At 34.4% G+C, this 57,598-nt stretch overlaps 5 protein-coding genes across 9 annotated transcripts; 3 read left to right on the top strand and 2 right to left on the bottom strand.

Annotated features, from left to right (window-relative positions):
* Positions 1 to 1,530: 1,530 nt before the first annotated feature.
* LOC117917106 (NAC domain-containing protein 2-like) lies at positions 1,531 to 2,384 on the bottom strand. Its single transcript, XM_034833331.1, has 3 exons — positions 2,135 to 2,384; positions 1,819 to 2,072; positions 1,531 to 1,695 (listed from the first exon to the last, which is right to left on the bottom strand). The coding sequence occupies exons 1-3, from the start codon at positions 2,382 to 2,384 to the stop codon at positions 1,531 to 1,533; spliced, it is 669 nt and encodes a 222-aa protein (XP_034689222.1).
* Positions 2,385 to 4,162: 1,778 nt separating this feature from the next.
* Positions 4,163 to 5,166, top strand: LOC117915535. Of its 2 annotated transcripts, none has more exons than XR_004651414.1 (4): positions 4,163 to 4,232; positions 4,567 to 4,622; positions 4,735 to 4,891; positions 4,970 to 5,166. XR_004651414.1 is itself a non-coding variant. In XM_034831102.1 (4 exons), the coding sequence occupies exons 1-4, from the start codon at positions 4,408 to 4,410 to the stop codon at positions 5,039 to 5,041; spliced, it is 366 nt and encodes a 121-aa protein (XP_034686993.1). In that variant the 5' UTR covers positions 4,252 to 4,407; the 3' UTR covers positions 5,042 to 5,166. The 2 variants fall into 2 exon arrangements, 1 of the variants encoding a protein (XP_034686993.1); XM_034831102.1 differs by lacking the exon at positions 4,163 to 4,232 and adding an exon at positions 4,252 to 4,488.
* A 10,349-nt stretch (positions 5,167 to 15,515) lies between these two features.
* Positions 15,516 to 25,375, bottom strand: LOC117916412 (serine/threonine-protein phosphatase PP2A catalytic subunit). 2 transcript variants are annotated; one of them, XM_034832388.1, is made up of 11 exons: positions 25,105 to 25,375; positions 21,794 to 21,850; positions 20,520 to 20,603; positions 19,687 to 19,758; positions 18,817 to 18,888; positions 18,516 to 18,556; positions 18,116 to 18,182; positions 17,102 to 17,296; positions 16,910 to 16,996; positions 16,391 to 16,498; positions 15,516 to 16,020 (listed from the first exon to the last, which is right to left on the bottom strand). In XM_034832388.1, the coding sequence occupies exons 1-11, from the start codon at positions 25,198 to 25,200 to the stop codon at positions 15,955 to 15,957; spliced, it is 945 nt and encodes a 314-aa protein (XP_034688279.1). In that variant the 5' UTR covers positions 25,201 to 25,375; the 3' UTR covers positions 15,516 to 15,954. The 2 variants fall into 2 exon arrangements, with proteins under 2 accessions (XP_034688279.1, XP_034688280.1); XM_034832389.1 differs by lacking the exons at positions 20,520 to 20,603; positions 21,794 to 21,850; positions 25,105 to 25,375 and adding an exon at positions 20,289 to 20,379.
* A 3,921-nt stretch (positions 25,376 to 29,296) lies between these two features.
* On the top strand, positions 29,297 to 45,439 carry LOC117916169 (DEAD-box ATP-dependent RNA helicase 37-like). Of its 3 annotated transcripts, none has more exons than XR_004651519.1 (8): positions 29,297 to 29,450; positions 29,998 to 30,900; positions 30,991 to 31,074; positions 41,402 to 41,644; positions 42,027 to 42,194; positions 42,420 to 42,533; positions 43,931 to 45,012; positions 45,109 to 45,271. XR_004651519.1 is itself a non-coding variant. In XM_034832064.1 (8 exons), exons 2-7 carry the CDS (start codon positions 30,160 to 30,162, stop codon positions 44,417 to 44,419), a joined length of 1,839 nt encoding a protein of 612 aa, XP_034687955.1. In that variant the 5' UTR covers positions 29,297 to 29,450; positions 29,998 to 30,159; the 3' UTR covers positions 44,420 to 44,467; positions 45,109 to 45,439. The 3 variants fall into 3 exon arrangements, 2 of the variants coding, with proteins under 2 accessions (XP_034687955.1, XP_034687956.1); XM_034832064.1 differs by having other exon boundaries at positions 43,931 to 44,467; positions 45,109 to 45,439; XM_034832065.1 differs by lacking the exon at positions 45,109 to 45,271 and having other exon boundaries at positions 30,013 to 30,900; positions 43,931 to 44,973.
* A 6,295-nt stretch (positions 45,440 to 51,734) lies between these two features.
* LOC117916745 (F-box/kelch-repeat protein At1g55270) lies at positions 51,735 to 56,401 on the top strand. Its single transcript, XM_034832905.1, has 2 exons — positions 51,735 to 52,155; positions 54,477 to 56,401. The coding sequence occupies exons 1-2, from the start codon at positions 52,093 to 52,095 to the stop codon at positions 55,725 to 55,727; spliced, it is 1,314 nt and encodes a 437-aa protein (XP_034688796.1). The 5' UTR covers positions 51,735 to 52,092; the 3' UTR covers positions 55,728 to 56,401.
* The last annotated feature ends 1,197 nt before the right edge of the window (positions 56,402 to 57,598 follow it).

Below are 57,598 nucleotides of genomic sequence, written 5' to 3'. Positions count from 1 at the left end.
TGATGTCTCATGTGTTTGAAACAATGTGTCCCTTTGGGTGATTCTAAGAATATGTGATTCTGAAATTTGTATCCATAAAAATTCCTTAAGTGAAATTGAAATATGCTCTTGGGAAGTTAGAGTATGTTAGTTGATCACGTAATAGGAGAATCAAAGACTTTATAATTATAGAGATAATCTTAAGATATTGATAGTATTCACTTTATTAGATTATAGACAAGATCTTTCCAATGTCATTGCAACTTTGAACAAAAGGCTTATGAATCCAAAAGAATGAAAATGTCAGCTTCTTCAATATTAATATTGCATGCATGTTGAGAAAGAAAGAAAGAAAGAAAGAAATGGGTTGCATATTTAGATCCCAAATTCTATTCAATGAGCTGCTTTTAGAAAGATATTTATGGGATCATTGAGAGAAACAAAGAAACGAGGATACGTGATTGCTGATGAAGAAGAAGACCAACAACAAAACGTGGAAATATCACTGATTCTTGTTATATATATTAATTTCCACATCATCAGTCACTTCTTATAATTTTTTTTTTTTTAGATGTGTAGGATAATCTTTTATATATTAATCTTAGTTGTCTGAATGATAAATAATCATATTTTCAAGATGACTTATTTGATAAATTATTTTGAGATTCCTAGTATTAGTACCAGAAATTGAGGTACTAGAATGTTTTGATATATCTAGGAGCTCCATTTGTGCCATATACATGTAGAGAAAATTGTCAAAATTTTAAACTAAAAAGTATTTGATGATTTAAAATTTTCTTAACCATTCATAAAATCAAGCTTTATCACTTCTGAGAAACAGCAAGGGAACTCATGAACACATTAAATCTTGTGTTAGATGTTTTCCATCTCTCTATTTTTCTTTTCATTAGGTTATTAATGGTTTGTTTGTTACTCTCAACAAGGTACAAAGATAAATGACAAAAACAAAGAAAATATTATATAAACAATATTCAAACAAAAAAAAAATGGAAAGAAAGAAAAAAACTGCATGTATTTACTCCTATATGTCAGAAATTGCTATAACATTAATGACATGCAATATTATACCACCAGGTAATACACTCATATAACAACACTACTATGTCCAGGAAACCCAGCATATATAACTACTACTATAGCTGGCGGCGGTAGTTGTCATTCATGTTTGAAGACATCGGTCCAACATCGTTGTCATAATTAATCATAGGATATAAACCCGTGTTTCCATAATCAGTTGAACTGAACCCAGGGACGTTGCCAAATAGTTGCATCCAAGTCAGGGACATTGCCAAAGTCAACAATATTCCCTGCATCAAAGCTGCTATTGCCAAAAGCGACATTCATTATATCAAAGTTATCTATTGACCCTGACCTCCAAATTCATTCCCAACAGTATGTAGACTGATGAGTAGTGGGCAGTGGCATCAAGACACTAGGGTCCATAATAGGGAATTGGGTGTTGCTTTCTAGAGCAGAATGATCATGTTCTTGAGGGGTTTGGAGAGGCATCTCGCTGCTATTATAATGGTACTACTCCTCATATGGATTATCGGCCTCATTAGGATTAGGGTCAAGCTCAAGTCTTGGAATCTTAGAGCTTGATGAGCTTGATTCATCAAGCCGAGACTCATAACGTGATCTTTCAGAGATCCTTTCGTCTTTCCTATAGACTCTGCATACAACACAATCATCCAACTGCAACAAACAAACAAACAAACAAGAAACGTTATGATATATATTAATCTACAAAAGCGTCTTAACATAAAACATAGGATAAATGAATAAAGGACTTCATATATACGCTCATATCATTGACACCAGTTCTTCTTGGAGGCTCTGGAGGTTCAGAAACTCTGAATTCATGCATGATCCATTTCGTTTTGACTCTGTAAGGAGCGCTTTCCGGTACCCCACATTTCGCTCCTCAAATTTGATCTCTTTATTAGCTTCGGTGGCCTTCCAATATCCATCTCCAACTGACCTATCGGGACGTTGCCCATTCCGATATTTTCTGTCCCTTGGAGTGAAGTAGAACCATTCTAAAACCCTGCTAAAACCATAGTTCAAAACGACTTCGCAAATCATTTAACCTTAAAAATAAAAAGCAATTCCAAATAATACTAAAGAGAAGAACCTGCAAGTTCCTCGGGATTATAAGCATAGACATTGACCTCTATTATCTTCTTTGGTGGCAATGGTTGATGATCAACCTTCTTCCTCAAGTAGAAAACTATTATCTCTGCATCCGCGGGATTAAATCTATATCCTGGTGGTAAAGAATTAAGATGAAAAAGCTCTCCACCTTCACTACTATTATTCTGTACTTGTGCTTTTTCCTCTACTGTTTGTAGACTCGCATCCTCACCAAGTTCTGAAAGATTCATTTTATTTGAGACTGAGAGTGAGCCTGACTTCGGGTTTTCTCCTTTCATGTCTCTTTCCAGGGCGGTTACTTAAGACTCAGCCTGAGTTTTCTCTACTTTGTCTTCTCCTTCTACGAAAGATACCATGGTTATTTTTATAATTGGTTGGAATTCACTTAATTAGATATGATGTGTATCTTGTTATTATTATTATTTTTCTAATTTTAAAATTTAAAATTTTAATTTTTAATGAAAATTTGTGCTTATCTTATATCTTTTCTTTATTATCATTATTTAAAAAAAAAAATGATGGAGATAATGATTCTCTTTTAAAAAAAAAAACAAAACTTGATTTAGATAATTATTATCTTTTAAAATAATTTAAGTTTTCATTCTTAATTTATTCAATAAAAATAGATTTAAATTAAAATCAAATAAATGCAAAAAATTGGTTTGAATTAATTTGTTTTTTTATCAAAATTTTAAACAAAAATTTTTCTTTAAAATAATATATTATTGTTTTAACGGTTATTTCAATTTTTTTTTTTTTTTAAATTACTATTTGAAGATGATATAAGTTTTTCATAGAAAAAATTTAATAAATCGTTCATGTATCATGTATTTATTATTCTATTCATTAAAGTATTCATTGTTATATTAATTATAATTGATTTTTGTATGAATACTTATTTACCAAAATAAATGTTAAAAATCATTATATATTTATTTTATATTTCACATTTTAAAAAATCTCTTATTAAAAAATTGTCTTTTTTCACATCCTTTCATTCCCTAAAATGACTTTTCTCCTATATACTCAATTCATATCCATTCATCCCCTTTATATGATTTTTTTAGTTACCATTCATATCCATTAATTCAAATATCTAGATGTAATTAATTCAAATGATGTTTGTTTTCTCCAATGATAATCTACATTTTATAAAAATTATCATAATGTAACTAAAATAATTTAAATATCTTCATAAAAAACTTGAATTAGATAAATATCCTCTTTAAAAAATTAATGATAATTTACTCTCTTTTTTTATATATAAAAACTAGATAAATACATTTTTTTTTTAAAAGTACGTACATCTTTTTCTATACAAACGCTTTTATTATTTCAAATTAGTAGTTCATATAATTTTTTTCTCCAAAGTACAAGCTACTCTTTAAAAAAATTATCATAAATATAAATAATAACTCAAATTATTTTTATTCTTTCCAAATATTATAATGAATCCGAATTCAATAAATAAATAACAAGTATAATTATCACTATCTTTACCAATTCAATGGCCCACTTTAGGATGAAAATTAAGATTAATGCAATTCAATGAAATTGAAAACAAAAAAAAAAAAAAGATATAAGATAAGCACAAATTTTCATTAAAAATTTAAAAATTAACAAGATATACATCATATTTGATTAATTGAATTCCAACCAATGACAAAAATAAATAAATAAAAAGTACAAAAAAACTATTAGTTACCTGACTATAGAAACGTTTTATTGGTAGACTTCTTCTTCATTAATCAGGATTTACAACTAAAAGATACTTAGATCCCTTAATCTTTGGTTTTTATTCCTAATTAGTTTCTATTTAGTTTAAGAAATAAAAAATCCTTAGAATTATTTTATATTTTATTTTATTTATATTCCTAATCAATTTCTATTTAGTTTATGAGAATAACGGATTCTTAGGATTAGTTTTTATTTTATTTAGTTTTTATTTCTATTTTAGTAGTCTATATAAAATAGGGAGAGGGTAGTGAGAAAGACATGACAAATTATTCTCAATAAAAAAAAAATTGATCTCTCAATTCTCTCAATTGCATTATTCTCCTCCGGTGTCATAAGATCAAGTATTCTTCTTTATTTGTTTCTCTCATTGATTTTTATCTTTTTTATTTGTTTCTCTCATTGATTTTTATTAAGGGGTAGTGTTTGTTTCACAGAAGTCTTGGTCTTTCTTTGTTTCTTTCTCAACGAAGTCAGCATTTTGATTCTCTTGAATTAGTCATTTTGTTCAAAATCGTCATGTCTACATCCACATTAGACGCATGGTTCTGTTGTTTGCATTGCAAAACTCGCTTTGCTCCTTTCAATGGTTTGATTAAGGTATTTATATCTCTACCGTATGTGCATAATTTTAGCTAATGTATTAACATACATATTACATTGATATTATTCTTGCAGGAACTTGCTTCACATCGGAGTGGGGAGAAGTGTTGGTTCCTCTTTCGTGATAATGCGTAAGATTTTGAATTTGAATATTGCATGTGTCTTTGTTTTGAAAATAATATTGCATGTTTGTTTACAATTGGCCGGGTCCATAAAATATATATATCATATGGCATATGGCAGTGGCTTGATGAATGTGAACTTTGAAGGAAGAAAGGCAATTGATCAAGCTCCAACTAGTGTTAAATCTGTTGAGGTTAGAGATGGAGGTCATACAACTCAAACAGATATGGCCAGCATGTACTGTTCTAAGTGCAGTGCTCATGTTGGATGGAAAATAGTAAGAATCGTCATTCCCTTGTTATGGATTTTGTTTTTTTCCATGTATAATCTTAAGGAATGCATGCATTTTTTACAGGTTAAGGAGAGCAACAATCACCCAATAGTCCATCAAGGCCAATACATAGTGCAAAATCATATAAAGCTGTGATGGATGTGGCACAAGCCTGAATGGGATGCTTCTGCTGACAACTATTATAATTGATATCATTCGTTTCTTTTCCTATTCATTTATTCAGATTGTTGTTTCAAATGGGTCATGTACTAGTAGGAAATAATGATATGCCGAATTTAAATTAAATTGTGGGGAATTTTTTGATAGATTAAGTCTAAGGAGTTAGTCCCGGTAATAATGTATATATGGAAAAATATTAATGGACATTTTAGTCGAAAAAACTCTAAAAAATTATAAAGAAGTGAAAATAGATATTTTGAAATTATTTTATTACAGAAATTAATATATTGTAATATAATTTATCATATTTAATAATATTATACTTTACTAGAGGTAGAAAGTTCTACCAGCATGTAGAGATATGATATCTAGTAGGACTACTCAGACTAGTTTGGAGGATTGTAGAGACTTGTAAAATCTTACATGTAACATATGCCTAAAACATTATATGATCATTATAAATTCACTAGTTTTTTATGATTAAAAAAAATTCCCCTAGTTATTAAGTCATTTGTTCATTTCTAAAAACTCTAGTTTGAACATATTTAAATAAATATTATTCAACAACAATATAATATGGCAACATTTTTTAATAATATGTCTGACTTAAAAATAAATTTAATATTAAAATTATGATCTATTTAATTTATTCAATGATATAAAATAAAAAGAAAAGTGAATTTTGACTCACTAATTTGAAAAAATATAAAACAAAGAACATCAACTTTCATAAATCAATTTTATCTTCATTTATTTAAAAATATTTTAAAATATATGCATTTTTTCATAACTCAAAGAATTATTTTCTTAAATACGCTTTTACTTGATAATATTAAATAAAATTATCCAAAATTAGTTTATCATTTTAATTTGATACAAGTGTTTTAAAAATAAATAGATTTTCAAGTGATAAATAAAATATTTCTAATCTCATCTTCTTCTCATTAATTTAATAAAATTGAATAAAAAAAATTTTAGTTGACATCAACAATAAAATAACAAAATTTTTTAATTAAAAATAAAATTAAAACTAAAATACATAAAAATTAAATACAATTAAAAACTTAAAAATTTAAAAATAAAATATTTACTTCCATTATATTTTCAACTTTTTTCTACATATTTATATTTTCTATTAGAGTGTTTTAATTAAGTGAAAGTTAATATTTTATTTTTATAATTTTAGTTTTAAAGTTTTTTTAGTTCTAATTGTATTTTTAATTTTAAAATTTTCTTATTTTATAAATCTCAAATGGTTCTCACTTAAAAAAAAAGTTGTTAATTGGTATTATTAAATGTAGAAGTAATAAATGGCATTGGAATGACATGACAAGGTTTTGGATATGAGATATGCACCAAACATCCCTTTTGGGACACAATAGTGCCCAAAAACATGCTTGGAAAATGAAGAGAAATCCGAATTTAAACGAAAAATAATGTCAAATTCTTGAGCATATTGTAGTAGCCCATGATCATATAGCCTAAGTGATCATCAACATGAGCATGTGAAACAAAGTTGGAGGAGGAAAATCCCAATGACGTGTTATGCAGCAGACACCATCCCTTTTGGGGGCATTGGCGAATCCGGTTTTGGGAGGTACCATGGGAAGTTCTCCTTCGATACCTTCACATACGAGAAGGCGATCCTAAGAAGAAGCTTGCTTACTGAGTTCTGGTTTAGGTTTCCTCCATGGAATGACTTCAGGTTGGCACTCACCAAGTCAGCTTACAGCTTTGATTACTTTGGATTTTTGCTTGTCCTCTTGGGCTTGAAGATATATTCTTAATGAACATAGAATTTACTGCAACAAATCTTGCAAACTACATGTGATATATGCCTCTCTTTGTCATGATCTCAGGCTTATGGGCCTATCCGGTGAAGCAATTATTAATTATTATGTATAATACTGTAATCGGTGCAATTCACCATATGAGACCAATAATCCATGGTTGATCTCAATTGGTGTCCCACAGAGCCAAATATACTCCGCGATCAACCATGAATATCTTTTATAAATTCATGATAATTCTATTACATAGCCCTGCCCAGATAAAAAAAACAAATAACGTCCCAACAATATTGGATTCACTTAATTGCAGATCAACCATGAATATCTTTTATAAATTCATGATAATTCTATTACATAAACATGGAATTTTTAAAGTAAAAAAGCTACCATACATACGAAAAAAGGAAAAAAAAAAACCAAAATAACCCATCAAATTTATTCTACATATTCTGTAGATGGGTCTCTTAATGGTTTAAGTAGGTTTCTTCCCGATCCATGAGCATACCAAAGTCATAAAATGGTCTATGCAGGTCCAACGCCACCTTTACTAAGAACATCACCCAAACAAAAAGGAATAGCCAGCCAACTCGTGGAGTCAGGATCAAAAACATTGAAGTTACAGCAAGGGCTTCACTCAAGAACTTAATGTTGTCCAAACTAGCGAGATGAGCATTGATTTCAATGTTGAACCTTTCCTGAATGGTAGCTGTCATATAATATACGAATACCGCGAAGATCATGATTCGCATCGCCATATGATCTCGTGTGAACAGAGAATCATTCTTCCAATCATACTTGGCAGCAACAAGTGTCACCATAAATTTGAGCAGATCCAAGAAACTGTGATGACAACGATTTATCACATGAAAAGAAAACACAATAGAACAATAGACAATAGAGATTAGACTGTACTTACTTGTCCGTCATATCAGATGACGAGGATAACAGTATTTCAGACAGACAAGGCGAAGGCAACAGCTCACAGCGAGGATAACAGTAGGAGAGCACAGTATAAGCTCAGTACGTAGGGCGAGAGATAGGGCGATGCTCCAGGAGGGATAACACCGCTATAAGTTTGCAATGACAAAAATAATGCATTTCCACTTATTTGACGTTGAACTGTTTTTTAAAAAAGCGGACATGGTAAATTGCGTAGTGTTGACCCCGGGGTTCATTTTCATGCATTTTCTAGAGCTTATTTGGTCGGTTGTGGCACGCGTTGCCTCCTGATTGGATGATGGATAATCACGTTAATGGGTAGAGGATGCAATGGGGAAGAGACACCTATCAAGGGATATTCTGAGAAAGCTTCAGACCGTTAGAGTGAAAGGTGATTTTGTTGCTGATTCAGATAGAGGAGGTATTCTATTACGGGAAATGAGATATTTTGAGAGATGAGGTATTTCATATGCTTCTGAGAGGGAACAAATGAAGAACATTGCATATGCTTCTACAGTCGGAAGTCTGATGTATGCTCAGGTCTGCACAAAGCCTGACATTGCATTTGTTGTTGGAATGTTAGGACTATATCAAAGTAACCCAGGTTTGGACCACTGGAAAGCTACAAAGAAAGTGATGAGAAATCTTCAAGGAACCAAATATTACAAGCTTATGTACAAACGAACAAGCAATTTAGAGGTTGTTGGCTACTCAGATTTAGACTTTGATGGTTGTGTTGATTCGTGTAAATCAATATCTAAATACATTTTTATATTGGCCGGTGGAGCTATATCTTGGAGGAGCGTTAAGCAGACCTTGACTGCTACTTCTACTATGGAAGCTAAGTTCATATCTTCGTTTTGAGGCAACTTCACATGATGTATGGCTTAAGAGTTTCATTTCTGGGTTTAGAGTTATGGATTCAATAACTAGGTCATTGAGTATATATTGCGACAATTTAGTTGCAGTCTTTATGGCAAAGAACAATAAAAGTGGAAGTCAAAGCAAGCACATCGACATTAAGTATCTAACCATAAGAGAACATGTTAAAGAAAAGAAAGTGGTTATTGAGCACATTAGCACATTAGCACTAAATTGATGATCGTTGATCCTTTGACTAAGGGCATGCCACCGTTGAAATTCAAGGATCTTGTAGTGAACACGGGACTTAGTTCCCTTATGTAGTTTCTATTATACAAACTCTTATTATAATGTTTTCTCATATTGATGTGCACATTTATTTAATTTTGAGAAAATTCAACTTCATTGGACCAAGAATGAACATAGGGTTTATTCATTAAGTAATATTGACACATAAAGAATAATGTTAAGAAATGAATACACTATAATACATGGAATGTAACACTCGCTATATAGAGGATTTATCGCCATGATTCATGTATTTGTAATTTAATGTGAATAATTGATGGACTAAAAGAGGACATTAGGTTAAAGGTGTGGACCAAGTGGGAAAATGTTATCTGCTACATGTTCACAACTCTGAAATGGTCCAACACCTCGACCACGTCCTCCACCAAATCTCACTTTCGTTGCGGTTAAGGAGCCTGTTCCACAAACTGCTCATAGTGGTGGCAAATAAAAAACAATGTGGTTTGATGGGAAGCCATAGTTATATAGATCAGTCTTGGTCCCGAACTCGTCTCTCTCTGCTGTTTTTTCTTCAGTAATACACCATCTCATAAAAGAGATTAGAGCTTGGAAATCAAAGACTTCATCAACTACAAAAATTCAAAATCAATGGTTAGAGGTAAGTGACTAATCCTAAATCCTTTCAGATTTGATTCATATGGTAAAAGTTTTATATACTTAGATTGAATATATTGCATAAAATCTCACAAGAATTTCAATAATTGTCACTGCCTTGGTCTTCATGTTGTTGGGAGCAAAAACAATGATTCCCTTGTCGATGAAAGTAAGAAGGTTGTTGTAGTAGCCACCAAAGAATCTGTGAGGGTTGACTTTCCATGATCAAAGAATGTTTGCTAATTAAATTGCTGGGAAGCTTGGATTTTGCCCTAAGTGACAGCAGGTGGTTACACATCACAACTCCGTCCTATGGGGCCTTATCCCACGTGTCTACCTACAAGTACCTCCACGCGTCTGTCCATGTGGCATCACCCCAAATGGGCCACGTGTTAGCTCTTCATCACTACTCGGACAACCTCTGAGGCATCTGGAGACGTTCCATCCAAACTATTTGCGCTGTTGAAGCGGCCCACATCTCCTTGATAGCCTCAAATCTTTTCTGATATGCAAGGCCCTCGTTAGCTAACACCTGATTAGACTGATGGGATCTTTTCCATCCCCACGTCCACTTCAGTAGACAAGCACGTCAAAACTCAAGTCATCAACAAGGTTGAAAGATCAGTAAGCTATGATGCGCCATCTGACACAGTCCCTAGCTGTCCTGCAAGTATGATGATTGTCCTGTCACTACTACGCAATCATCACTACAACGGCCAGCTCAGCACTACTGAGCCCCTCTCATCTTTGAACACTATAAAAACCTTATTGTAATATAACAAAGTAGAGGACATTGTGAATTATCTCAACCACTCCCTCTCTCTCTCTCCAAAGGGTCTCTATTCACTCCAGAAATCTAACTTAAGCTTCGAAGGGTGTGTCTGGACAACCCGTCCGGACATCTTTGTGTAAGGAAGCATAATGCCCAGATTCAAGCACCAGAGCGGGACCTTTCTCTACCACGTCTAAGGGAGGAATTCGTCCCCAGTTGACCAGGTATCAACATGTCCCATAGACAATCCTCTAGGGACACAATTCCTTTCTTTCCAATTTGATTTTGGACTCTAGTTCCATATTACAAGATTCAAGTTGGTTTGTAAGCTTGGCAAGTTGGTTTGTAAGCTTGGCAATTCCCAACTCCGTATCTCCTAGGTTCCACTTGGTCCTATGATCAATATTCACAAGTTCAGATAGCACTTTTGTATTAAATGTAGGGGCATCAAATCACTTGCATGTGCAAACCAGTGGTGCAATCAACTTTGGGTTCCAGTTAACAAGGTTTTATTGCATCATGCAGCTCCTTCAAGTGTTCCCACTCAAGTTGACTCAAAAGACTCTAGTCATCAATGACATCAACCATGAACAAAACCTCAAGACCCCATTTCTATTTGATGAGTGGAACCTGACGAAGAGCGGAGCAGAAGGCATGTGTTAGTGGAGTTGAGTGATACTGAATCTCGAAGACCATGATGTTGGGTAAAAAAAATAGACACTCCTTGAGAAGACCGGATAATATTAGGCTATAGCAAAAGCTTCGGTAGAGCTTCAATCCCTGACTTCTCCACAAATAACCAACAAATTTCATAATTTTCCATTATTCTATGAACCAAAACCATTGCGTGAAAGGTGCAAAGTTGGATGAACTGCTCATTACTGATGTCTTCCGCAACTGAATCTATTGAACTAACCCGACAACAATGACCATCATTTTCATCATCTTCAAAACCAAACATAAAAATGGTCTCAGATTCTACAACCATACACAATATCTAATGTCCACATTCAAGCATCAAAATGAACTCAAAATCAGCCGAAGGCAGGATAGTGATGGAATAAACGCAAACAATGCACAATCAGATTTTATCCCCTCTTGTGAGAACCTAATAGGAATCAATTTAATAGAGTAACAACAATTCACCCAATGCAACAAGAATATGAACACCAACAATTTTTAGCGTGGAAAACCTTCCCAAATGTGAGAAGTAAAAACCACGGGACCCTTAGGCCACTTAAACCCTCCACTAATATAATCAATGGGTTACACAATTCTCTCTAGATGAAACTAGAGGTTTACATCAGTCATATATCAAGACAATTAGTCTTGGCAAATACAAAACAACTTACATAAAACAATGGAGAGATCTCACCAAAACAGAGTCACTGTTCCCGGACACAAATCATCACTGTTCCAAACTCTAAATCCAATCTCCACCGTTCAAAATGAATATCAATGAGTTAAGAACGTGCTAACCAAAAATCATCTAGATCAGACCACGGATTAATCTCGATCAAAGCTGAAGATCAGAACTGCCCGGGTGAGAAGAAATTCAACAACAAAGACGCACTGTTCACGGACTGAAACAACAACCTTCCGGAACTCCAAATCCGATCTCCACGGTTCAGATTAGAGATCAATGAATTGAAAATCTCTCCTTCAAATTTCAGGTCGATCGGACCACACACGAAGCGGTATCGGCCGTTTGATGAAATCTAGACAGTAAAGAGAAGAAAAGAAATCAGTGTTTTTCTTCTCTCTAACTGATAGAACATTGTGAAATGGGAAAATATGAAGCATGTTGTAATCATACCCGGACAAAAACCGGCGAGCTACTCATCTGTTTCTCTTCTCTCGCTGCTCTCTTTCTCTTCTGTTATTCTTATTGCTCCATACGTCCCTTTCTCTTCTCACTCTTCTTGCTCAAACACTCTGCAACCCTCTCTAAGGACCCTCCAATACCCTTTCGTCACTCCTCTCTAACTCCCCTCAACTTTTCCTCTCTCTCGTTGCCCCAGCTAACCCCCTATAACCCAGCTCTCTAGGACCTAGAGAATATCCTCCTAATCGCTCTCTAACAACCCCAGTTGTCCCAATTAATTCTTACTAATAATATGTGAATGAGAGTTCAAATTAAAATAATGATTTAATAAAATAAAAAAAGGACAAAAAATGGAGAAAAAAATAGACAAATGAGTCATAAATTTTAATTAAGAAATTTCACTTTGAGAAAAAAAAAATAGTTTTTTTTTTAATTTTAACTATATATTTTTTAACTTTATTTTATTTTTATTTTTTGATGATTAATGTGAGTCTCCCTCGGATTCTAACATCCCCGTACTCAACTTTTTATCCTTTATTTATGGGGTATTTGGTAATAATTTAAGTTGACTTTAAATTAAATCATTGAATTAAAACTTATTATTTAATTTTTATTTTAAGTATTAAGGTTGTTTGATAAAATTTATTTTAAATCATACAATTGATATATATATATATATATATATATATATATATATATATATATATATATATATATATATATATATATATAAGACAAAAAAAGGTTAAATAACAATAGCGACCATAGAGTAACAAAAAAAATTATGGAAGCAATTAGTATAAATAAGAGCAAAAAAATGTAAAATGAAAATGCGGACTTAAAACTAAGTTAATTATTTTTACTTATTACTTAAAGTTGTTTTTTTACTTTTACTATTAAGTTATTTTACCAAATATATTTAATAACTTAAATTAAGTTATTAAGTCACTTTAAGTTATTAAGTTGGCTTATTGGTAAAACTTAATACTTATTATTTAATAACTTAAGTTAACTTTAAATTAAATTATACTTAAGTTGTTGACTTAAAACTTATTACTTGATTCTTATTATAAGGATTGAGGTTATTTGATAAATTAACTTAAAATTTATTTTAAATCATCAAATTGATATATTTATCATAATAAATTATAATTAAGGTAAAATAGGTCAAGTAATAATGAAAGTTGTGAAATAGCAAAACATATCATTGAAGTAACTATGATAAATGAAGGTAAAAAGGTAAAATGAAGATGTAAACTTAAGAATAAGTTAATTGTTTTTTCTTATTACTTAAAGTTGTTTTTTACTTTAAGTCATATCATTAAATTATTTTATCATACTTAATTTACTTAATGACTTAAATTAAATTATTAAGGCACTTTAAGTTATTAAGTTGATTTCACTTAGTTGAGATTTTAAAAAACTTTTGGTGTTTAATAATGTGTGAATTTCCATCAAATTTTTCTTAGGTGATGTAGATAATTGACGTGGGCATATCAATTTTATTTATCATATTATTTTACTTTCACTGCATGTCTAATAATGTCAACTAAAGAAAACGCAGAAAATATCTTTTATAAATTTATGATAATTCTATTACAAAATTTGCGAAGTTATTAATGCATAAAAAAACACTATAATTAGTCAAATAATCTTTAGAATTTATTCCACATAAAATTTGTATTTTTAGTAAAATTAATTTAAAATTTATTCCAAATCATTAAATTAGCATATTGACCCTTAAATTTAATTAATATTTATCCTCATTGATCTTAATTATCATTTATTTATTTTTATTAATCTCAAGTAATAAATTTATTTGTTAAACATTTATTAAATATATAAGATAATTACAAAATATTTACTATAAAATATAAGTCATGGAGACGGAATTATAATTGTAAAATATACTATTATTATACGTGGATAAATAAGACAAAAAAATTTGAGATTAAAAATAAATTAACTATTTTAACTTTAATAATTAAAGTCAATTTTAAGTTTAAGTTATGATATTAAGTTATTTTATAATACTTAATTTATTTAATAATTTAAATTAAGTTATTAAATCACAAATAAAAAAAAATTAAAAGAAAAAAAATTAAATAAAAAATAGATTAAAAATTAATAAATTACTTTTATATGTTACTTAAAACTCATTTCACTTATTTTTTAATTGAAAACAGAAAATATCTTTTACATAGGGGTTACACTTTTAAGCTAAATTTGACACTTGAGAGTAATAATAAAAATAATGGGAATAAAGAAAGTTCGTAATACCAAATAAAAAAAATAATCAAATTTCAAAGGGAGAGTAAAATTTGATTTCCAATAACGATGAATTTCTTATTCATATTCTTATTCTCAAAAGCAATTTTTTAAGTTCAACAAGAGATTTTATATTGACTTATACAATAAATTGAAGTTTATACCAACTTATACAATAAATTGTTTTATGTTTAATAAAACTTTTACAGTGATATTAAGAAACTATCTCAAATTGGCTATCCGTTATCTTCCAAGCATATATTAAAAACGATAATAAAGAATATATTTCACTTTTTCATTAAAAAAATTTAACAAAAAAATAAAATAATAATTGCTTTTGTGCAAAAAATATTTATCAAACATAATTAGTAATAAATATTATTCCATTTATAATGGTAATAAATAAAAATTTATTTAAATATAAAACATTTAGTTATTATTTTTGTTAATTTAATTGTACTAAATAAAAATATAATATATTAATATTATTCTCTATTTAAATATTTCAAAATATTTTTGTTATTATTTTATTAATTAAGAAAATATAAAATTAAGAGTCTATGATAAGAGAGATTATATATCCTAATACGTCAAAACAAATATATTTGATTATTTAATTATCAAGTTTCATTTATTTATTATAATAACACCAAATAAAAAGATTAAATTATTAACTCATATTATATAAAATTATAGGTTATTAACCACAGATTCATGGTATTTTAATGATCAAGTTAGCGTCACTGGTCCAAGTGTCCATGTTTACTGAATTTGATTGGTGAACCACACCCTGAAGGTCATTCAAAATAGGTCAACCATTGATAGTCAACACATATCTCCATAAAACTAATTGGGCAGCAAAACCTAGAGAAAATTAATAAAAATAATTTTGCCATGTTTAATTCATATAAAAAATTAAATATAATTTTATAATTATTTAACTTACATATAAAAATAAATAAAAAGATCAATTCACTATCCATCCTTTTTTATTTTTTTATTCACATTTTCTTGTATATATATATTTCCTATATTTGGCCTCAGATTTTCCAATAACCAAACATGACGTTAAGAGAAAAAGTGCATTCACGCTAAGGGGAATATTGAAAATAAAAATTATAAAATCAACCCCATTAAAAAAGTTCCAAAAAAGTACTCATCTTTCCCTCTACAGCCCCTCCCATCCCCCCACCCAAAACAACCATATCCTTCTACGAAACAAAAGGACAAATATTTGAAGGAGAAAAAAAAAAAAAAAAAACAGAAAAACAGAAAAGAAAAGATTGCCACATTGTCTGCTGGAAATGGTACATCTGCGATACAGCTTCTCCAGCTCCACTGCCTCCTTATGCCGAAACTCAGTACAGTTTCGGGAAATAATTGAATCAAAGGAAGCCTTACCTGCTGATTTTACATTCTCTCACCCACAACCACCACCATGGCGAATAAGTCAAAGTTTGAAAACAGCTCCCAACCCCTAAACCAGCGCAGTCGCCACTGGAAAGTTAGCCAGGTCTCAGTGGCAGATGCATCATAGGAAGTAATCAGGTGTTCTCCGAGTTACATCAGGCTCTCCCCTCCTTGGTGCTGGCTCAAACTGCAACCAAAACATACATTTCCATTTTCAAGCTTTTGGCAACAGAAAAAATAAACTTAAGCTAATAAGAAACTGACTCAGATAACAATCCCGCCAGTAGCAGTAAGGCATTAAAAGGGGATTAGCTTTTGGTCAGATCATAATTCATGCAACGAAATTGTATCCAACCCCCTTCTGCCACAAGGCATGCTTCCTTCAAATATCAGACCCATGATTTAAAGGACCTCCTCCTGATATAGGAGAGGCCTCCACAAGCTTCATGGCCAGAGGCAAAACTCCTTTCCAACGCCATTGTGAAAAAGTGGGTGGCGTGTACGTCCACGTGCATGTGTGATTGAATGTATGAGAGAAAGAGATCAGGAAAGTATACCTGAATGAATGTGTGGCCCTTGCAATCATCAACTTCCAGGATGGAAGCCATGTTCCCACAGCGATAACAATAATTTGGTGCACTAAATATAGTAACCACCTTTTGCTCCTGCCATAAAAAACACACAAACAGTCAATTCAAAACTTCATTTATTCCACTAGTGCTTCGGTTATGTTTGGCTCCTGGAAAGTCCTAAGGAAAAAAAAATTATTAAAGAAAATGTTATTCTCATGTTTAGTTGCAACATGGAAAATACCAAAGAAAATAAAATATAATTAAAATTAGTTAAAAATTTATATATTTTCAAATTATTTAATCTTTATATGGAAGAGTTAAAATAAGTTAAATGAGTTTGAAATAACATATAAAAATAATTATTAACTTTAAATCTATTTTGTTATTTTCTTTCACTTTTTCTTTCCTCTTACTTTTCTTTTCCTTGTATTTTCCCCCAATTTTTCCGGGAACTAAACATAACCTAAGAGGGAGGAGGCCTCAATAGTAGGGGAAAGTAGTTACATGGCCCCAGTTGAATCCCTCCATAACCAGTTGGTGAGCTCTAGCGATCAGCTTCAAGTTGTTTGTGTGATTAAATTGTTCAGATATGTCCTGTGAAAACAAAGCCAGTGAGACAGACTAACAAATTGTAATGTTTTTCAAGAGAATGAAAACCCTAAAAAGAAGGGGGGTAAAAAGAGAAGAATAAGAAATGTCCTGGCCAAAAGTATATCCAGCACCCCTAGGCGAGATACCCCAACCACAGCGATCATCTGGGTCAGACCATAAAAGATCACACATGGGCCCCTCATGAGGAACTTCTTGAACACGGTCAAAATTGCGTATGTTATCAAGGGTCTCGATAGATGGGGACAACCCACCATGCAGGCAAAATATTTCAGATTCAACCTTAAAAATTGGAATGAATATTGTTAGAATTGAGATATAAAACAGTATGAATATCAGAGCCCAACTAAGAATATTAACAAGAAAACGGCATTGTATAGCAAGAACTTCAAAAAAAACAAAAAAAAAAGATTAAATAACCTAAACAATCAGAAACTGATAAAATGCCTACAAGGACAGCTTCAACTCAACTTCAAAGACATGCAGAACTCAACTTCAAAGACATGCAGTTGGGTAATGCCAGACTCCCACAGCACATCTTTATAAAGTGATCCATGAATGGAAATACAACAGTGTTATAGATGACACTATTGAAACCATGGGGAGTATAAAAGAAAATAGCACTCAAATCAAAAGGCAAGTCTGCAGATAATTAAATGGAACAGGCCAGCTGAAACTGATATTAGCAACCACACTCTGAAAATGCCACCAAATGATGCCAGTCATTCAAAGTTTTAATTTTCGGATAAGATCTTTTGTTGCTATTTTGAAAGATATTTTTCTCCTTTCCAAGCATTAGATGGTTAGTACATTCACCCACTCAACTAAAAGCCCTCTGGTTTAGTACTTTGGACAGGAATCATTTGGCCATTGGTTACCACTTATTTTGGTAAATGATCAGCTCAACTTCAAAGGGAAATGCTCTCATTCTTTTTAGAGATCATCCAACTTCACTCTGGGCCCATAGCTATAACGGTTTAATTGGAAATTTTATATTATCGTGTGCACCACAAGAATTGATGAGATATAGACATGACAGTGAGACCTGAATTGAGATGACTAAAGAACCATAGAAGATGGAAAATATGAACAAATACTAACCAATGCTGTCAGTGGGAAATAATCAAATAAATCTGTAAAGATCTTCCAAACATTAGCATTGCCATACCTGCAAGTCCACCAAGAACAAACAAATTAGCAGCATTTAAACATCACAGACTTGCACAGAGACATGAAGTCTAAGGGACGTGATATGATATCACACAGAGGTGCATCCCTCAGGAGGACTCGTATGTCTCTGTGCAAAATAAATTCCATTGAATAGAATGATATCACACTGTGTTTTAGAAAGCTTCCATTCAAACACATCAATTTAAGCAATATTTTGAATTTATGCAAAGAGATTCCAAACACAGGTCAGAAATTCTAAACACGAGTATTAAAATTTATTTCATTCTATTGAAACATGGGACCCAAGCAATAAGGATGCTAAAGAACTCACTTTCGTAGGCATTCATCGTAAAACCCATAAACTTGAGTGATCTGCAAGAAGACACATAAGCCATATTAACTTCGACCATATGATGCTAATAAAAAATAATTTAGAACCATCAAAAAACAGTTATAAAAGGCACTATAGAGCACACAAAATGTGTAATATGCCAAAAACGCTGGACTCATATAAACTATATTTTCTACTTATGGGAAGAATGATCCTAGGAAATTACAAAATAAGCAATAAATAACCAGTTGGTTGACATGAAGAGCAAGCATATCGGATTAACACAATTAAAGAAGTCTACCTGTCGGCTTTCATGATTTCCTCTTAGAATAGTAATCCGTTGAGGATAGCGCACTTTTAGGGCCACCAGGAGCTGAATAAACGAGTCAGTTAGTACAATAATATTAGTTACAGCCTCAACTAAAAACTAGAGAAAGCAAATCAAACAAAAATCCCTGAAATTGTGTAATTCAGAGTAAATGGCCCATCCATATTATGGTGCAATCCACCTGAAAGCCAGCTCGGTTTCTTGAATAAATTTCTACTTGTTAACTTATTCACCCAAGGATCAAAATGACATGAATTCACTTTACTAAAAATGTTACAAAATGCAATCCTCATGTGCATATGCAGTTGCATAATATAAACATGCATTACATCTAGATATCAATTATAAGAATCTATAATTGTGCCATCTTATGGAGACATGTGCAACCTCACATTCACATAATAAAAAACAGCCACCATAAGAAATTTTTGCCCCATCTCAAAGTGAATGTGCATTTCATTTCTGATACTCAGTTTCATCTCATGTTAATATTTTCTACCAATGTGTAAATATCTTACACTTGGTTTTAGCTTCTTTTCCTCTGGTTGCTCTCAGTAGATTAAGAAACTAGAAGCATAAAATATCATATCCATCTAGAGGTTTTAACCCTAAATATTGGATTAGATTATATGATAACCCCCAGCATGACACTTTTCTACTGAAACACATTAAAAATTTAACCCACATGCAAGTACTAATGTCAATATGACAAGAGTTCATAGCACTTTGTAGCATGTGTACATGGTAATCCAGTTGCAATTATTTGACCATGTATGTTCCCACCGAAAGCTTTTCTAAATTAATCATTTCCAAGATAATATTGGCATAGCAACTCCTACTTACCGTGACAGTTTCAACAGAATAATAACCACGGTCGACATAATCTCCCATAAACAAGTAATTTGTATCTGGACACTGTTAACCAAGAAAATTGCAACCATAAATACAATTATTAGTGAGAACATATAAAACAAATATGAAGAAATAATAGAAAAAATTAATATACATTTTTTCAAGCATATTTATGAATCCCATATAATCCCAAAAAAGGGTATAAAATTTAGGCTACAAAACCCCTATGTTAAACAATGAGTTAGCTTAATCTAATGAAGCAATCCACCAAAGCAAGAAGAATGCCTTGACATATAAACCACAAACTTCATCATATAAATTAACTATAACAGAGCACAAAAAAGTTTTATGCTTTGCAGTACTAAAATAGGGATTGAAGTTAAATAATAATAATAATAATAATAATAGTAGTAGTACTAGTAGTAGTAGTAGTAGTAGTATTTCTAAGAATACAGTGTATGACCAGCTGCCAGCTATAGCACTGAGACGTGCTAAGCAAATGCACATACATACATATGGGTGGGTTCACTTGATTTTTTTGTCCTTAGATATCTTGACTCACATGTGTGGGTGTAAACAGTCCGCGCACTCACCAGGACAATATAATAGAAGAGAACTAATTGGATCTTTTGGGCACAAGTCCTCATTTGACAAGAGAATGTTATAGCTCAAGCATAAAAAGTTGCAAGGTCCAGCTTACACAGATGCCAATTGGGTAAGATACAGATCATCCACCTCTAGCAACCGTAATCTGGCTGGTGGTTAATCACTGTTCACACACCAAACATGAGGAAAATACAAAATGTATTAATCAGAGTAAATACCTTTCCTCCAATTCGGAAAAGCTCCGCTAGATCATGAAACTGGCCATGGATATCACCACAGATTGTCACAGGGCTTTTCACAGGCTGCATTACAAAAAAAAAAAAAAAGAGATCATTAAAAATTTCCCTAGATAACATTATTCATTAACTCAAAATGACAAGAGTGATGCATTATAAGATCAATACAGATCGGCATCCAAAAATCCATCATGCAAGAAATGCCAAACTTGAACAATATGCAGGTAGAGGAAAGCTTTAATTTCCCCTCAAATCAAACCACAGAGCCAGTAACATATTGCAGATCAACATCCGAATTTAGTACCTTTTTAAAACTAATGCCCAGGATAAAATTAAATTCAACCTTTCTCAATAAAAATCAACAATTTGTGCAGTATGTTACATTTACAGTTTATTCTGTAATTCTTCCTGAAATAACAAGAACACCTGTGTCAACAAATTACTCATCAAGCAAACCTTTAGTTCTTGCGCAAGGAACATGAAGTACTGTTACTTTGCAGAAGGATATTTTTCAACTTTGATACCAGATCTCAATAAAAACTTTACTTATAATAAATCAAAGTCATCCTTCCACAAGACTAGAACACAAAAGATAGCCTAGCCATTGGAACTGCTGTCCTCATCAAAATGCAGTATCAGGTAGAACATCACACATCTTTCTAAAGCTATGACTAAAATTTGAACCATTTAGTTCAATCAGTTAACTGAAAAATCGAGAAAATCATTAACAAAACAACAGATTCAATAATGATATTTCCTTAAAAAATATCAGGAAAAAGAAACAAACTGGCAATGGGATATAAAATTTCCTTCTGCAACATAGAAAAAAATGTGATGATACATAAAGCACTAGCTACCAGCCAAAAGACTCAGAGAAGTTAAAGATACCTGATTGCATGCTTTGCCATAGTCAATGTCAAGTTAGAAAGGCACTAGATATCAGTCTAAAGACTCAAATAAACTAAGCATGCCCATTTACATGCTTTCCAACAGGCATCAACCAGTTAGCCCAGATGCTTCAACTAAGCATGCCTTTCATTATTATATACCTCAATCTCATAATGCTTGCAACTTTTTTTTACTGTAGGATACAATGCTTGATTTTTGACATTGATATGCATCATAACAAAAAATTTTGAAAACCATTGGAATAAAATTGCAGAAATTGCACAATCTAACACATTCCCAGAAAAAAATATATAGCCTTGAGAAAACAAGTGAGAAAGCACAAAAGAATGGAAAGAAAAGGGGCATACCTGGACATTGCTTTCTTCCATTAATATCTCCTTAGCCTTCTCACAAAGCATCCTAACCTACACCAAAGAACCAAAATTATCATTGGTCAATCTAGTTTTGGCATCAATCCTTGAAAGAAAATAAATGCATTCAACTGATTGAAAATTCGAGGCCATGATAATAAAAAGGTTCCTTTTTCTTTGGTTAGGAACAAATATCCTCAACAGTGGCAGAGAAAGACAAATTAAAAAAGGTAAATTAAGAAGGCAGATGTTGCTAAGTATCAAATTACAACACCTTAATCAAAGATAAAAGGGATATATAAAAAGCATTCTTTTTGAAGTCAAACTAAACCTGCTGAAACCTGAAAAATTTAGTGTGGTTAGTCCTTAAAGAGCATCCCTTTGCTCCTTATCCTCCGTGACCAAAGAGAACCACCACACTCCACCCTATCCCCAACCTTGCACCCCATCAAACAAAATTAAATAAAATAAAAGGAAAAGCTCTCATGGCTTCCCTTCTCAATATTTTTTTTTTTTTTATACGCCTACTCAACATTTTGTAAAACTTAATTATGACAGATGCTAAACAAGTAGGCCAAGCCAACTTCATTTGAGCACGGTTCTGGGCAACTATGAAAGTGCCTGTGTTCTGTATGTGCATCTGCACTATTACAAACAATGAACAAGATCTTAAGCCCACTACATATCATATACCCTCTCCAAATGTGAAGATCAAGCACTAACTAAAAATTAAAATCCTGACAGATATTTGCTTGCATAAGCAAAAGATGTTTGATACAAAGAAACAAAGTATAACTTTCCTAAGAAGGAAAGGTAATGTAGATGAGGTGATGAAATGAAGAAAAATTCATCAATAAGATCTTGTAATTGCTTCTCATTAGGGTAACAATGGGCAGTTCTTGAAAGACTTCTACTATCAATATTAGGGATCAGAGGGATGAAAGCCCATTTAGCCTGGTCGTACAGCCAACCATTGGGCTAGAACACCACAATGAACTCCATGAAGTAATTCCCAGTGGTTAAATACTTTTTTTTTGATAGGTAAAAAGATTTCATTAAGAGCCAAAGGCTAAAGAAAAGGCATACACGGAGTATACCAAAGACAAAGAAGCAAAAAATAAAGGGACAAAACAAACATGACCCTTACTTGGTGGCTAGCCAGTCTACAAAATCTATCAAAGACAAAGTGTGATCCTCTATATACACCTAGCCCAATTCACAAAAGTGTACAAAAAAATGGATTTAATGTCTTGATCGTTTCTTTCCATATCATCAAATGCCCTCCTGTTTCTTTCTCTCCAAATGGTCCACATCAAGCAAAGGGGAGCAGCTCTCCAAGCTTTCTTCCTTTCTTGCCCACAAAGGAACCATGCCAACTTAGGAGGTGTTTTTTCACAGAGGAGTGCATCACCCATTGTACCCAAACAGGGAGAAAATTAGAAGCCATAACATTCTGGCTTTCTCGCAAAACAGTAGAAGGTGATCTGTGGTTTCCTCCTCATATTTACACAAAAAGCATCTGTTGGGGATGCTCCATCCAAATCTCTTCAGGCGGTCCGTGGTGAGCAGCCTATTCCAAGTCGCTTCCCAGCCAAAGAAACTAGCCTTAATTGGGACCCAAGGCGTCCAAATAGTTCTAGCCGGGAAGGGGGTTTGGTATCCCTTGAGAACGAGCTATAGAAGGACTTGACAGAAAAGGTTCCATTCTTGTTCTCTTTCCACTGGAACAAGTCCTCCACCCCCCTTCTAATGGTCAAGGGATGAAGCTTGCTTAATAAGCTTTTGTACCGTTTGAAGAGGCAGGATTTGTCTATAATTGTAAGAAGTATTTAACCACTGGAAAGAGAACAAGAATCATTGTTCCAACAAAAACACAGGAGTGGTTATTCGAATAAAACATCAGGGGCAGGGGTTGGGAGGTTGGTCCTTTTTTTTGGAGATGTTGGTGGGAAACATGTAAAAATTGGAACTTGTTAAGCAAATTAGTGAGGACTGCAATTATTGCAAGATGTTGAGAAATTCATGGCATGGATTTTATGATGAATCTATAAAATGTCATATTTTACAAGGTTGATTTGAACATAACTCTAGTGCTTGATGTTTACATGCAAATGATATTAAGAAGCACCCGTATCTACCTCTTCTATGCCCACATGTGGGCACATGTGCCCGTAGGTATGATGCATGTTTCAGAAAATAGGCAAATGACACGTGAAATGCATGTGCATGTTAGCTGTTCGATATTTCTCTAAAATCAGAATTACATACCTTCTCATAAATATATTGCTTGCAAAGATAGTAAAAGTTACTATAATAAATAATATAAAATTATTGGTTTATCAGAAGGAATAAAGAATAAAATCTAAAATCTAATTTCTTACATTGCTCTCAATTCCAGAAATAAATAAATAAATAATGAGCTAGAATGCCTCGCAAAAATATAATCCTTCCTGTTTAAATTAGAAAATTTAAAATATCTATGGACCACCATCATCAATATTTTCATGAAACAGAATTCATTATTCATTAAAAGAAAAACATCACAGATAAAGACGATGATAGGCCCTTTTGCACGATATCAACATGTGTAAAAATAATTGCCTAAGACTTATCTCAATTAAAGTTCCAGGCAATCAACCAACTCTTGTCCATGCAATCAATTTAGGCTTTCGCAGCATGAGCAATGCACTTAGTAAATCACTAACTAGTGAGCTCAAATGGATAAAAATTAGAGAGATGTTCAATTTTATATATACACACACATAAAAGGCACTAGTTTCAGTTCTTCAATTCAAAAAAGAAATGAAAATGTAAAATAGAAACGATACTAATTTCTTAGTTCTCTGGTTTCACCCCATGAATCCGCTCACAAATCACAAAAACGAAGAACAGCTTCACAATAGACCAAATTTTCAAGGAAAAAAAGAGAAGCTAGTGATTAAAGCATGGCAAAAATCAAAATTTTTCAAATTTTTTACAATGTTAACGTTTCATTAGACTAAACCACCACCTGAATAATCAACCCCTCAACGGATCTGACTCAATCGCCATCCAAATCTACCCCAAACCTCTCGATCTCCCACAAATCCACCACCGGATCGATTCAAAAAAAAAACCTAGTTCACCCAGCCCCGCAGATCACAGCCTTCCAAACCAAAACAGCACAAAAAGCCACAGCTCCTCCCACAAACGACACCCGAACCCTACCAAACCAAATCAGATCCGGGACAAATCCACTACGAACAATCTCAGAACTCATCCGAAAACGAAAACGAAAACACACAATAACCAGAGATAAGAAATGGTACCTCCTGCTCCGACAACGGCTTGCACTGCATCAGCTGCGATATCTGCTCGTCGAGGTTGCCATGATTGTTCGACGAGGGAACCGGATCGAAGCTCATCCTTCCTCCTCTTCCAGATCCAGAGATCGAGATCTCCTCCTAAACCCCACGCTTCCGAAACCCTAGGCCCCCACCCCCGGCGTCGCTGTCGCCGTCACCGTCGTCGTTCTAGAGAGAGCAAGTAGAGAGAGAGAGCAGCGAGCGGTGGTGGTGAAACCAATGAGTGTGAGAATGGCCTCTCTCGCTTTTTCTTCGATCACCACTCCTTTTTTAATTAAAAAATTAAAAATGAAAAAAAAAATGTTTTATAAACATTTTTAGGGCTATAATGAGAATCGTAGAGTTGGCGCGTGGGGCAAACCACCCAATTGGCAGAGATATTGGTGAGACGTGTTTTGTTGTTGGTGGTGAAACGATGTACTGCCATTGGAAGCGCGTGGTATTCTGGTTTCTGTTTTTGGTTTAACGTTGTGGACGTGAATGGTTGGGACTTGGGAGTGCTTATGTTTTGTTTGGCTCGCGAGAAAATTAGAAAATGGTTTTTTCTTCCCCTTTTTTTTCTCGGTCTTTTTTAATTTTTATTCTAAAAGTTTTTAAATATATTTGATATTTTACCTCTTCGTCTATCTAAAAATAATAATTAATTCTATATTATTACATTATAATTAATAATTTAAAACTAATAAAATTAAATAATTCAATGAGGATAATTATAGCTTGTTTGTTAACTTAAAAATAATTATGAAAAATAATTTTTGAGATTAATTTTTGAAAATTAGTTTTAAATTTGTTGTCCATATTTTGTAAAACAAAAATAAACCTAAAATATTTTTAACTAATTTTTAATATTTTTAATTATTATATATATATATATATATTAGTGTAATTATTTTTTAAAATATCCCTTAAAAAAATAAAAAACATTGAAAATAATTAAAATATATTATCCGAAAATATCTTATTCTCTGTTTTTAATAACATAAAATAAAAAATTGTTTTTTATTATTAAACATGTTTTCTTTGCTTTTTATTCTTAAAAAAAATAATTTTCAAATATAGTTATCAAACGGACTCTTTCCATCTGAATAAAAGTATTTTTATGATACTCTTCTAGGTTTCTATTTTTAAAATTATATGCAAAAATATAAATTTAATATCTTCAAAAAATTGTTTTCACAAATTTTAAAAAGAATTATTAAAAGCACTTTAGATTTGTTTCTTCTTTTCAATAATTTGTTTAGAAAAAAACTTTTTTTTTTTTTCAAATGTTTTTTGTGTTATAAAACAAATTTAAACTATAATTCATAAAACAAACCTAGATGCTTTTACGTGGAAAAACATTTATTTGTTCGTATCAAGTTTCATCCTGTGTTTGTCAATTTTAATGTTTTCCTCTTATGTCAAAAACAATTTAGGACGTTTCTAAAGTATGAGAATTTAATTTATATCAATGACATAAAAGAACATGAAATATGATTTTAATCTTTACATTAATATGAAAAAAATTTCTATCTCTTCTCTCCCCGAACTATAATTAATACTATAAATGATAAATTTGAGAAAATATTTTGATAAGGGTAAATTGGTATCTTCATATTTTATATCATCCCCATTAATTACGCAACTTATATAGACCAAAACTTAATTTTTGAACCCGATTATGTCTAAAACATAATTGTCCCTCTTTGTTATGGTAAGAACAATATAAGTATAAAAAATCCCTATCATTACCAATCCTAGATGGGATTATTATTATTATTTTTATCTCGTTTATATGTTTCATCCTCGATAAAGAATTTGAATATTGCCTTATATTATGTTACCTTGCATCACACCTCAATTATATATATATATATATATATATATATATATATATATATATATATATATATGAATAACTAAAAATATGTTAAATTTATTTTTTTTTAAATGATATATTTTTAGAATATATTTTAAAAAAATCTAAAAATAATAAATTTTCAGAATAATTATTACAAAAATTTAAGATCATAAAGTTTGTCAAATATTATGGTAAAAAATAATTTTAAAGGGTATATTGACCTCTTCATATTTTATATCATCTCTATTAATTATACAACTTATATAGACCAAAGCTTAATTTTTTGGTTCAGCTATGTCAAAAACACAATTGTCCCTTCTTACTATGGGTAGAACGAGACATATATAAAAAAAACTCGTGTTATTACCAATCCTAAATGAGATTATTATTATTATTATTTTTATCTCAATTATATGTTTCATCCTCAATAAGAAATTTGAATATTGCCTTATATTATGTTACCTTGCATCACACCTCAATTATATATATATATATAATTAAATAAAAATAGAAATATTTATCTACTTTTCATGTTTGTTAACTATGTGTACAATTCAATAAAAAATATTTATTTATTTATTTTTTACCTTTTCTATTTAACTCTAAGTACTTATAAAAATATAATGAAATTATGAATGATAACATGGTAGGTTTAGGATGAGTCACCCTCATTCCAACTCGTCTTATTTATTTATATTTATACCAACTCTCAAAAAAAAAAAAAAAGGAAAAAAAAGGGCGCGAGGTGCCATAAAATGTATTAGAACAACTTATTTTTATTTTAAATATTTCTTATTAGGAATAATTATGTTTTGAATCTAATTAGACAAAAAAATAAAGGCTTTGTTAATATAAATTAACCGTTTAAACCTAAAACATAGAGAAAGTATAAAAATTGAGGAGAAGGATATGGATTTTTTATCTTTCTAGAAATGACATTCACTGTTTAATTTAAATTTTATTTCTTTTGTAAACCTCAATAAAATTTAATATAATTTAGTGATTTGAAAAAAAAATACACCATTTTCTAAAAAAATTAAAATAAATTATTATTATTATTATTATTTAAAAATCAAACATCTTATAAAATATATATTTTTAAAATCGTGTATATAAAAAATTACTAAAAATATGTCAAATTTTTTTTAAATGATATATTTATAGAATGTGTTTTTAAAAAATTTAGTTTTCTAAAAATAATAAATTTTCAGAATAATTATTTAAAAAATTTAAGATAAAAAAGTTTGTTAAACATTATGATAAAAAATAGTTTTAAAGGGCATATTAGTCTCTTCATATTTTATATCATCCCCATCAATTACGCAACTTATATGGACCTAAGCTTAATTTTTGGGCCCAATTATGTCAAAAACACAATTGTCCCTTCTTATTATGGATAGAACGAGACAAATATAAAAAAAACTCGTGTCATTACCAATCCTAAATGAGATTATTATTATTATTTTTATCTCATTTATAAGTTTCATTCTCGATAAGGAATTTAAATATTGCCTTATATTATGTTACCCTGCATCATACCTCAATTATATATATATATGATTAAATAAAAATAGATTTATTTATTTATTTTTCATGTTTGTTAACTATATATATAATTTAATAATAAAATATTTATTTTTTATTTTTTCTATTCAACTCTAAGTACTTGTTATATCAACGAATTACTTTTAGTTAAATAAAAAAACTAAATATTTTAATATTTTTTATTTAATAAAAAAACAAATACCACCTTAATAATTTAATAGTCTTCCTTAATTATATCCTTATCCATTCCAATAAGTTATCAATAAATTAAATCATTAGAATGCTTCTGCATAATTTTTCTATTAAAATATTTTTAGTGGAAGCCTTTTATCTAAAAAAAAAAAAAAAGTATTTTTGATAAATTTATTTAAAGTGTTTTTCTAAACACTTTGTAAATTACTTTTAAAAATTTTAGAAGTGTTTTATAAAATTTATCAAACATTAAATTATTTTAAGAACGTTTTTTAATTTAAAAACATTTCTCAAAATTATTGCAAAGCAGACTCTTAATACAAGTGAAAAAGATATAATTTGGGATCGACTCTATTAATTTAAGAGGGGATATTTTTATCATAATGATTTAATTTTGGTATCATGGAATAAGCTTATATTATAACGTAGGTCAGATAAATTTGAGAGAGAGAGAAAAAAATATAGGTATAGTCGTATTTGAGGGAGGTAGCGTAGGTGTAGCCGTAGGGGTATACAAATACGTACGGAGTCGGTTTTTCTCTCTCTCTTTCAATTTGTTTTCCACTTGGGAAAGAAAAATAAAAGAAACTTGAAACTGAAGGGAAGATATTTTTAGAGAAAAAGGGGGAAAAGAAGGTGACTTCTCAACAAAGATTAGGGTTTTTGGATCTTTATTTTGCTTTGATTCTTCACCATTCGCAGGGTTTCCTCCTCGTCCTCGGTCACAGTACAGGTGTATTTGAATGTCTTATCTTGCCTTCTGTTTTTTCTTTTTATTTATTTTTCATTATGTTTGGACGGTGGGAAAATGGAGGGAAGGGAAAGGAGAAAAGATGAAAAGGAAAGGGAAATGTTGAGTGCGTGATGTTTTATCTTTTATTTTGTTTTTGGTTTTTTTTGTTGATTTTTAATATTTTTGGTTTGTTTGGGCAAATTGGAGGAGTCAGCTGAGGGGAATGGCCGGGATAGTCGAGTATTTTTTTCCTTCGGGATTCAAAATTGTGGGTTGGTTTGTTTTTTTGTTTTTTTATTCCTTGGTGCTTTATCGGGGATCAAATGAAGATTTAAGTGGGCAAGACCATTTTGCCTTTAGTTTGTTGTTTGACATTCTGTATTTTCTGAATAGATCGGTTTCTTTCTTTCTATAGCAGATCGGTTTTTTTTTTAAATGTTTGGTTGTGTTATTATTTATTTGCATTGTTTGCATTTTGTTAATTATGATTGTTTTGATTTTGAGTTATGAGATCGAGTTGTTTGATAATTTTTTTCTCCCTGAAAAGGGTTTTGATTTGTAGGTTGAAGAGAAGTTTTGGGACAGGGAAGGAATAATTGAATTATTTGGGTGTGGTAGTGGAGAAGTTTGTGGAAATTGGATTAGATTAGGAATTTGAGTTTAGTGTTAGGTGGATTATAGAAGGATAAGAGTGGAATTGTGTTAGAGCATGCGAAGTTCTTGGGCGGATTCTGTTGTGAACTCTGCAGCTGAGAATGTAGCTGCTGGTTCTTCTGCTAGTAACGGGGTTGCTACTGCTGCTAAGCCTACCAGAGGTGCATACATTCCTCCTCATCTCCGCAACCTTACACCCTCATCAGAGCCACCAGCACCAGCTTACAGTGGCCCATCTTCTGCAAATGATCGATCCGGATATAGTGGAAATCGGTGGGGTGGTCCCAGGAATGACTTTAATCAGACTGGTTACAGTAGTGGTGGCCGCACAGGTGGTTGGAATAATAGAAGCGGTGGGTGGGATCGCGGGAGAGAGCGGGAAGTAAACCCTTTTGGGGATGATGTTGATACAGAACAGGTATTCAGTGAGCAAGAGAATACGGGTATTAACTTTGATGCCTATGAAGATATTCCAGTGGAGACTAGTGGGGATAATGTGCCTCCTCCAGTGAATACCTTTGCAGAGATTGACTTGGGTGAAGCACTCAATCAAAATATCAAGAGGTGCAAGTATGTGAAGCCGACACCTGTGCAGCGGCATGCCATTCCAATTTCCCTGGCAGGGCGAGATCTGATGGCATGTGCCCAGACTGGATCCGGAAAGACAGCAGCATTTTGCTTTCCGATTATCAGTGGGATTATGAAGGGGCAGGCTTCACAGAGACCACCGCGGGGGGCACGTACAGTATACCCACTTGCTCTCATTCTTTCTCCTACAAGGGAGCTCTCTTGCCAGGTGGGACTCAATACTTGACTGTTTAAATGTTGAGCTCTTTGTTGAATTTTTACTGTGGGAAAATCTGAAATATTGTGGTACAATTTGCAGATACATGACGAAGCTAAGAAATTTTCATATCAAACTGGAGTGAAGGTGGTTGTTGCTTATGGAGGAGCACCAATTAGTCAACAGGTTTCATATTTAATCTTCTATGAATTTCACTTATTATTTTTTCTGAACCAGCTTCATCTTGATCATCCTACTTATTGCTCATTATTCACGACAAGTTGTCTAGTTCATGACAAGCTGATGATTTTTTCCTGTACAAGCAGAATTTGTAGTGTCATTTTTTTTAATGGGATTTGGTTGTTATATGCCTTTAGTTTTTGCTTGAAGGTCCTTGAGCTCATGAAAGCAATAAAGGTCCTCCAGCTCACCTTTTATTGTCCCCTTCCCCTTCCCCTTCAAACTACCCAAAAAGCTGAACTTGGATTTGGAGCTGATGCTTGTGACTTTTTATCCAACTTTGTTATACCAAAATAAGTAAAGTCATAGTAGATGAGTCATTTACTATTTGTCTCCTCTTTGTTTATTATACACTGATTCAAATAATCTTGATGACCAGTGTCAAAGTTTTCTCAAATGCTGGAAACATAAGAAGGCAGCCCTTGATCCCTCTGCCATCTCTGTGGGAAATACTACTTCATCCAATCATTAGGTGTTGATTGAGAAAGTGTTTGAAATTCTTCTTAATATAGTTCTAGTGGAGAAAAGACCTTTAGTGAGAATGCAGTGGAAATGGGATCTTTCTTCTTAACTGGGTTCCGGTGGAGAAAAGACCATGGGAAGAAGGCAAATTTTTTTTGTTGAATTGCCACACATTTCTTTTCATTTTTAAAATCCCAATGATGGTAGCTTCTAGGATTAAGAGCATCCGATGAGACTTTCTGTACTTGGGAATTGTTGAAAGGAAGAGAAGAGAGACCATTTGCTGGGATGGAATCTGATGTGTAGGCCGAGATGTGAAAGGGTTTGGAAAGCCTTTTTTGAGCAATATAGAGGGAATTGGTTGCTAGGAGTTCATAGGGAGAATGATTCTTAATTGCACAAGCTTATTAGGAGCATCTATGGTTCATAGGAGCATGGAGAAGTACTGATGAGGAAACGACTCGTCCAAGCCAGGCTCCTCATTATATTGGTTACTAAGGTGGGTTGGGTGAGGCTATGTGTGCCAATGATTTTGTTTTGCCACAAGATGATGGCTAATGACCTCTCAATACATTTTTTTGATAGGTAATAAGTGTTGTATATTTACAATAAAATAAAAAGTGCACTAAAGTATATGGGATGTATGCTACTGACACAAAATGGCAAAGCCACAAAAAAAGGAGCACAAAAAGAACTCTCTCTCACAACAACATATTCTATCCATTTTTTTTCTTGGATAAGGAAGCAAAAAGATATTATAAATGATAGTGAAGGAAACTATACACCAAGACAGAGGACGTATGCAAAGGGAGCTAAGAAAAGTGTGTTTTAGCGCTTGAACCATTTGCTTCTTACTCTCAAACATCCTTTGATTGATTTCCTTCTAAATTGTCCAAAAAGATGCATAGGGGAGTGACTTTCCAAACCTTTATCTTTTTACTTTACACAAAAGAGTTGTGCCAACTTAGGAGAGTCACTTTGACCATAGAACAAAGGATCCATACAATTTCAAACAAAGCGAATAGAAGTTGCCATGGAGCTTGACTTCGGTGCAGCGAAGGTGAATATGATCTATTGAACACATTTATTCATCAACAAGATCCCAATCAATCTATAAAATACATTAAAGACATTGAACCTTCTTTAATGTAAATCCTAACCCATGCTAACGAATTACTTAGGAACAAATACTTCAGCTTATGATTAGGTTACTCCTTGTTTTCAAACGTTCTTCAATTTCTTTCCTTCTAAATCTTCCAAAAAAATGCATAGAAAAATGACTCGTCAAACCTTCTTCTCTTTTCCCCCAACAAAAAAGTAATACTAGCTTGAAAGAGTTTCTTAAACCATGGAAGGCAACACATAATATATGTCAAAAAGGGAAAACATCAACAACCATAAAACCCTTGATTTGGCATAGTGAAAAAGAATGCTATCAATTGATTCCATTTCAATTTTACAAAGAAAACATCTATTTTCTAGCAACTACTCTCTTCTTTGGAGTTGATTTAGTGTCAATATTTCTCCCTAACTAGCCTCCCAAGTAAAAGAGCTTGCCTTAGAACTCATGAATTCCAAATAATGCCCAATGGGAAGGAAATTAATCTCGCTGTTCCAAGATGGAATAAAAGGATTTAATAGAAAAACTCCTTTCTTCAACTCCTGCCAAATCACCTTGTTGTTTTATTCCTTTCTCACCACTTTATCTTGCAATCTTGAGAAAAAATATCTCAACAACACCCAACTCCTAATCATTTAAGTGTCTAAAGAAACACAAATTCTAGTGACTCCCTTTACTTGTCTTATCCCATAAATCTCTCCCCTTCCTGATAGGTTTCCATACTTCAACCTTATACCATCTCTCACTTCATAGTAATGCTAACCCCCTTCTTTCTTCCCTTACTTCCCTTTATGATCTATTTGTGAAAACTTCCCCTTTAGAAGCAAATCTCCAACTCCACTTTCCAAGGAGAACCTAATTAAGAAATGAAAGGCTTCTAATGCTTAGGCCCCCCTTGCTCTTATCAATACAAACAATCGTCAATTTTATGGAATGCAACTTTTTCTATGAAGCCTCACCTTCTCATAGAAAATCTTTTGAATCTTCTCTAGTCTTAACCTTATCTTTGTAGGGATTGCAAATAAGGATATACAGTAGATGAATAAATTGGATAACGTGCTTCGCATCAAGGTGAGCCACCCCCTTTATAAATATATTGGCTTTTCTACATTGACAATGTTCTAAAAAACGTTTGTTTTACCTCTCCCATATCGATATTTATTTGAGGAAGGCATCCAAAGTTAGACTCAAGTCGATGGAAGCTCTCCTACCCTACATCCCAACTCTACTGCCAACTCCTCCATATTAGCTACCCCATAATTGGCATCAATTTACAAATAATACATAAACAGAAGTGATAGCGATGGAGGAGAGCGAGAGAGAGAGGGTTGGAGAGAGAGAGAGTGAGAGCGAGTGGTTCTGTGTGCGAGCGATGGTGCAGAAAATATTGGTTGCTTGGAGCATCGGAACAGCCGGTGGAAGAGCAGCTTCGAGGTGGAGTCGAAGATCTTCGAGATCGAGGTAGAAAAGAAGAAGGGCAAAATGCAAGTCATTATTGTGGAAAGGAAAAGAGGGGTGTCTTCGTGGATTAAGTTGGGTCCGGATAGTCTAGGGCTTTTTGTGGAAGGTTTGGCTCTGTGCATCAAGGACTCACGAACAGGCAAATGGGTAAGAAATTGGAGGGAAAGAGGGAGGATCTACTCACTGTTGTGTGATGAAAATAAGGGGGGACGCTTCATCCGCTTGGGTGTCAAGGATCTGGATAAGAAAAGGTTCAACATCTTTATCCCCAAAGGAAGAGGAGGGAAAGGGGGCTGGGTTGCTATGGTGGAGACGCTTAGGGCTTTGGGTGTTGCTACGGAGAGGAAGGAGAGTCAGAAGGACGAGGCGATGCCGTTGGTGTCCAATTTGGGGAAAAGTTTTGCGGAAGTGGTTAAGTTGTAAAATCGCAATGGCAGGTCAGTGGCTAGGGTGGAAGTAAGCCACAAGGACCTCAGCCGAAACTTAAAGAGGTTGGATCATTGCCTTGTTGGCTCGTGGGATTCAAAGGCAGTGAAGGGGGAGGGCTTGAGAAGTTGGGGGAACCAAATGGCACGATTTTGGGGGTTGAAGGGCAACTTAGGTTTGGCTAAGTTGGAAAGGGGAAAGGTGCTGCTGGAGTTTGAGATGGTAGTTGAAGCCGAAAAAGCTCTAAATCTGGGAGGAATTTTGGTAGGGAAGTCATTTCTGCGACTGGAGAAATGGAGCCCTAGGACGGGGTGCCTGTTGAAAGGAGAGAAGAAGAATGAGGCATGGGTGAGAATCGTGGGGTTACCCGTCTCTTTATGGGATTGAGACACCCTTAGAAAGGTAGGGGAGAAGTGTGGGGGATTTTTAGCGATTGATTCTCAGACAGAGAGGTTGGAGGAGTTGCAATGGGCAAGGATCCTGGTGAAGCTCACCGGCAAGGAGATCCCTAGCATGGTAGAAATTGGGGTCGAAGGGGTGTGTTATTCACTAACCCTGTGGTGGGAGGTAAGGCCGGTAATGAGAGTGCTGCCGGCAGCGAGGAAGGGGAAGAACAGCGGAGTAGAAGAAAAGGTTGAGGGTGACGTCTCTGCACGCGCGGCCAAGCGCGTGCTCGAAGAGGTGGACGACGCAAGGATCGAGACCCACTTGTAGTCTGCTGATGGGATGAGGGGGCAGACAGGTGGGCTGGGGCTCCTTTGGGCTCGATCTCGAGGCCCAGTTGGATTGTCAGGGGGGGCTAGGAAGGCCTGCAAGGGGAGCACATTATGCTTGGCCCTATTGGGGCTTTTTGAAGCTCTGATTTGGGCTCTGGGCCCGTTGGGCTTGATCCAGTCTCAGCTCCTAAGGTTGGGCCGTGTCGTTTTGGGCCTTCGTCTTTAGAGGGCTCTAGGAGGCTAAAGGCCTTGGAGACCATTGGGGCGCCTGGGCTGGCTGGGATGGATGACTGCCGAGGCCTATCCCAATCTTTGGTGGGCTGCTCTGGGGTGGCCTTGCCTCTAATGTGGGCTGGTCCAAGTCATCTGAGGGATCCAGACGCTGAAGGCTTTCCTTTCTGGGAAAAAGATGGCTGGCGGAAGCAAATTGAGGAGGAGCTCTATTCCGTGGAGAGGTCAAGGACCGACAACGCCCTATTTGAGGAAGCGTCGAGGTACGGGTGTGCTCCTAACCCTAGCGGTTTGTTGGCGTCTGGGTCCTCACCTTTTCCTTCTTTCTTTTTCGATCGGACTCCATTGGGGGAGTATTGCGACCTTTCTGGGGATGACAGATTGACTCACCTGAGGGAATTCCCTTTACACATGCTTCTCACCCCGGGACCCTTAGAAGAGGAGAATGTAAGCTGCTGGGAATTGACGGAGGTTATTAATGGCTGCAAGGACATTTGTGGAAAGGAGTTGTGTTTAGTTCCATCTTTGCCACAAGAAGGAAAGGGATGGGAGGAGGAAAGTTGGGAGGAGAGTGAGTTGGCCAAATTCAGTAAGTTTTTGGGGTTTTCGACAGAAGGTTTGAAGAAAGAAATTTTGGATTTTTTGGTTAAAATCCGAAAGAGAAGGGAAAGAGTCCACAACAAAAACCTCATAGAAAAATCTAAGTTCGAAAGGGAATTGAAAAGACTAGAATGCTCAATTAACTATGAGAGGGTGGAAGAAATAGAAGTGTGGAATGCAAGTAAGAGGGTGTCAAATCATGGTGGTTAAATGAAGTTAAGACTCTTGAGTTGGAATGTTCAGGGAGCTAACGACAGTTCAAAAAGAAAGGTGATTAAGGCCATGATCAGGAGTCAAAGGGTGGATTTGTTCTGTCTCCAGGAGACCAAAATTCAGGCAATGACAGAGGGGCTGGTGAGAAGCTTGGGCATTGGTAGATTTCTTGATTGGGGTACACTGGATGCCCATGGTTCTGCGGGAGGCTTATTGATCTGCTGGGATAAGAGGACCTTGGAAGTGATTGAAATGGAAGTGGGAAATTTCTCAATCTCTTGTAGGCTGAGGAACGTGGAAGATGGGCTAGTTTGGATGTTTACTGGTGTGTATGGGCCTTTCTCTAGAGAGTAAAGGGAGTGGATGTGGGAGGAGATAGGAGCAATTAGAGGCATTTGGGATGATCCTTGGTGTCTAGGGGGTGACTTCAATGTCATCCTTTCCCAGAGGGAAAGAAGTAATCAGGGAAGGCTAACGAGTGCAATGAGAAGGTTTGCTTAGGTTGTTGATGAGTTAGAGTTCATTGACCTTCCATTGCAAGGGGGTGTGCTTACATGGAGTGGGGGGAGGAATAATCAGGCTTGGGCCAGATTGGATAGGTTCTTGGTGACCCAGAATTGGCTTGATCATGTCAATGAGGTCGTGCAAAGTAGGCTGCCCAGACCTACCTCAGATCATTTTCCTATCTTGTTGATGGGGGGTGGGTTAAGGAGGGGTCCTTCCCCGTTTAGGTTTGAAAATATGTGGCTTAAAACTGATGGTTTTACGGATCTTCTTCGGGGTTGGTGGCAGGGGGTTGAGGTAAGAGGGAGGGCCAGTGTCAGGTTAGCCACTAAAATGAAGGAGCTGAAGCAAAAAATTAAAGTGTGGAACAGGGAGGTGTTTGGTAGGCTGGAAGCCAATAAGAACTCAGCCCTTCAGCAAGTGGAGTTCTGGGACGGGGTGGAAAGTGAGAGGAGCCTGTCTGAAGGAGAAACTGAGCTGAAAAAAGAAGCCAAGGGCTCCTTTAAAAAATGGGTCTTAATGGAAGAGACCCACTGGAGACAATTGTCAAGGGAGTTGTGACTTAAGGAAGGGGATATGAACACTGGCTTTTTCCATAAGATGGCAAATGCTCACCGAAGGAATAATTTTCTAGATAGAATTAAAATTAATGGAGTATGGATGACTGAGGACCAGGAGGTGAGGGAGAGGATTGTGAATGCTTTTTAGCATTTGCTATCAGAAAAGCCAGGCTGGAGAGCGGATATTGAGGGGTTGCACCTTAATCGCCTCAATTCCCGTGAAGTTGTAGTCTTGGAGATGCCATTTACTGAAGAGGAAATTTACGCTGCCTTAATGGATATGAATGGTGATAAAGCTCCAGGCCCAGATGGCTTCATAGTTGCTTTTTGGCAATCAAGTTGGGAGCTTGTGAAGGAGGAGATTATGGACCTGTTTAGAGAATTCTATGACCAGAGATCTTTTGCCAAAAGCCTCAATTCCACTTTCTTAGTCCTTATCCCTAAGAAAGGAGGGGCTGAAGACCTGGGAGATTTCCGACCAATCAGTTTGTTAGGGAGTTTGTACAAGATTTTGGCTAAGGTGTTGGCGAATAGGCTGAAGAAGGTGTTAGACAAGGTGGTTTCTGGGGATCAAAATGCCTTTGTGAGGGGCAAATAGATTTTGGATGCGTCACTTATTGCCAATGAGGTGATTGATTTTTGGCACAAAAGGAACGAGAAAGGGCTGATCTGCAAATTGGACATTGAAAAAACCTATGACAGCATTAATTGGAATTTTCTCATGAAAGTTCTGTCTAAAATGTGTTTTGGGTTGCGGTGGATGGACTGGATTTGGTGGTGCATCTCAATCGCCAAATTTTCAGTCATGATCAATGGGATGCCGGCTGGCTTCTTCTCAAATTCCAAGGGGCTAAGGCAAGGAGATTCTCTCTCTCTGTATCTCTTTGTGTTGGGCATGGAAGTGCTAAGCAATCTGATAAGAAGGGCGGTTGATGGGGGCTTTTTGTCAGGATGCAGAATTCGGGGGAGAGGGGAAGAGGAGATGATAGTTTCACATCTTCTTTTTGCTGATGATACAATCATCTTTTGTGAAGCTAGGAAAGAGCAACTATCCGCTCTAAGCTGGATTTTGGCTTGGTTTGAGGCGTCTTCCGGTCTCAAAATTAATCTAGATAAAAGCGTCTTAATTCTGGTTGGTGAGGTGGAAGAAATTGAGGAAATGGCTATGGAGCTTGGGTGCAAAGTGGGGTTGCTGCCCACTGTTTACTTGGGGCTGCCCCTTGGAGCCCACCACAAAGCTATCTCTATATGGGATGGGGTGGAAGAGAGAATGAGGAGAAGATTAGTCCAGTGGAAAAGACAAAATATATCGAAGGGTGGACATATCACCTTAATCAAGAGCACTCTGGCCAGCTTGCCTATTTACAATATGTCCCTCTTTCGAATGCCTAAGAGTGTTGCAAATAGACTTAAAAAATTACAAAGAGACTTTCTTTGGGGAGGGGGAAGCTTGGAGAGGAAAGTCCACTTAATTAATTGGGAGGTGGTGTGCCCTCAAAATGAGAAGGGTGGCCTTGGCATTCGGAAGATTGATCCCTTGAACAAAGCGTTGTTGGGTAAATGGTTATGGAGATTTGCCGTTGAAAAGGATAATCTCTGGAAGATGGTGATTGGGGTGAAATATGGTCAGGAAGATTTTGGGTGGAGAAATAAAGAAGCCTGCGGAACTTATGCAGTGGGGGTTTGGAAGGAGATTATGAAGGAAGCAAAGTGGTGTTGGGATAACATAAAGTTTATGGTGGGGAAGGGGGCTAGAGTTAAATTCTGGACTGACCAGTGGTGTGACAACGCGGCGCTGTCCCAAACTTTCCCCCAGCTTTTTGAGTTGGCGGTTCACAGGAATGCAACGGTTAATGAGATGTGGGACCCAAGCATTGGTCAAGGAGGTTGGAATCCTAGATTTCATAGAGATTTTAATGATTGAGAGCTGGACTTGATTAGAGGATTGCTTAGTATGCTCAGGGACTTCAGGATATCTTCATTGGAGGACGCTGTGCTATGGAAAGGTGGGGGGTCATGGCAAATATGTGGTTAAGGTTGCCTACAATGTGCTGGCTGTTACCAATGCATGCGCCTTTCCGACTAAATACGTTTGGGTGGACAAGGTCCCAACCAAAGCGGCCTTTTTTGCTTGGGAAGCCGTGTGGGGGAAGATTCTCACCTTGGATAGGCTTCAAAAACGGGGATGGCAGCTCCCTAACCGCTGTTTTTTGTGCGGTTGTGAAGAGGAAAATGTAAATCACATTCTTTTACATTGTATAGTGGTAAGGGCCCTATGGGAGATCGTCCTTACCCTTGTTGGGGTTCAGTGGGTGTTCCCAGAGTTAGTTAAAGAGGCGTTATTCAGTTGGAGGGGCTCTTTTGTGGGGAAAAAAAGGAAAAAAATTTGGAATTCCATTCCGTTGTGTATTTTTTGGACGGTTTGGAAGGAGAGGAATAGATTAGCTTTTAGGGGAGGTGTGTTAGATATACAGAAACTCAAAAATTCTTTTGTATGTACCTTGTGGAGTTGGGTTAGGGTGTTTATTGGAGAGGAGTCCTCTTCGCTCTTAGGCTTTTTGGAGTGGCGGCCACTTAAGGGTGGGTAAGGGTGCTTGTTTTTTGTGTTCTTGTTTTAGGCTGATTTGTATACTCCCTGTATGCTTTGTGGCCTTTGCCCTTTAATATATTTGTGATTATCTATCAAAAAAAATAATTGGCATCAATTCACTTTTTTCAATGTTTATTTTCTGCCCCAAGATTGCTTCAAACCATATGGTTTAATTTTACAGAGATTTGGAGTCAAATGGGTGGTCCTGAAGGATACATTAGTTTGGTTAGTGTCTGGACAGCAAATGCCCAGGCTGGGTATCATCTTTGGGAATTAACTGTCTTCCATCCTATACTAATGTGGAAAGAGATAAATTGGAGGAATCTTAATGTGTTTCGTCGGGGATTCGTTCTGTTAATCTTGTGGCTTGTGCACATGTCTTAGCAATATTTGGGATCTACAAGTTTTTCAGGATGACTGAGATTCTGCCCTCCTACCCTATTTTTGTGGACCTTCTAAGGGCTTTTTGGTACATGTTACATTTATTTACTGCACATGTTGTAAGCTTCTTGTTTTAATAAATTATCACTTATGCAAAAAGACCATACATTGTTGGGAAAGTGGGAGCTGCAGTTGAAAAGTTTGCTATTATACATTGACAAAACCTAAAAGTTTCTCTTTTTAAAATGACAAGAGACTAGGGTCAGTTTAGTTGGCTGAAATCAAGGATCTTAATGGGTGTAGCATTCTGATATTGCTAGGTTATGTCTTCTGGTATGCACTATTGGGATAGCAGATCAACCTGCAAATTGTGAAATGTTATTCTTCTCTAGCAGAAGAGATTTCTATTCAATTTTTTTTTTTTTTTTTGATATTGTTTAAAATGATGTTTGAGAGACAGGAAAAAATAAAAATTGATCAAACTTTAAAAAATATTAACAGAGATGTTAATATCTATGTATAACATGCATTTGTGTAACAATTAAATCTAGTTCATCCATTTAAGGACTATTAAACTATTTGAAGTTAGAGACAAATTGGTGGAGTTACATGGAATTTAGTTTTGTATTTTGTATTTTGTATTTTGTTTTTTGCTTTTTGCTTGTTGGAGCCACTTTGTCTAACCCTCATATTGATATTGGATACATTGTGTTATTTTGTTGGCCTTGTACTTGTTCACTTGGGAAACCTTTAACTGATTCACATATTAAAGCAGTGATATACACTTCCTCTTTGGATCCTTGGTGCTTTTTGTTCTCTTTTTGATCTGATGCTTTTTCACTACTATTGTTGCAGTCATGTTTGGTTTTGTTACTTGACTTGTAAATCAGACATTCATGTACTGTTCCTGAGTACATAATGTTCATAACTAATATTTCTGTAATTGAATTGCTCCTATTTACTGTGGCTTTCTGTGTTAATTAATTAATGCTATGTTATGTTTGGCTAGCTGCGGGATCTAGAAAGAGGTGTTGATATTCTGGTGGCGACTCCTGGACGGTTGGTAGATTTGCTCGAGAGGGCAAGAGTTTCATTACAGATGATAAGGTATTTAGCTCTAGATGAGGCAGATCGAATGCTGGATATGGGGTTTGAACCGCAAATAAGGAAAATTGTGGAACAAATGGATATGCCTCCGCAGGGTGTAAGACAGACAATGCTGTTCAGTGCCACCTTTCCAAAAGAGATACAGGTATTTTTAACTGTTTGTGGTAATTCCCAATTTTGTGATGCTTCTAATGCGATGCTTATACTTTCTGGAGAAGAAGAAATTTTTGTACAATTTTAAGATGAATGGATTCTTAGCTCTTTACTGCATTAAATTTGAGAAAAGCCACAAACTGCCATGACTCCACGGAATTCAACTCTGTTCGTTTTTATAAATCAAAAACTATTTTTGTGTAACTATTCTATGTTGCATGTATTACCTTTTGGCGTGCACTGGAAAGTGGTTTTGAATGCTGTTTTCATGCACAATGAAAGCAATTTGGAGTTGGAACAGCCTGCTTAATTTATGTTTATAATAATTTAAATTGCATTTTTGATGCATTTGCTACTTTTGGATTGACATGCAGAAACTAGCCTCCGATTTCCTTTCAAATTATGTTTTTCTGGCTGTTGGAAGAGTTGGTTCGAGTACTGACTTAATTGTCCAAAGAGTTGAGTTTGTTCATGATACTGACAAGAGAAGTCATCTCATGGATCTTCTTCATGCGCAGAGGGCAAATGGTGTCCATGGAAAGGTAATACTGGAGAGAATGTACTCAGTAGTTTTCTATGCTTCTATCAGAATTTCTTAATGTTCTTCACTCGGATTTGATTTTTTCTTTCTTTCTTTCTTTTTCTTTTTTTTTTTTTAATTGAATGGTTAATATGTATAAGTAACATAAGATTATTTTTCTTGTTGAAGATCCTTGGTCTTTGACATCTAACTCTGACTTTTGCTTTTGATGATATTGTTATTGCAGCAATATCTGACTTTAGTCTTTGTGGAGACTAAGAAAGGTGCTGATTCGCTGGAACATTGGTTGTGTATGAATGGTTTTCCTGCAACTACTATTCATGGTGACAGAACACAACAGGTGAGTTTGATGTGAATGTTAGCCAATTCTGTTATGCTGGGTTATCTATTTTGATTCAAATAGTGCATGATATGAATTGCTGAACTTATAGGTGAGGCCTTTTGCCATTTTATTGGTCCATTATTTTGTAGTTATGAGAGGTGCAAGGATGTGGCTTGGGAATTGCTGCTATTGGCCAAATCTGCTTTTGAGTTAAAACATATGTGCTCATAAGCAGTATTTTCAAACTTAGTTTCTTTTTATAGTGAAGAAAAAATGGTGTATTGGAACATTGAGTTTGGTATTGGCATCATTCACTACTGCCCTCATTATGTGACTTGATATTTTGCATTTTAACTTCCTCTAAAATATCTGTGTCCTACCTATTTGTCTTCCTCAAATATTCTACCATAGGCTCCATAAATTTTTTATTTTTTATTTTATATTTTAATTTTTATCAGAAACTAACAACTGTTTCATGATATGGTCCATACGGATTTAAAAGTATAAGTAAAGGATTGAGGAATCCTACCCAAATTTACAGAGTCTGATCAAAAGAAGATGTGGAGAAACCTTCTCCAATATACCAAGGAGGACTGTAGATTGATAGAATACTGCATAAGCCTATAGGCCCTATACCTCAACACTCTTTATGGGGTAATACATCTCCTACCAAATGAACTGGAAATATTGCTCCTTTCTTTTTTCTTTTAACTCTTTTGATTTACATAACAAATTCCAAAGAACTTTGCGTCTAATAGTACTTCCCAAACCTCTAAAGGAAATGCTCATCATGTCACTTATGCTTCTAGGAGAACCCAATCTAACTGGGCTGGTTTGAATAGCCTGTACCATAGCCCCAAGGTCATCGGGCAGTGTACAATGAAATTATTTGGACAATATTATTCAGTTGCAGTGGTGCATTTTTCATTGGATGAGTATAGTGGAGTAGAAAATTGGATTTTGATGTTCTATTACAATATTTAAGGTTTTGGTATGTACTGTGGAAGAGGAATTGGATTTGGATGTTCTATTGTGTCTTAAGTTAGGAAATTAATTGCTCAGAGGTATGATGGAAACAAAAATGTATGTACGAGGGTGGTCAAACTTTTTTATTTTATTTTTTAATTTTATTAATCGGCTTACAAGGGTCAAACTTATAGGTGGCCTTCTTGGTATGTTTGTTTTCTTGATGTTGGCTTGCTAATAGATTGAATGTTGATCATAGTCCCATTTCTGTGAATTTGGTGTTTTTGCCTCATAAACATTTTACCCATACTTGGGTTCTAGTGAATTGTTTGTTAGCTTATTTCTTTTTTAACTAGTAGAAAATGTTTTACTTTTTCCAAGCTGGAATCCTTGCACTGTTTAATATTAAATTTTTTATTGTTTATTTCTTTATTTTTATGTGTCTGCAGGAAAGAGAACAGGCATTGAGGTCATTTAAAAGCGGTGTCACCCCAATTTTGGTTGCTACAGATGTGGCAGCCCGTGGTCTTGATATTCCCCATGTTGCGCATGTTGTCAACTTTGACCTACCAAATGACATTGATGATTATGTCCACCGAATTGGGAGGACAGGACGTGCTGGGAAAACAGGTTTAGCGACTGCATTCTTCAATGACAACAACTCGTCATTGGCAAAGGCTTTATCTGAGCTAATGCAAGAAGCAAATCAAGAAGTACCTGCTTGGCTGTCACGTTATGCAGCTCGATCTCCTTATGTGGGAAGGAACCGTCGTTCTGGGGGAGGAGGCCGGTTTGGTGGCCGTGACTTTCGAAGAGATGCCTCTTTTAATAGGGGTGGCACAGATTACTATAGCGGAGGCAACAGCAGCACTGGATATGGGACTGCTGGCGGATATGGAGGAGGATATGGTTCAGGGGTGACCAGCGCGTGGGACTAATATCCAGCACTTTACAGCACTCAGTTTTATCTGAAATATAGTGTCTAGGTAACTGTTGCAAACTCTTTCACTTCTTTTATAGGCTTACTTTTTCACTTTGTTTTTGTCGTTTTTTCATTAGTGTTTCAGGAGAAAATTTACTAACCGGTTAAGGATTACCATGTAGCTTTCTTTGTCCTCTTTTTTCCTCCTCTTGGTTTTTGGCTGTTAGTTTTTGGTGGGTGATGGGTTGTAGAATATGTACTTTGGGGGTGGGGGAGAGATGGTGCCTTTTTAGGCCAAATATTTATGTTTACGACATATATCATATTCTTTTCAACCCAGTTTGGAGGTGGGAGGTTTGTTTGTTGAAGCTCTCATCCTCTATCATTCTAAGTTAGAGCTTCTTTCATTTTCTTCCCCTTTTAAATGTCCTTCAAGGCTGTTGTAATAAAGATACAAAACTCTCTTTGTACAACGATTCTGTAGCTTAGGTGTCTGAAACTGCGCCCTATCATAAAGGGCAGGGGAGGATAAGATCAGCTGGTTCAGTAAATAAGTTTTAATGAAACGAAGAGGAGAATATCATGTTAGGTCATTGGATTCTGTGGCAGGTAGTTTTCTCATTGTTTGACTTAGAGTTGGTGATGCCATCTTCTGTTAAAGGAGCCTTTTTAAGTCTGCATGGATTTATTTTTATTTTTTTGTAGGAAGTAGACAAAGAAAGCATGGAAAGCTGCTCCTTTATTCATATTGTGGACTGTTTGGAATGAAAGAAATAGTTCTCTCGAAGATATGGAGTATATGGATCAAATGCTAAAATGTTTTTTGTTGTGTTTCTTTTTAGACTGGTTAAGGATGGACTTAAAATGACACAATAATGTCTATTATAACTTAGTTGATTGGTAGGGTTATTTTTATAAGGGGTTTACTACCATTCTCTATTTTTGCTTTTGTCCTTTGGCTTCTTTGCATACAGTCCTTGTAATTTGATATGGCCCCTTTTGATAAGTTCTGAGAAAGGTATCGGTGTTTCAATAACGCTTGGTGTATTTTAGCATTTTAGTTTTTGTGATTGTCAATAGAAGTTTGCGGAAAATGAGTGCACATCTCAATCGGGGTAGAATTTGGCCTTATTTGGACAGAGAGCACAACCTCAGCCTCGGATGATATGGGTCGCCCCTCTATCTTATACCACCTAAATATCAAGAAGGCTGTGTTCTGCATCATTGTCAAAGGGCATTAATTCGGAGCCATCTCATACGTCTTATTATGAGACATTTCATATAATCTAAGTGCCGGACGATTTATGCAATTAGCTTATTGGGGGGTTTTAGTTTTGGAAAAAGGGATGTCATTCTATGAAGATGTTGATTGAAAATGATGTGGAGGGGCGAGGAACCATTACTCCTCCACTCCTGTCTCCACCCACCCACTAAGACTATTTGGTTCTACTTGGAGTTTTCTAGTCGTTTCAAAGTGCCAAAAGCACTTTGAAAAACATCTTAGATTAGATTCTAGCGTGTGGTTATAGATTTAGTTGTCTTGGATTTATGTTTTACTGATTTTGTTGAAGTGCTTGTTTTTTTCTTTGAGTTCTCGAAGGAGTTCAACACCACCCTCGCCACTCCCCAAACCGAAGTAAAGGTTTTTATGTTACTCATGTTTAGCATGTCAAAGGAATAAATATAGCCAGGATTAGCATCCTAAATCCTAAACACAAACTTCAAACCCTAAACCCTAAATGAGAGAGAAAATAGAACTTGTTTTTTCATCATTTTAGTAGGTAAAAATATTAATTAGTTATTATTAGAGTTTTGGGTGAATGATAGAAATTGAACTAGGTAAATATTTACTCGCATGATAGGTGTAACGATCTGGGCATAGTCTCAAAGAGAGGATCGGTAAATAGACATGTCTCTGAAAATGCAGACTACTCTGTGAAGCTTCATTGTTCCTAGGGAATGGCTTTGAGCGTTTTTTACACTACTTAGGTGGAGAACGAAGAAGGCTTCCTTCCAAGTTTCCAACCCACAATTGGAACTTTCATAAAATTTGTAGGTCTTGATTGCAAGTCTTGGTGAAATAGAGAAATTTCTAGAATTTTAGAGGAAAAACTATTTCATTTATAATTTTATTCAATAGAGCTTTTCTTGTGGAATAATAAAGAAGTTTTTAAGAAAAGCATATGGAACAATTATTAAAGCTAATTTTGATTATTTGAAAAAATGTTTTTTTTTTTTTTGGGTATAAATTAAAAAAAAATGACTCAATAAATTAAATTTTTTCTTGAAAATATTTTAACATATAAACTCACAATTAAGTTCCAACACCCAAAATAGCTCCACCAACCCTAAATCGGGGATGTTTACTTCATTTGATGGAAATGAAATCAATGGGCTTGAATTTTCATTTATTTCATGAATGTTGTTGACCAAAATTTGAAATAAAAATAGTAGGTGAATTTAGAAAATTCATTCTTTCATTTGGAGGAATTCATAGTTTTTTGTCTTGCCCCATGGGAAACGCATTCCCTTTTATGAAGTTTCGTTGAACTACAATGAAAAGCTTTTTCTTAGGCTGCAAGTGATGCCAAGGACAAGTAGATATCAGATTAAATAAAGTGGGTTTCCTATTTATTAATAAGTACCACACTTCCCATTGATATTTCTATTGCTTTTATTATTTTCATGTGTAGTCAACGTTACATTAAATTTTTTTAAAAAGCCATGTGCCCATAAGCTTTTATTTTCATGCCCTAACTCACAATCATATCTCTTTTATATCTCACATGGGTAGACCCCTTTCTCTAATCAAATCCAAGAGCTTTAAAGATCTTTCAATGGTCTCAAAAGAGATCCCAAGTGAAACTAAATTAAAAATTTGAATCAGTTTACGTACATCTTGACTAATCCCACGGGGCTCTGAAGTTAATGACTGAAATAAACCTTTAGTGGTCTTGAGGGGACTCGAATTGAAGATCATTGGGGAGCAAATCCAAGGTTGGATCAATTGAGCTACCCCTCAGAGTTTCGATAGATTTATGATATGGGTCTTATATTATTTTATTTTTTAAAAACTAAGGGTATTTATGATTCATTTCTATTTCAATATTGAATAAGTTGAACGTTTAAGAACTTTATGAAATAAAAAAATAAAGAAAATAAAATAAAAAATTTAAGCAAATTTTCAACCATTTAAATTCTTTCACCATATGTTTTATACTCATCGATGTCGCCATCTATCTGGAAACAAGTTAATAAAATACTAAATATTTATTAATTATGCAATAGCCTAAGAATCCTCACCTTTCACATGGTATGTAAGCATCTTGATGCTACCTTATTCAAAGTTGATCTTTATATCTAAGTTGACCTTTGTCTCCACCATGTACAAGTCCTCGATCATATATGTTAGCCACTTTAGTGTTAGAATTGGTGTCACAATTGCAAACCCTAAATTGATGAAAGGCTATATATTCCATAAAGAGCTTTTGAAAACACCATATTCTTGAAAGGACAAACTTCCCGACACATCATATAGAAGCAATGGTCAAGCTATGCAAACATAAATTCCAAGACTGAAATAATGACCTTAGATTAGTTGAAATTCGTTGGTTTGTAAAGTCTCATAGACATAGATGATACATTGTCTAAGAGACTTGTTCTATAAAAGTTTTTTCGGACTAATAAAAAAATCGCCTTTTCAAATCATATTAATTTATTATAAAACTAATAATTTTGTGATCAATGTTAATTTTTTTTAGTGGGTAATTATCACTGGATTATGAACGGAGAAAGCCAAAAACTTGTAATTATAAAATATTTATGAGCTTCAATCTCGTAGAGGCAATTTCTCTATTGAAGTTCATCACCTATAAGACAAAGTTAGAAAACAATAAAACGAGAAAAGTAAAAGTGAAAGAGAAAAAAATCTTCCCACCGCTATCTTTAATATAATGATTAAGAGTTATAGATCATTTCAATGCAAAAATTGTAAAGAAATGATGATGGACCTAACAAAATCAAATCTATAAGGTTTTATTTTTTTATTTTTTACTTTTAATTTTAATTATATAAACTATAATAAAATTAAATATATCCTCTTATCACTCATAATTGTTATATCATAAATTTTTTCAAACTTTTTGACCCATTAAAATAATATTTTGAAATTGAAAATTGAGTTAGAAAATTTGGATTATTGCACGATCATCCTAGCCGTCTAAAAGTGAAAATTTTTAACACATAATATGATGACCTATTTCATAGTTGGGCCAATTTGGCTTCTAAAGTCACAAATATGAATAGTGAAGTTTTAAACTCAGGTTTTGAGTTAATTTATTTACTTAAAACTAGGGTTGTGGATGATGACAATATGGAGATTTGATTATGCATTCGAAAAAAAAAACTTTTACATCGAAGAACATATCATTTAATATTAAGAGTCTATCACTCGACTAACGTTACTCGACATTAAACATTACAAATAAATACTATAAATTATGAAACCGGGGTTAAGATTAACCTATGTACATAAATTGAGCGGTTACCATTGAATTACACCGGATTTATGGGCCTTAACCTCAACTTATAGAAGTGAGATGACATACTTAGCTTCATCACATAACAAGCCAAAGTTAGATAACAGTAAAATGAGAAAAGTAAAAGTATAGTAAAAAAAATATATATATTTCCATCACTATTGTAAGAAAATGGACATGTAAACAAATTGAATCATAATTTTGACGGAAGTAGATGAGTCAAAGGGCTATTGTATTCGTTCACATCACAATATCTCACGAAGTCATGAAAAACCCCACAATTTCAATGCAAGAATCGTAAAGAAATAGTGATGGGCCTAACCCACAATTATAATTTGTTATAAATTTTTCCAATCAACTTGACCTATTAAAATAATATTTTAAAGTTGAAAATTGAGTTGGAGATGTTTGTGAAACTTATTCTTGTATTAAAAAATTAGCATTTAATATTGGTGTATTAGTTTACATTTAAGGCTATTTGATATTAAAAGTTATAAGTACGAGAAGCAAATTTTAATAAAGGTTTTGGGTTAATTTATTTACATAAGACTTAGTCTTGTGGATGATGAAAGTACAATGATTTTATTATGTACTTGAATAAAATAACTTTATACATTGAAAAGAGGAAAATACCATTTAATATTGAGAATCTATCACTCATGATTAATCTTTGTTGATATTCAACATTACAAATAAGCATTGAAAATTATGAAATCAAGGTAAAGATTAATCTATATGCATAAATTAATATCAAAGGTAATGATAAATGAGGTGATTTTGTCGTATATTTGAAAAAAGAACCCTATATTGAAAAGATAAAAACATCATTTAATAGTGGTAGCTATCACTAGGCTAAGCTTATTTGATACTGGACATTACAAATACGAATCATAAATTCTTAAACCAAATTTAAGGTTAATTTATATACATAAGCCATGGTTGTAAGTAATGATAAATTGGCGATTTTATGTACCCAAAAAGAAAAACCTTCTAAATTTGAAAGGATGAAAATTATGTTATACTGTCAATCTATTATTCAATTGAACCACAAAATGTTTTGAACCATAAATTCTTAAATTGGAGTAAAGCCTTACCTATTTATATAAACCAATGTTTTGGTTAAATTAGTGTTTTGAGTAAAACCTATTTGTATAAACAAGGTTTTCATATAATAATAAGTTGGTGATTTTTTTCAAAAATGAAAAAGAAAAACAAAACTTGTACGTCTATGCTCGACTAAGTATATCTTACATCAAACGTTATGAATATAAAGTATAAATTTTTAATTCAAGATTAAGTTCAACCTATCCATATAAACTATACTTACAGATAATGTCAAGATGATGATTTTACGTGTATGAAAAAAAAGAACACTTTTACTTAAAAAAAGAGGAAAAATTATTTAACATTGAAACTTTATTACTCGTTTAAGCTTATCTAAAAACACACATTACAAACATGAATAATAAGTTCTTAATACCTATGTTAAGTTTAACATACGTACATAAATACGATATTAGTTATTGATTTTTATCTAGTAAATTATGGGCCGTTGGATTTTAAATCAAGTTAGGGTTAGGGTTAGGGTTTATTTAGTACCTCATGGTGATGGAGGTATGGGAGAGGGAGCTTCATGGGAAGGAAAGGCTAGTTTCAACCTCATTCATCATTTTTCTTTATTTTAGGTGCTTGTGGGGTTTGTATGAATACTTAAGGATTAGTCAACCATTTCCTTTGAGGTAAATTTTCCCTTTCTCCATGGTTGATGACTTAATTTTTTAGTACTTTTCCCCAAATATTTTAATGAAAATGAATTAGGTACAAATCCATTAGGCCCTTTAGTTTGATTTTTTTTTTTTTTTTAAAACCACTCTAAATGATGTATTTTTTTTCTTTTATTTTCCCCATATTTTTTAAGAAGTCAAAAACTTCACCAAAATTGATGAAAAATACTTGCCCAATAAAGAAATTTATTTTTCTCATTTTCAAAAAAGGGAAATTAGGGTTCATAATTGGTGAAGCATTTTCTTAATAAGGCAAAAATGTTGTTTTGAATGGACCAACTTCCTTTATATGATTTGCTTATATATATATTTTTTCTATAGATGGAAAATATTGCTTTTAGTCACCCTAAATTTAAAATAGTGATTAGAAAAGGTTAGAAAAAACCAAAAGGAGGAAGAAAAACCAAAAATCAAAACTTTAAAAGCAATAAAACTTTTCTCCTTTAATCTTTCTCTTAATTCTTTCACTTTTTAAAAGTAAAAGTGAAGCATTTCAAAATACAATGCACATTTTATCCTTATCTCTAGTAGTTTTTTTTTTTTTTTTCCTTTAAAGAAATTGAATTTTAATTAGGGTTGTGATGAAAAATGGGAAAATACAAATAATATTTTATTGTAAGAAAAATGGTTTTTCTCCTTTAATTTCAAACCCATTTTTATTTATTTATTTTAGAAGATTAAAAAAAAATCCTCTCCATACTAATGGATTTAATTATTTTTAATGGGTGGAATCCACTGAAGATGGTGGAGTTCAGCTGCATCAAATCCATACTCCATCAGGTTTGACTTAGAAATGGAAAGGGTCTTCCTTTTGGTGTGTTGAAAATTATTTTATTTTAAAATAAATAATTTTGAAACAAAAATAATGCAAAAAAATAAAAATAAAATAATTTTATTTTAAGAATGTAAAAAATAAATCCCAAAATAAGAATTAAAAAAATGAAAGTTGGTGAAGACCATGGGTCCAGCTGTAATCTTTATATCAGTTAGAGAGAGAGAGTTGAGGTCTAGAGAGAGACTTTTAGAGAGAGAAAGTTTGGTTTTGGAGAGAGAAAGAGAGAGAGAGGGGGGGCTGTTTTGAAGTTGCTGCTACTGTTTGGTGGTGGTGGTGTTGTAGTTCTCCAACTTCAAAGCTCATATTTTTGCCGTTATTTTTGTTTTTATTTTTTTTTTATTTTTGGGGGTTTTTTGGTTGTTTGCATTTGCAGAGAGGGAAAAAGACAAAGCTCTTCTTTTATTGTTGGATCAGATTTGATTGTTTGAAGCTTATACAGTGTTGATCTGAGCCTCTCTGAAGCTTTATTCAACCTTGTTCCTCAATTCTAAGTCTGACCCACAATTTTTTCTATGAGCCTTTTCTTCTGAGGATGGACCAAAGAGTTGAACAGTCTCCTAATGCACAAAGAGGGTTTCGAGTTCAAGCTCCTCTGGTGAGTCCATGTGTTTATTTTTACTTTTTCTGGTCTTTGAATTCTTCAATTCACTCGTTTCCGGGGGTACCCAGATGAAATTCTTGTTGAATGTGATGTTTTTTGTGGGAAATTTTGGAATTTTGGGAGCATGTTTCTGTGGAGATTGAGTAGGTTTCTTTCTTATATCGTGCAATTCTTCTTCTGGGTTTTTGGTTTCTTGAGTTTTGGAGATGCCCTATTGAAAAATCTTGACAAATGTGAAAATTTTAGGCAAATATTTGGGAATTGGATGATCATATAAGGTGATTGGGATTGGCTTCTGTTTCTCTGTGATTAATTGTATCTTTTAGGGAGGCATCCAGATGAAATTCTTGTTAGATGTTCACTTTTGGGCAAACTTTTGGAAATTGATTACCATATTTGTCCAGGGACCATCTGGATTTTGTTCTCTTGCAGTATTAGTTGATGGATGCTGAGTTTGGTGTTTTGGGGTTTTCATATCTAGTTTTACTATGGAGGGACTGGTTTGAACTACTGCATTTGTTGTTGCAGTTTTATAAGCTTGGAGTTTGGGGTATGAAGAATGTGGCTTTGTTTCTGGAGAACTAGAAAGATAGGTAACTAGGGATTAGGGAATTTTCTCATATATTCAATTTCTTGCTTCAAAGTTGAAATTATTAAACTTTTGGGTGAATTCTAGCGTGTTTATTATCATGAATGTATCCGGCTTGTAGTCACCATCCTTTTATTTTGGTGAGACATCAAGGCAGCTGCAGGGGAGAGGGTTGATTTCTGGTTGCTTAATTGAACATGTGCCTTGTCCACAATTTTCTATTCATTTGTATAAAAATGATTGATTTACCATCTTGCAGACTGGGTCTTTAATTGCTATGGGCTTGATATCTATTGTATCTTAGTGTTGAATGTTTTACTTTAGACCCACCTTCTTTTAGTGTCAAATGACTCTGGTTACTTGTCAATGCACCCTTTTCTTGAATTACCTATCCTCATGCACTTTCTTCTTGTTTATTTCTCATCAATGGTTCTACTTCTGGAGGATCTTCAACCTTCTGCCTTTTAGTGTTTCTGGCTTCTATTTGAACTGAAATTGAAAGATATTGAAATAATTCGATTCTATTCAATTTGAGATAAGAAGTCCTTATGTTTTGTTTTGGGTATTTGGTCAAAGATTAATTTGTTTCCTTCTTTGTATCTCATTCATTATAGACATGAAGCATTGAGCACTGATGAAAATATAGCTGCATACATGTACCTAATTTGCATTAAAATTTTATTTTTTGGTAGCTGCATGCTTGTACCTTACTTGTATTAAGATTTTGTCTGCACCTACATCAACTTCTATATTTTAAGCTTCTGTTTTGGGGGTGGGGGCATTAAGATAAGATTTCTAGGTCATGCAATGTTCATAATGTCCATCCCTTCTTCTTAAGGTTTTGCAATGGTACTGATTAATATCTGTTTGTGCTCAATTTTTGCTGGTATTTTTAATCCCAATTTCTTTAGTTTAATAGCAGTTTTTGGTATGAAGGCAAATTTTCCCCTGTTGCCCTGGTTTGACTGTGCTGCTATGAGATGCAAAGTCCATGTTTCTATTTTATTTTTAGTTCTTATCATCCATCTGATTTACTGTTTTCCAGGGAATTATGTAGTCTGACCATATGTATTTATATTTCTTCTTTTGCCTTCCTTTTCGAGTCATTCAATCTCTCTCTCTCTCTCTCTCTCTCTCTTGCTCTCTTCGTTTCTTCAACAGCATAAACTTCTGTGTCAATATCTAGCAATTATCCATAGTAAAAAAGTGAAGGAATGTCATAAAAATTAATGGAGCCTACCATACTAGCTATATTTGGTGAATAAGTTCCAGATGATGGAATCTTCTGTTGTAGCTTGTGGTGATATAACATGGAACGAAATGATCAGATAGATAAAAAGATATTCCTTAGAGAAACTGTAGATGAACTTTAATTTCATGTGCTAGAACTGTATCAAAAGTGAAGTGTTGAATAAGAATAAAAAGTTTATGCAGTAATTTATTGCCTTTCTTGAAGACATCTGAACATCCATAAAATTGCACTAATTGTGGCATCACCCTGGAATCTATAGCTAATTGGTTCACCCTTTCTCCTTGGTTGGTGCAAATCTTGATACTGTGCATAAGCCTGCTCATGGATACGAGTTTTTTCTTAAGGTGTATATATTCAACTGTGAACATTTAATAAGGTCATCTGCTTCTCATATTTGTTTCTTGCTTATTATCATTATAGTTTTTTATGTTGCAGTCTTGCTATTTTTGCATTCTAATGTGGAATGCTTTGCAGGTTGATTCTGTATCATGCTATTGCAAAGTAGATTCAGGCTTAAAAACAGTAGCAGGGGCAAGAAAATTTGTACCTGGATCAAAACTTTGTATCCAGCCAGATATCAATCCTCATGCACACAAAAGCAAAAACTCTCGCAGGGAGAGGACCCGGTTCCAGCCGCCTCTTCTGCCTGGTCTCCCTGATGATCTTGCCATTGCTTGCCTGATTCGAGTCCCTCGTGTTGAGCATAGAAAACTCCGTCTAGTTTGCAAGAGATGGCACCGGCTTTTGTCTGGGAACTTCTTTTATTCTCTTAGGAAAAGTCTTGGAATGGCAGAAGAGTGGGTCTATGTTATCAAAAGAGATCGTGATGGAAGGATCTCATGGCATGCTTTTGATCCCACCTACCAGCTCTGGCAACCACTTCCACCAGTTCCTGTGGAATATTCTGAAGCCCTTGGCTTTGGCTGTGCTGTTCTAAGTGGTTGTCACCTGTATCTATTTGGAGGAAAGGATCCAATGAAGAGATCTCTGAGACGGGTCATTTTCTATAGTGCTCGAACAAATAAATGGCATAGGGCTCCAGATATGCTTCGGAAACGTCACTTCTTTGGTTCTTGCGTCATAAATAACTGCCTTTATGTGGCTGGAGGCGAATGCGAAGGAATTCAGAGGACTCTCCGTTCAGCTGAAGTCTATGATCCTAACAGGAATAGGTGGAGCTTTATTTCAGATATGAGCACGGCTATGGTGCCCTTTATTGGGGTAATCTATAATGGAAAATGGTTCCTAAAAGGACTTGGATCCCACCGTGAGGTCATGAGTGAAGCTTATATTCCTGAAACCAATACCTGGACCCCAATCAGTGATGGAATGGTTGCTGGTTGGCGCAACCCTAGCATCTCTTTGAATGGACAGCTCTATGCATTGGACTGCCGGGATGGGTGCAAGCTCAGGGTTTATGACAGTGACACAGATTCATGGAACAAATTCATAGATAGCAAGCTCCATCTGGGGAGCTCCCGAGCTTTGGAGGCTGCTGCTCTTGTCCCCCTTAATGGAAAGCTGTGCATTATACGTAACAACATGAGCATCAGTATTGTGGATGTTTCGAGTCCTGATAAACATGTGGAGAGTAACCCTCACCTTTGGGAAAATATTGCTGGGAAAGGTCACTTCAGGACTCTCGTCACAAATCTATGGTCCAGTATTGCAGGGAGAAACAGCTTGAGGAGTCATATCGTGCACTGTCAAGTGCTCCAAGCATAAAAATCGGGTTTCACATTGCTTATTCTTGCTATAGAAATTTCTTCATTTTCTTCAATTATCATGATAGGGTTGTTCCATCCGAAATGTTAAAAAGAGTAGCTGCAGTTCATCAATATTGGGTTTCTGCACCTTCCCCAACAGAAAACTGCATTTACTCTTTGTTCATGTCTGATGCTTATCCCCATCCCCTTAATCAACAGTGTTCTGCTACATGAGAGGATTAGTTTATGTTCACATCCAAAAAGGTTTTGCTTCACATCAGGCTTGAAGAGAAGGCAAAATGGAAAATAGGAATGCGGGGTGTGTCTTTTTAAAGCCAAGGCGAGAAATGTAGATTTAGTGGAATCTCCATTTTCAACTCTCTTGTGAGAAATTCATTCTGGGAACCAATGGCATTTTCAACTTTTCAGATATTAAACATGTATTTACAAGGTATGGGCTCTGAGGCCATTTCTTTATTTTCATGAGGAGCAAGCATAATAGGCCTTTTGAACTTTGTAAATCTAGTCATTTGTCACTGGAGTTGACCGTCTCTCTGATTGTGGGATCTTATATCTTAGTATTAAGTAGTCTCGGAGATGCTTTGTGAATATATACATGGGTTATTAAAGTTCTAAGTCAATGAACAGTTAGATTACATCTTTGTGGGTATACATCGAATTACCTTGCTTTTATGTTGGCTGCTTGTTTGATCACATCTGAAGATTGTTTGGGTCACTCTATAATAATCATATTCATTGATTTTGCTTGTTTTTTAATGTTCTATTATAGGTCATATTTAATGTTTGAAGTTGTAAAAAGTTCCATTCATCAGCTCATACTAGATAAGAAAGCATTAATTTTTTGCCCAAATTTATTTTCCAATACATTCGAACTGTGCATATAATTCAAGTCCCTCGAGCGATCATCTCCTTGTAACGTTTGAACGACTCATCCCTCTGAATCTTCAGATGATTGTGGAAATTCTTGATGAAAGCTTCAGCCCGTTCGTTGATATCCCCTCCCTCATCCTCCACCATCAACGATCCCCCCTTCCTTCCATTCTTCATAGCACAATTCTCATTGTCGTTCATCCTATTTCCATGCTTCATGTCGTAATTCTCCTTTTCATTCATCCTCCGGCTCCCATAAACCTCTTCATAACGCTCCATTACAACAACCCAGACGGTTTTGCAGAAAAGGGTGTTCTAGCTTGAAAGTGGAGAAAACTGTTGTCAGATAGGGTTGAGGGAGAACAAGAGAGAATGGTTTGGTGGTGCTTGGGAACAGCGCGATCCTCTACATTTATAGCTACAAATGTCGGATTAGAAGCATGAGTTTGATGTGGATTGAGGGAAAGAGAAGGGAAAAGACGACGAAAGTCTTATATTTTTAGGTAGTAAACTGGGCATAGAAGCATGGGTTTGGCATGGATGAAAGCAAAAGCATGGAGTAAAGAAGGTTGAAATGGCATTAAAATCTGGTTGATGATGCTTGGAAGGCATAATTGGAGTGAGGCCAAAACCAAAAGGTTCAAACTGAATTCTTTGTTTTATTGAGAAGCTTTATGGAATGGATTCTTCTTGGGGCTTTCCCTTTTTTTGGTGTTACTTTGAGAATTGCTCCAAAGTAGGAAAATATTCTAATAAATGAACGGATGACTCAAGTAGGAGTCTAAGTAGAAACAAAATTAGGACCAGAGATTTTCCGGGTTCATTTCCAGGAAAGTTAGTTAGTTGTTTCCGTTTCTGGCCTTTGCTATGTGATTTCCTAGAGAGCTCTTTCCGATCGATTATTGATATTTCATACCATGTTTGGTATTTTTTAAATTATTTAATATTCATATAATAAAATTAAATCAATGAAAAAAGTTTGAAGTACATGAAAATAAT

This window comes from Vitis riparia, chromosome 6 (assembly GCF_004353265.1).
Source record: "Vitis riparia cultivar Riparia Gloire de Montpellier isolate 1030 chromosome 6, EGFV_Vit.rip_1.0, whole genome shotgun sequence".
Lineage (NCBI taxonomy): Eukaryota > Viridiplantae > Streptophyta > Magnoliopsida > Vitales > Vitaceae > Vitis > Vitis riparia.
Note: the sequence above shows the minus strand (reverse complement) of the source record. Positions and strands in the feature narration are given on the sequence as shown.

What these genes read in the sequence shown, in the direction of transcription:
- LOC117917106 (XM_034833331.1), bottom strand. Translation starts at nt 2,384, where the DNA reads ATGAATCTTTCAGAACTTGGTGAGGATGCGAGTCTACAAACAGTAGAG. An exon ending in TAATCCCGAGGAACTTGCAG is followed by an intron (nt 2,073 to 2,134) that starts GTTCTTCTCTTT and finishes TGATTTGCGAAG; the next exon opens with TCGTTTTGAACTATGGTTTT. An exon ending in AGAGCCTCCAAGAAGAACTG is followed by an intron (nt 1,696 to 1,818) that starts GTGTCAATGATA and finishes TGTTTGTTGCAG; the next exon opens with TTGGATGATTGTGTTGTATG.
- LOC117915535 (XM_034831102.1), top strand. Translation starts at nt 4,408, where the DNA reads ATGTCTACATCCACATTAGACGCATGGTTCTGTTGTTTGCATTGCAAA. An exon ending in CTTTCAATGGTTTGATTAAG is followed by an intron (nt 4,489 to 4,566) that starts GTATTTATATCT and finishes TTATTCTTGCAG; the next exon opens with GAACTTGCTTCACATCGGAG. An exon ending in TTCCTCTTTCGTGATAATGC is followed by an intron (nt 4,623 to 4,734) that starts GTAAGATTTTGA and finishes GGCATATGGCAG; the next exon opens with TGGCTTGATGAATGTGAACT.
- LOC117916412 (XM_034832388.1), bottom strand. Translation starts at nt 25,200, where the DNA reads ATGAGCTTCGATCCGGTTCCCTCGTCGAACAATCATGGCAACCTCGAC. An exon ending in TTTTCCGAATTGGAGGAAAG is followed by an intron (nt 19,759 to 20,519) that starts GTATTTACTCTG and finishes CTTGGTTAACAG; the next exon opens with TGTCCAGATACAAATTACTT. An exon ending in AGGGCCACACATTCATTCAG is followed by an intron (nt 16,021 to 16,390) that starts GTATACTTTCCT and finishes TTTTGGTTGCAG; the next exon opens with TTTGAGCCAGCACCAAGGAG.
- LOC117916169 (XM_034832064.1), top strand. Translation starts at nt 30,160, where the DNA reads ATGCGAAGTTCTTGGGCGGATTCTGTTGTGAACTCTGCAGCTGAGAAT. An exon ending in CAAGGGAGCTCTCTTGCCAG is followed by an intron (nt 30,901 to 30,990) that starts GTGGGACTCAAT and finishes TACAATTTGCAG; the next exon opens with ATACATGACGAAGCTAAGAA. An exon ending in CCTTTCCAAAAGAGATACAG is followed by an intron (nt 41,645 to 42,026) that starts GTATTTTTAACT and finishes ATTGACATGCAG; the next exon opens with AAACTAGCCTCCGATTTCCT.
- LOC117916745 (XM_034832905.1), top strand. Translation starts at nt 52,093, where the DNA reads ATGGACCAAAGAGTTGAACAGTCTCCTAATGCACAAAGAGGGTTTCGA. An exon ending in TTCGAGTTCAAGCTCCTCTG is followed by an intron (nt 52,156 to 54,476) that starts GTGAGTCCATGT and finishes AATGCTTTGCAG; the next exon opens with GTTGATTCTGTATCATGCTA.